Source organism: Babylonia areolata, chromosome 12, assembly GCF_041734735.1.
Source record: "Babylonia areolata isolate BAREFJ2019XMU chromosome 12, ASM4173473v1, whole genome shotgun sequence".
NCBI classification, from domain to species: domain Eukaryota; kingdom Metazoa; phylum Mollusca; class Gastropoda; order Neogastropoda; family Buccinidae; genus Babylonia; species Babylonia areolata.
Window position 1 is genome coordinate 3,710,130 of NC_134887.1, and position 72,089 is coordinate 3,782,218.

The 72,089-nt window shown below is 43.3% G+C and overlaps 3 protein-coding genes across 3 annotated transcripts in view; 2 read left to right on the forward strand and 1 right to left on the reverse strand.

Moving 5' to 3' along the window:
* Positions 1-3,009, reverse strand: part of LOC143288326 (carbohydrate deacetylase-like) — a 12,638-nt gene extending 9,629 nt beyond the window's left edge. Inside the window, exons 1-2 of the mRNA XM_076596699.1 lie at positions 2,911-3,009; positions 1,993-2,325 (exon numbers count right to left, since the gene is read on the reverse strand). Of these exons, the coding sequence (XP_076452814.1) occupies positions 1,993-2,164 (172 nt within the window). The 5' untranslated portion in view covers positions 2,165-2,325; positions 2,911-3,009. The remainder of the gene's footprint in view (positions 1-1,992; positions 2,326-2,910) is intronic.
* Positions 3,010-3,056: 47 nt separating this feature from the next.
* On the forward strand, positions 3,057-12,214 carry LOC143288327 (pre-mRNA-splicing factor SPF27-like). Its single transcript, XM_076596700.1, has 3 exons — positions 3,057-3,276; positions 4,549-4,788; positions 9,629-12,214. The coding sequence occupies exons 1-3, from the start codon at positions 3,073-3,075 to the stop codon at positions 9,860-9,862; spliced, it is 678 nt and encodes a 225-aa protein (XP_076452815.1). The 5' UTR covers positions 3,057-3,072; the 3' UTR covers positions 9,863-12,214.
* A 6,603-nt stretch (positions 12,215-18,817) lies between these two features.
* Positions 18,818-40,504, forward strand: LOC143288239 (transmembrane protein 47-like). The gene is made up of 5 exons (XM_076596590.1): positions 18,818-18,935; positions 22,729-22,900; positions 30,446-30,583; positions 35,925-35,977; positions 40,310-40,504. The coding sequence occupies exons 1-5, from the start codon at positions 18,897-18,899 to the stop codon at positions 40,502-40,504; spliced, it is 597 nt and encodes a 198-aa protein (XP_076452705.1). The 5' UTR covers positions 18,818-18,896.
* The last annotated feature ends 31,585 nt before the right edge of the window (positions 40,505-72,089 follow it).

The following is a 72,089-nucleotide window of genomic DNA, read 5'->3' on the forward strand; positions in this document are numbered from 1 at the left end:
CATGCTGCACACGGGACCTCGGTTTATCGTCTCATCTGAATGACTAGCGTCCAGACCACCACTCAAGGTCTAGTGGAGGGGGAGAAAATATCGGCGGCTGAACCGTGATTCGAACCAGTGCACTCAGATTCTCTCGCTTCCAAGGCGGACGCGTTACCTCTAGGCCATCACTCCACTAACAATGATAATAAGACAACATCCACATTTCTTCCCCTGTTTTCTTTCCATTCAGTTTCGTTCTGAAGACAAAAAAAAAAAAAAAAAAAAAAAAGTCAAGTTACTGATATTATTGTAATATATACGCCACACTTCATCCCTTCTAGAATGACTTAAAGAAGTCCAGTCAAAGAGTGGAGGGGAGGGAAAGAAATGTGAATATTGCCAGTACTGCCACTAATGATCATAATTAGTGGACTCGGTTTCTGTTTCAAGGTGTCAAAGTGCATCAAAGTGATGTGCTGGAGTAAAACATTAACACAGAATTCAAACAAAATGATCAGACAAAATAAACAACAAAAAAAGCAAATATATATATATATATATATATGCATTAAATGATAATAAGTGGATCAGTGGCTAAGTGGTAACATACCCTGTTAAGAAGCAAGTGCCCACAGGTTCAAATCTCAAATATGGAATAGGATTTTTACTCTCCTCCCCATTAGACTTGAGTGGTGGTCTGGATGCTAGTCATTCAGCTGAGACAAAAAAACCCAAACAAACTGAGGTTCAGAATGATATAATTTATTCACTTACATCTTCACTGGGTTTGCTGGACAACCATGATGTTTACACATACATGCTTATATATCATATGTGAAAACAATTTGGGTGAAGGTGTGCAGGTGTATGCTTGTATGCATGTGTGTGTGTGTGTGTGTGTGTGTGTGTGTACGTGTGTGTGTGTGCGTGTATGTGTGTTCTTGCTGCATAAATATACTTGTGTATATATGCTCTCTGTGTAAGTTCTAGTCAACGAAGGCTTGAATAAATGAAATCTTTTGGAACAGATAACACACACACACACACACACACACACATACACACACACACAATGTTCCACACACACACACACACATATATAAAGACATGGGTAGAAAGGCATTTGACCTTTGCCACTGGCACAAACAGACTCTTTCCACAGTTGACATGACACACAATTAGGGCGCATCCACAGAAGCTGACAAAATCTTTCACACTTTTCCACTCAGTTATCAATGAACATGTGGAAAAATTTGCCCAGTCACATACACCATCACCACAGTAACACTTCACATTTTCAAAAACTCAGACAGGCACTGGATGGATTAAAAGTTCCAAATATTTTCATCAATCACAAGCTAGCCATAACATTCACAAGTGTACATGGAACACCAGTAAAAAAAAAAAAAAGAAAAAGAAAAAAAAAGCAGAAGAAGAATATATATATATATATATATATATATATAAGAACAAACAAATCATTCTACCAATTCAGGCGAAAGATCACCAGAAGAAACAGAAAATCTGACTCATGATATGATCACGATGATGTGATATGATGATTGACATGATACTGATATGTGATATATATATACAATATATGATATCAATCATATATTACATGACATGATAGGACATAGGACAGATGACATATGATAGGATATATATATATGTGTGTGTGTGTGTGTGGACATGACATATGACATGACAACATATATGATATATGACATGACATATGATATATGGCATGAAATGGTGTCACATGATATGGCATGGTATGATGAAATACGGTATATATCATATGACATGATGTATGATATGATATGATAATTGATATGACATAATAATGACATGAAATAAATTTTAAAAAATGATAGAACAGAATATGACACATAGAATAGGATATCACATGACATGACATGCAATACAGTACAATAAGATGCAACGTGACATGGCATGATGTGATACGATGCAATACGATATGATGACATGATACATATACGTTAGAACCTGTGGGAAGTCCAGTCTCCAGAGCCCGCAGAGCAGCGTCTTGGCACGCCACGCCATTGACCATGATGGAGGAGTTGGTCACTCCCTTGTTCTTGAAGCATTCGATGATGCCACTGTTTCTCTCCACGTTGTAGCCCATGTCGTCCGCTGTGATAATCAGACGCTTCGCCATTTTCAACAACAATGGCAGTCAGGGTCTTTCTGATCTCCTCTTGTCAGTTTGAATGTTCAAACTCACGCCACTCACTGACCAGGAAACTAGGCCGCACGTTATCTCAGCCCACTTCACTCTTTCAGTCTCTCTGCAGTTCGAGGGGGGAACAAAGGGCAGGACTGAAAGGTCAGAAATGTCAAGGTTGAGTACAACCATGGAGGTCAATAAAATACAATGGCTTGATTCATCTGGCAATAAATGAGATGTATAGTGTTCTAAAACAGCATGTTTTTCTGGATTTTTTTTTAACTGTCAGATAATGAAATGCAATACAACAAAAAATCTGTCATTATAAATTCTCAAATTTACCAATATTTAAAAAAAAAAAAAAAATACAACACACACACACGCGCGCGCGCGCGGGCGGGCACACACACACACACACACACACTGAAAACACTGAAAAATGACAGAGGAGACATAGCCATATGCTTTTTTATGGGTTTTATTTATATTCCCAATATATGTCTCCTCGGTCATTTAGCGGTTTTGCTTATGTGACAACTTCCTCAGTATCAGTATCAGTAACTCAAGGAGGCGTCAAATCCATATACGCTACACCACATCTGCCAAGCAGATGCCTGACCAGTAGCGTAACCCAACGCGCTTTGTCAGGCCTTGAGAAAAAAAAAAAAACCTTCCTCAAAGACCGTATACAGAGTCATCGAGGATCAGGATAGGTAAGTTGATGAGGCCAGTTTTACCATCGTCACAGCGGACTTGGTTTCCTTTCAATCGTTGTACCCAGCTTGCAACGTGGATTTGGTGTCTTTTCTGTTGATGAACGACAATCAAAACAGTAGGACTAGCCTCCCTTCTTTTGTTCTTTTGCGAAAGAAACATATTGGAGTCAGTTTGTTTCAAAAATGGCAGGCGAAGTGGTAGTTGATGCGTTGCCGTACTATGATCAGGGATATGACGAGCCTGGAGTTCGTGATGCTGCAATAGCGTTGGTGGAGGAAGAAACGAGAAGATACCGACCAACCAAAAATTATTTGGATTTTATCCCAACTCCGAATTATCACGCTTTTGAGACTGAAATACTGAAGAATGAGATGGAGCGCGTTCAGGTAACATTTCTTGACTTCTCTTTGATAGGCATGGTTAACTCTATAGACGTAGTTAAATAGTTCGTGTAGTTTTGCTGTGACAGGCAGATATGGACATATTTGAAAAATTCAACACAATTTAACACAGAGACAAAGACATACAAATTATATATCACTAAAAGTAGAATGTGTGGGTGTATGTGTGAATGTGTGTCTTCATGCTTTATATTTATTTGCTTATTTGTCATCATTGTTGTCTTATTTATTTAATTATTTATTTATTATTATTATTATTTTATCATTATTTTCATTACTACTATCTTTTTTTTCATTTTTTTTTCATCATAATTATTATTTTTTTATTTATGTATGTACGCTTATATATATATATATATATATTTTTTTTTTCTCAAGGCCTGACTAAGCGCGTTGGGTTACGCTGCTGGTCAGGCATCTGCTTGGCAGATGTGGTGTAGCGTATATGGATTTGTCCGAACGCAGTGATGCCTCCTTGAGCTACTGATACTGATACTGATAAAAGTAGAACTGTAGAAAGTTTACTATCTCTTCTTTTAACATTTTAAAACAGTTTTCTCATTAAATGCTGTTAAATTTTTTTTTTTTTAAATTTTGAATTATGTCACTAAATACTGAAAAAACCCCAAAAATTGAAAAATAAGCATATTGTACTCACCAGGCATGTCAGATCCATCAGCTAATCCACAAAGAAGCATAAGAAAGATTATTTTCTCACACAGTAAGGTTCCCTGGTTATCATAAATCAGTTTAAATGTCAAATGTTGCACAACAAACTTTAAAAAAATAATAAAAGATCACAACACTGGAAAAACAGAAAACGCAAAACCATACCACAAAGCATGGAACAGCACAGAGGGGCACTTTACACTGTTTGCACATGATTGTGGTGGCTTTTTGTGTGTGCGTTTTTCACTTTTTGACGTGACGCTCCTTGTCCTTTGTGTTTGGTGTAACACACCTTGCACCCTCTCTGTGTTTTCCTGGTCTGCTGCTCCTTGGTGGGTGGAATGTTAGCAGGCCAGTGACTGCCTGGCCTCAGTCTCCCCAGATCTCCTCCTCATGCGTGTAAAGTGTTTTGAATTTCTGTAACAGACAATGCTGGCACAAGAAAAAAAGAGAGAGAAAAAAAAGAAGAAGAGCTTTTGCATGTATTGTTAAAAAAAAAGAAAAAAAAAGGCAAAAAACCAAATGCAAAATAAACATCAATAATATTACAAAGCATATCATGCATCTTTTGTACACCCTGTTTGACAGGCCCGGCTACCCATGGACATGCTGAGCATGAAGCGCTACGAGCTGCCCCAGCCCCCAGCAGGCAAGATGACAGACATCGCCGCCTGGCAGGAGTGTGTGGACAACTCACAGGCCCAGCTGGAGCACCAGGCGCTGAGGATCCTCAACTTGGAGCTGATGGCCGACTATGGCATCCCCGCCTGGAAGACCTACAATGAGACGCTGGTGTCCATGATCGACTCTGCCCAGAAGCAGCTGCAGGTGAGGAGGCACTGCTGGTTTCTGTGATTGACTCTGCTCAGAAGCAGAGCACTTGGGGGAGTAGACGCTGGTTTCTGTGGTTGACTCTGCTCAGAAGCAGAGCAGTTGGGGGAGTAGACGCTGGTTTCTGTGGTTGACTCTGCTCAGAAGCAGAGCAGTTGGGGGAGTAGATGCTGGTTTCTGTGGTTGACTCTGCTCAGAAGCAGAGCAGTTGGGGGAGTAGATGCTGGTTTCTGTGATTGACTCTGCTCAGAAGCAGAGCAGTTGGGAGAGTAAATGCTGGTTTAATTACACATACTTAACCGTGACCCAACTAGTGCAGACTCCGGCAGGGGTCTGACATTCCTGTCCTGTGCAAACTACTATCCGCCTATGCGGAGAAAAAGAGAGCAACTACGGCCGATAACCTCCCGAAAGTGGGTAACCTCCCCTTTGTCCCGCTAGCTAGCGCCCTCTTTTTCCGGCAGCCATCTCGACACCTGTTCCTGTGCTCCGCATACGGCTAAGTTTTTTTCGTATTTCTTTCTGTCTGTCGGCTCGGGGGAGTAAATGCTGGTTTCTGTGATTGACTCTGCTCAGAAGCAGAGCAGTTGAGGGAGTAGATGCTGGTTTCTGTGATTGACTCTGCTCAGAAGCAGAGCAGTTGAGGGAGTAAATGCTGGTTTCTGTGATTGACTCTGCTCAGAAGCAGAGCAGTTGGGGGAGTAGATGCTGGTTTCTGTGGTTGACTCTGCTCAGAAGCAGAGCAGTTGGGGGAGTAAATGCTGGTTTCTGTGATTGACTCTGCTCAGAAGCAGAGCAGTAGGGGGAGTAGATGCTGGTTTCTGTGATTGACTCTGCTCAGAAGCAGAGCACTTGGGGGAGTTGACGCTGGTTTCTGTGATTGACTCTGCTCAGAAGCAGAGCACTTGGGGAGTAGACGCTGGTTTCTGTGGTTGACTCTGCTCAGAAGCAGAACGGGTGGGGGAGCAGACGCTGGTTTCTGTGGTTGACTCTGCTCAGAAGCAGCTGCAGGTGAGGCACTGCTGGTTTCTGTGATTCATCAATTCCGTTCAGAAGCAAAGTGGGAGTGTTGGCCTGTTGGTAAAGCGTCCGCCTAGGAAGCGAGAGAATCTGAGGGCACTGGTTTGAATCCCACAGTCGTCAGTATCTTCTTCCCCCCCTCCACTAGACCTTGAGTGGTGGTCTGGATGCTAGTCATCTGGATGAGTCAATAAACTGAGGTCCCGTGTGCAGCATGCACTGAGCGCACATAAGAGAACCCATGGCAGCAAAAGGGTTTTTCTCTGGCAAAATTTTGTAGAAGAATCCAATTTAATAGGAAAACAAATCAAATAACAGGCAGGGGAAAAAAAGGAGTGGCGCTCTTTGTGTAGCAACACGCTCTCCCTACAGATGTGGCACTCTGGTTTCTATGATTGGCTCAGCTCAGAAACGGCTACAGATGTGGCACTCTGGTTTCTATGATTGGCTCAGCTCAGAAACGGCTACAGATGTGGCACTCTGGTTTCTATGATTGGCTCGGCTCAGAAACGGCTACAGATGTGGCACTCTGGTTTCTATGATTGGCTCGGCTCAGAAACGGCTACAGATGTGGCACTCTGGTTTCTATGATTGGCTCAGCTCAGAAACGGCTACAGATGTGGCACTCTGGTTTCTATGATTGGCTCGGCTCAGAAACGGCTGCAGATGTGGCACTCTGGTTTCTATGATTGGCTCGGCTCAGAAACGGCTACAGATGTGGCACTCTGGTTTCTATGATTGGCTCGGCTCAGAGACGGCCATAGGTGAGGCATGCAGGTTTCTATGACTGGCTCTGATCAGAAGCAGCTGCAGGTGTGGCATGCTGGTTTCTATGATTCACTCTGCTTTTTTAAGTTTTTATCAGCTACAGGTGAGGTGTGGTGTTGAGGATTGAAAATGGTTGTGACAGTTGATGTTTTCTTTTCTTAGGGACTTTTCTGCTTCGTTTTTTATTTTATTTTGTTTCATTTTTTTCTCTAGTCTGTTGTTTATTTCATGGGTTTGAAAATGGTGATAAATTCATATGTTGTGAATGTGATTTGGTGAGACAGGTTTTGTGTATGTATCACTGCGTGAATTTAGATATTTATATTGTGTTGATTTTTTTGATTCCACTTTGGAGCCTGAATTGTGAGTTGTGTGGTTTGTTTTTGATAAATCTGTCATTCAGTGGGAATGTGTGAGTCCAAAGGACAAAAGAACAGTGGTAATGGAATACTGTGTAGAAGAGTTAGTGGCAGAAGCCATTGACTGAGTTAGCAATAAATTTGCCACCAAAACCGTACATAATTGATTGATAGTAGTTAGTACTTCTTTTTACTCTTAGTACAATAGTAGGGTTATTTCATATTCAGCTCAGCTCACTTACTAATTTCAAACCCAGCAGCTCCATTTTCTTACATCAGGATACAGCAGTATTATGGCCACATACATTACATGTGCATATCAACATATACACTTGTGCATGCACACTCACACATGCACACACACACACATATATGCACACATGCATGCGCGCGCACACACACACTCACAGATATGTGTATGAACTTAAGCCGCACATGACATGGATGGGGCTGATGACCAGATCTTCAGGTAAATGGTTGTTGATTGCATAATTATCTGCATAATTTTCATACTGGATTTGTTTGAGAGACAGGGCATTGATTGCTTTAGGGAAAAAGCTATTGGCAAAGTGATTAGTTTTTGTCGTTATACTTCTGTACATAGGCACCAAGGCTCTCGAAAATCCCAAAAGCTGGATGTGATTCGTCCTGGCTGATTGATTTTCATTTTTGTTTTTTCGAGTAGCTGCTTATAAATTATAATATACTTCATTTTCGGGGCATGAATGACTCAGGAAATGAATGATGAGTGCCCAATGGCAGCCGTCAGTCGGCTTTACCCAGGAAGGCAGACTGTTGTGTAAATGACTCCGTGTTTGTAATTTGTAAAGCGCTTAGAGCTTGGTCTCCGCCCAAGGATAGGCTCTGTATAAGTATCCATATCAGTGATTGTGTTTCCATTACTTAACTTGTACTCCTGACAGAGATACTATCAATCTTTAAATACATTTGATCTTCTTGTGTGTACATTTTAACTGAATTAAATAGGTCTGCACATTATGCTGGCATGGTACTTTGGGAAATTTTAGAGACATTTTGCTACTGTGGAGATTTGCTTAAATTTCCGCAAAGCAGATGTCTGATGAAGGTGCTTTCCTAAAAATAAAACAGGTATTGGACGAACACAAGTTACAGTTACACTGCAGGTATGTCTTTCAGCTGTACTGCTTTGATTTATGTTCTATGTTTCCTTTGTGTTAAGTGGACTGTAGTATAAATAATATGAACATTTACGATACAGGGCAGTCAGCATAAACCAGTGTTTCAGCAATAAAGTTTAGTAATGACTGTGTTGTATTTTCTCTGTTCATCATGAAACAGCATGTTTCAGCAATAAAGTTATGACAGCCGGTATGTTGTGTTTTCTGCGTTCATCATGATGCAGCAAACATGTACATAATCACTTTACATACCATCACACACACACACACGCACACACACACACACACACACACACACACATGTAAAAACCATTTCACAAACCATTGACTGATGGACAAAGTACAAATTCAGTTACAAATTTTTGGGGTGTGGGATGGCCAGATGACATGCTGGGGGGTGGGTGGGGGAATAAGGGGTTGTCTTTCCTGACCCATTGATTTTGTGGTGAAGCGGTCAAATGACCCATGGGGTCCTGAACCAAACTAAGCTCTTGATTTCTGAATGTATTTTTTTGAATGAATGAATGATGAACAATATATGGATACTTACTTAAATAACTTACATAGCGCTTCGGTCAGAGACCAAGCTCAAAGTGCTTTACAAACATGGTGGTGTTTGCACAACAGGCTGCCCACCTGGGTAGAGCTGACTGACAGCTGCTGTTGGGCACTTATTAGGCAGCCATACTCCATTATTGGGGGTTTCCACTGGAGTGACTACATCACAAATGTCGAGGTCCTGGAGCAGGCAAAGACTATCAGCATCGAGGCAGTGCTGCTAAAGACCCAGCTACGTTGGGCAGGGCACGTGTCCAGGATGGAGGACCACCGCCTGCCCAAGATCGCGCTGTATGGCGAACTGTCCACTGGCCACCGTGACAGAGGAGCACCCAAGAAGAGATACAAAGACTCCTTGAAGAAAGCTCTCGGTGCCTGTCACATTGACCATCGCCAGTGGTCCGCAGTAGCCGCTGATCGAGAGACCTGGCGACGCACCATCCACCAAGCTGTCTCCTCCTTCGAAAACAACCGCAGGGCCAGCCTTGAGGACAAACGCAGAAGGAGGAAGAACCACGACGCTGCAGCCGCGAACCCAGACCAGACTTTCCCTTGCAACCGCTGCGGCCGACTCTGCTTTTCCCGCATTGGCCTTGTCAGCCATGAGCGTGCCTGCATTAGACGTGGACAACGCCCTTCCTAGATCTTCGTTAGCGAAGCCAGGCCATGATGATGATGATGATGCTAAGTATATTGGTTTCCATAACCCACCAAACACTGACATGGATCACAGGATCTTTAACATGTGTATTTGATCTTCTGCGTGCATATACGCACGAAGAGGGTTCAGGCACTGGCACGTCCGCCACATAAATTGACCTGGGAGATTTGAAAAAAATCTCCACCTGTTACCCACCAGGCGCCTGTGCACCGTTAACCGAGATTCGAACGTGGAACCCTCAGATTAAAAGCCCCCAAGGCTTTCACCACCCTACTGTTGCAGCCTGTCATTTTCTGTGTGTGTTGGTCTAGGAGCTGCGGAAGAAGATCCAGGAGATCAACTGGCAGCGCAAGAACGAGCAGACGCAGGCAGGCAGCAAGCTGCGCGAGCTGGAGACGTCGTGGGTGGGGCTGGTCAGCAAGAACTACGAGATAGAGCGCGCCTGTGTGGAGCTGGAGAAGGAGGTGGCCGACATGGAGGAGAGGAATGCCCAGATGGACCAGCTCAACAACCAGAGAGAGAGCAGCATGGAGATCGACAGCTAGGAGGGCAGGGGAGAGGAGAGAGACTGAGGAGGGACTGAGCACCGTTAGTAGATGAGTCTTGAGGAGAGACTGAGCACCGTTAGTGGATAAGTCTTAAGGAGTGACTGAGCACCATTAGTGGATAAGTCTTGAGGAGTGACTGAGCACGGTTTGTGGATAAGTCTTGAGGAGTGACAGCACGGTTTGTGGATTGAGGAGTGACTGAGCACCATTAGTGGATAAGTCTGAGGAGTGACTGAGCACCGTTGGTGGATAAGTCTGAGGAGTGACTGAGCACCTTTTTTTTTTTATATATTATAATTATTATTTATTTATTTATTTTTGTAAGCTTATCTATTATTTATTTACCTTTTTTTTTTTTTTTTTTTTTTTTTTTAGTGGATAAGTCTGAGGAGTGACTGAGCACCGTTAGTGGATAAGTCTGAGGAGTGACTGAGCACCGTTAGTGGATAAGTCTGAGGAGTGACTGAGCACCGTTAGTGGATTGAGGAGTGACTGAGCACCGTTAGTGGATAAGTCTGAGGAGTGACTGAGCACCGTTAGTGGATAAGTCTGAGGAGTGACTGAGCACCGTTAGTGGATAAGTCTGAGGAGTGACTGAGCACCATTAGTGGATAAATCAGGAGTGACTGAGCACCGTTAGTGGATAAGTCTGAGGAGTGACTGAGCACCATTAGTGGATAAGTCTTGAGGAGTGACTGAGCACAGTTTGTGGATTGAGGAGTGACTGAGCACCTGTAGTGGATAAGTCTTGAGGAGTGACTGAGCACGGTTTGTGGATTGAGGAGTGACTGAGCACCGTTAGTGGATAAGTCTTGAGGAGTGACTGAGCACAGTTTGTGGATTGAGGAGTGACTGAGCACCATTAGTGGATAAGTCTTGAGGAGTGACTGAGCACCGTTAGTGGATAAGTCTGAGGAGTGTGACTGAGCACCATAAGTTGGAAAACACTGAGGACATAGTTTGAACAGAGGAAAAATAATTGCTGGGGGAATACCTGAGTTAGTGAGTACCATTATTCCATGGAGAAAGACTGAAGAATAGTGTAGGAAAAGCTGACATTGAATGACTGTCACAAATGTCATATTGGTCTGCACAGCAAACCTTCTGCAATAACAGATAACATCTTGAAGTCTTCAAAATTGAAATCTTTGTGTATGTGTGTGTGTGTTTAGGTGGGTGGGTGGATGTATGTGCGCTTTGTGAATTGAGGAAAGTTCTTGCCTGTTTGTGAGTGGCACTTTACCAAGATCACTTACACTTGCAGTCAAAAAGTTCTAGATTATTGAATATTTTGTTATTTTGATTTAATTAGGCATGCTTTAAAAAAAAAATACTTTAGGGATGGAAATGGAGATGGTTTAACTCAAAACCAAGAAAATGTTTCAACAAGCATTGTTCCAGAGTTTACAGGCATTAGATTGATGGAGTGAATAGCGTTTCAAGAACTGTGAACACAATAGCTGAAAGGGCAAGATGGACTGGGAATTCTACATGACTAAACGTTCACTGGTGTCAGAAGACTGAAAGGCCAAGCTTGCTGAAGAGTCCTGATTTTACCTGGATTTGTAATATTCCAGCATATATCTGCTAATGGACTGAGGGGCAGGAGAGAGAGGGAGTGTTGAATTTATTTATATATGAGCGCGTGAAGCACTGCCATATATACCAGGAAAAGATGGCCAAGCGGTCCACCTGGGAAACCGGAGAATCTGAGGGCACAGCGTCGAATCCCACCCTCTTCAGAATTTTCTCCCCCTCCTCTAGACCTTGAGTGGTGGTGTGGTCATTCAGATGAGACGAAAAACCAAGGTTCCATGTGTAGCTTGCACTTAAAACACGTAAAAGAACACACACACACACACACACACACACACACACACACACGTGTACATTCCACCAACATACATACTCTTAAAGGCATGCATGCATGTGCAGAAGAATTTGAGAACACATACAGACCTATACTATACAGTGAAACACACACAGTCTCTCTCTCTCCTCCCTTTGAAGTGAGAGGATTGATGGGCTCAGATGAGAAACATGGGCTTGCCTGTTTTTTTTATGTTTTTTTAATTTATTTTTTTATTGCAGCTGACTGAAAATTTATACATTATTGAGAAAGAGAGCACTATCCGTAGAGCAATTTATAAACAGGGTTCTAAATATGTATGTCCTGACAGATGGTTTTGTCACGTTTGTGCAAAAAATGTGATTGTGTGTTTTGAATGTTGTGGATGAAAAAAAAAGTATGGAGCTGATTCAGTGAATGAAATATATTTTATTACTGATTCGTTCTGAGAAGTAAATGTCTTTAAGACAATTTGGGGGGTTTTGACTTTTGTTGTCATTAAGTGTATGTGTGTTGAATGATATTTCGTATGTTTTTACTGATATTATGATTATGGTATTATTATTATTTCTCTGGTCATATGACAAGAAAAAGCAGGGAAATGTGAATCTGAAAAATCATTTGATGAGCAAACTTTGATTTGAGGCTGAAATCTTGAAGATATTCAAATTTTGTTCAGACATCACTGTTTTGCATGCATGCACACACATGTGAGTGCACACACACACACAAACACACACACACTCACACACACACACACACATTCACTCCACACTTAGCACGCACACACACATATATGTTCATACAAAACATACTCATTGCTGTACACACACATGTGAACTGACAATGAGTTAGCTGGCCTGCTTCACTTTGAATGTTGAAACTGATATATTGACACTTACCATTTATTCCACCTTCTATTTCAATTTTTCAAGGAGGTGTCAGTGTGTTCTGACAAACCCATATTGATACGCTGCACCACATCTGCTTGGCAGATGCCTGACCAGGGTTTGGAACTTGAACCTGTGCTCTTCATTCTCCAAACTCAGCCGCTAGCCTGTCTTATCGCATCACACTCTGTTTCTAGCCAGTCCTTTGCTGATGGCACCCAGCTTCTTGATTCATGTTCTCCTGATACATCCCAACATGGACAGACATTGATGACAAAACTAAAGCTCTTCTGACCGGAACTAACAAGAAAAGTAACCTCGAGCCATATCCCGCATTCACCAGATGGAATCTCAGAGATATCCTTCACACTAACTCTCTCAGTGCCAAGAACTTAGTTTATATTATTTCTGACCACTTGTTCTTGGACAAGCATGTTTCAAATATTTCGTCAATCAGCTTTTGTGGAGATACAATGTATTTGCTCTGTCTGTAGGCAATGAACAACTGAAGCTGTTCCAATGCTTTTGTTTTGTAAACAAATAAATGTATAGATAAAAACTCAATTGCATTGTGCTCTGTTCTGGCTGTCCAAAGGACATTTTTATAACCTACAAAAGGTACAAAATTCTGCAGCAAGACTTGTCTGGGCGAAAAGGTGTGATCATGCTCAACCATTCCTACAAGCGCTTCACTGGATTCAAGTTCAAAAGCACGGATGGAATATAAGCTTGCAACACTCAGTCACAGTTTTTGTTCTCTGATTCCTCCCCTGCCTACACCCATGACCTTCTGTCAGCCTAAACGCCTGCCAAAACATACACTCCTCCTCTGACTCGCATTCTGTCTGTCCACAGAATTAGATTCAGTTTCAGTAGCTCAAGGAGGCGTCACTGCGTTCGGACAAATCCATATACGCTACACCACATCTGCCAAGCAGATGCCTGACCAGCGGCGTAGCCCAACACGCTTAGTCAGGCCTTGAGAAAAAAAAAAAAAAGGTTGATAAATAATAGATAAGCGTACATAAATAAGTAAATAAATACATAAATTGATAAATAAATAAATAATAATTATAATATGAAAAAAAAATTAGAACTGAACGTTATAATGAAAGAACTTTTTGTTATAATGCTCCCAAAGTAAGGAATTCTCACCCTTTTAATATACGTAACACAGAAAAACAGTCCCTGCCTTTTAAAGTGCTCTGAAAGCCTCTTTTCCTGCATACCAATGCACCCCAACCCCCACCCATCATTTTCCTCATCCGAATTCAATTTCTGTTTTACTCACTTGTTTGAAAGTTAATTTTGTATGCATTTAAGATGTAGATGTATTTGTGTTGATGGTTTTTCGTATGTATCCGTCTTGTCATTTAAATAGAATAGATAATTCTACATGCACACACACACACATATATCTTTCTCTATACATGTATAATTATTATTGCACTTTCTCTCTCTTTTTCTTTATACATGTATACCGTTGCACTTTTTTCCTCTCTGAGAACACTGCCAGCTGAAAACATCCCACTTTTCTCAAGTGGACCAAAACGTGGATTTCCACTTCCAGCTTTACCAAATGTCTTGCTTTAATGTTTTGTTAGTCTTGCAGCTGTTTGTGTTGCAACTCAAAAGTATAAGGTAAATGTGTTACATAATTTTAAATCCCGTTCGCAGTTATTTTTTCGGAACCGATTGTACTTTAAAAAAAACATATCCCTGCTTCCAAATGCACAAATAAAAGATAACGTTAATTTTTGGGGGGAAAAAGTTTAGCTGGCTCCTTTTTTTTCTGACACGTGTAACAATAACTTATACCATTTTCTTTTTACCTTCCATAATATATCAGAACAGAGTGCTATTTAAAAGAACTTTAAAGAAAAACGGAATCAAGGGATAAAACTTTTTATCGTTGCATCGATCATTATTGAGATCTATCAAAGTTTTGAAATTTCCCCATCTTCAGCATTCGCAGCGTATCGCCCAATATGTTTGCGGGTGTAACATATACGATAATTACAGTTCTTTTGTAAAAATGATGATCAGCTTGTCGATACCCTCCTTCGCTCCCCCCCCCCCCCCCCCCCCCCTTTCCGGCCTACGTAATATAGATCTAGATCAAACATAAATTTCCTCTGTATTCGTCATGGTTTTCCGGCTTCGACAGATCGTAACAAACACTCCGCATAAAAAACCCGATTTTTGGTTATCCCCATTCTAGGGCTATTTTCTTTATTACTGCAACTGATTGATTGATTGTTTGATATGGATACTTATATAGTGCCAATCGTCGGTCGGAGACCAAGCACTAAACATTGTGTTTGTTGATCCATTTATATATTAATTTATGCTTACCGTAAATTAAAAATAAAAACAACAACAATCAACCAACCATACAAAAAAAGACAACAACAACAACCAACAACAACCGAATTTGTGCAGATCTGTTGAAACGTTGTGCTGGTTCAAGTTGTACTCGACAGCCTCGGCCACATCAGATCCGCATTTCACTGATATTCAAACAACAAACAGGTATAAATGTTCGTCAGTATCTGTCGAAGTGCTTAAACCATTCCCGTCTTTTCCATGACTTCAGGTTACCTCGCACATACTTAACAAAAGGTAGCTATAACATTTGCAAATCTGTATGCTAAAATTATAATCAAGAAAATAGGAGGTTTGACGAATTCAGTCAATCAGTTTATCAGTCACTTTATTGTCTGAAACAGGGTACAGAAATTCGCATTCAGGCTCGTCGTAAATATTTTTTAAAAATTAAAAACAACAACAACAAAAAAAAAAACCCAACTTATTTTAAGAGATAGTTGTTGTTTTAAAGTGAAGACATTCATTCCTTCATTAAATCGAAACACTTTCACGAGCACGGCGGGAGAGAGTTGGGAGAGAGGGAAGGAAAGGGCGTTGCACTGTCAATATCACAGTAGGTTGGTTCACAATAAAATACAAAGGTTCGACATACAAATAATGCATTAGTTTATAAGTCTTGGTATCAAAATTAAACGATATGTCTATCTAAAATGATGGACAGGTGAGGGCGGGGGACGATCTAGATAAGTAGGTGGAAGGGGGGGAAGGAAGGAATATAACAAGGAATTAAACCTTCACACACACACACACACACACAAGAATAAATATGTAATCCTTTTAACAGAATTAAAACGTGAATTACAGCAATTAAAACACTGAAAGTGCATGGTGATAAAAACAGATAAGCAACGACTGATCATATCATCTTGTAATCTTTCCCACTTTGAGGAATCCCCCCCCCCCCTCCACTTTCAAACACACTCTCCTCCCTATACTTAAAAAAAAAAAAAAAAAAAAAAACTGGGGGAAAAAACAACAAAACTGATTTCGGATTCAGTTATTTCTTTGGATTTCACTCATTTCAAAGAACTGCAAATTTCGCGCATGCCATAATAAAGTGAACTTCGTCGTCTCCATAATTTCTACATCCATATCACGGTTACGGGAAGTCTACAATTCACGTGGAACATCTACCAGTCTCAACGGGTAATTTGTTATTTGAAACACACACACACACACACACACACTTAACAAGTTCGCGCGCGCGCGTTATATATCCACCAGGTGCATGTCTATTTAGGCGACTGACTGAATGAAAAAGCCAGGCTCACCCACCACAAATTGCAACAGAAAGTTTGTTTGCAGGAACATATATATAGTCACCATAACCCCTGATATCACCACAGAGTTATAATGGTCTTGGGACTCAGATAATTATGTAAATTGGGTATTCGTGACGTCACATTCCAAAAACGGAAAGCTATCATGTACCCATGTGAAGCTCTGAAAACGACGCTTTGAAACAAAAAAGAAAAAAGAAGCACATTCACTTGGAATGCTTTCACTTGGAATGCTTACATGCTGAGTAGATAGGTCCGGCCGCTATGTAATGCTGTGTAAATATGGCAGACAGATCGTATTTTCATCACTGTTCACTTCGCCATAGCAAGCGCTATACTACATACATCGAATTGAAAAACGTATCAGAAAATAAAACCACCTTTGTTCTGTCTTCTAAGTGCTTCTTCTTTTTTTTTTTCGTGTAAGGCAGTGTAGTGAAACTGATCCTCCGAAGTGGAGTAACCTTCGCTGTTCAAAAACGCAGCGCTGTAAAAAAAAAAAAAAAAAAAAAAAAGGTTACCGACGTCTGCTTCTGGTCCGAGAGGGTTGGTGACAAAAATTGGTTGCGGATATTGCTCCTTACAACCAATTGATTTAATAGACCTATCAAATGAAAGATCACGTTCTCTACTTTTAAGTGGGCTGTTTTGAATCTATATCTTTTAATCGACTTATAAAAAAAAAATGTGGCTCAAAATTTACCATTTATTTTGGACGCTCTACTGCACTTCCAGACAAAATGAATCTTGTCACAAAATCCACCACTAACAGGTTCATTCTTCTTTAAAATGCTTTGTAAAATGACACGAAAGCTTTCAAGTGGAGACCTCGTATTTTTGATACTACTGATCAAACTGGATCTATTTTTAGATCTGTGGTTTCAATGCCCGGCTTCGTAGAAGTCTTGTTGCAGAGCTCAACATAGTTCAGGTTTGGCTCAGATGTTAAACTAACTTTATATTACTTATTTTTAGTAAGTATTTGAATGATGATTGGTTTCATAATTTTAGTTAGTGTCATCTTTTTCTGTTGTGAAATAAATTTCTTTTCGACAATGAAAGACAGACAAGAACTCCGTCAAAATAGCAGACGAATTTTTCATGAGAAGTTCAACTAGTCTTGTTCAACTTTGTGACAGCAGGATGTTTTCCACAGGATTTCTGTTTCCTTTGTCGGGTCTTGTGTGAGCACTGCATGTGTTCAGTTCCTCAAACTTCAGATTCAGCATGCCATTGGTTTCACACTTCCACACTAACATCAGTTTTCCTTGGTGTGGGTGCTTTGTCTTGAACAGTTGGTGTGACAGCTGCCATCATACCCATTCCATGACATGTATTTATTCCATCTAAGGTTGCTGCATTGTGATCTACATTGTCAGCCATGCATTGTACAAAGTGACTGTCGTCTGCTGGCAGTTTTAGTTCCTGAGCTGCAGCTACGTACAGCTCATACGTTCGGACTTCTTTGTATGATGAACAAAATCCAAGTGAATAAAATAAATCCACCAAAAACTGTGACTCAGAATTGTGGTGCACCTGCATACTTATTCCTATCCTCAACGGGGTAACCAGTAAGAATGGTCGTGCTGTTTGCATGATTGGTTGCCCGATGTATGCAATTCTGAGATCACAGGTTTTTTTTAAATTTATTTATTTATTTATTTATTTATTTATTTATTTAAAATAAATGATGCTGAGAAGTATCTGAGGAAATTTTGGCTGAAGTCCAGGTTTGCTGACAGATCCAGCATCATCTGGTGCTGGGTACATTTTCCGGGACACACAAGTGCTCTTTATATCACTCTTGATGAGCTCAGCTTTGATGACTGCCATCTTTTTTGCTTGTCCGTCATCAGTATGAGGTGCAGAGTACAATGCATGGAGAATTGAAGAAGCAGTTTTCCTGAATGTGCTAACATTTGCTTTGCCATCAACTTCAGCCATTATTAGTTCTTCCCCAAACTGCTTCACCAGTTCTTCCTTCATCTTCGTGAAACAGTATGCATTTCTGTAAGTTCATCCACCATCCTAATAACGTCATTGACTGTTATCTGCTCTGAGTCATTCTCTTGGAGATAGGTCGCAACCTCTCATCTCATCCTTTGGTCTTCCATTTTTCACTCTTTTGTGCTCCTGTTGCACATCAAATGATCGGGGTACTTTTCTCTTTGTTCTGAAATTTGTACTGCATGTATGGTGGTACACAGCATCAAAAGGTCAGATATAAACTCCAACCTACCTTTCACTTTTTAAGCCCATTCATCAGCGCGCTCTAAGCAGCTCTTCATGACGGACTGTCACGTCCGTCCCCTCCTTGAGAAACTGAAACTGAAAACTTTACTTGCAATCATCTTCATGCTTTTTTTCCCTTCAGATCAGGATTATATTGATTATATTCAATATTAAACATAATTCAACACTTAATTCATAACTCAGTTATTATCAAACGGAACTTAATTTCACTGGGCCATGAATTTAGGCGGATTGGCAGCTTGCCCGACACCGATGGTGCGGATGGGTGTGGGTGTATTAAAGGGAAATAACTCTGACCTCTATGAATGAGTGATTTGGGTCGCATTGCAGAAAAAGCAAACTTTCTGTTGGAATAACAAGCGATTTCGAAGATGGGGGAGACGGAAGTTAGAGTTTGTCGACCTTACAAGGTATGTGAAGTAGAGAGCATCTTTGAATTGAGTGAATTCAGTCGACAGGCGATTTGTTGTGTGACAAAAACCACCTGTGCATTTGAATGCGGAACTGCGGAAGTGTGATTGTGTTGGCATTGCAGACTGTCACGTACCTTTCGCTCATGTTCCTCGTGTATGCACACACCGAGAGTTGTTTAAAGCATTGCACGGACATGGACAGCGTTCTGTCGAAAGTGGCCAATTCACACTCACTCATAAATATGCACAGACACACACACACGCATACACACACGCACACAACATGGTGCATGCATGCACACACCACACGCACACACACACACACGCACTCACGCACACGCACACACACTCAAGCATACACTCACACACACGCACACTCAAGCGCGCGCGCGCACACACACACACACACACATGCATTCAAACTCTTGCAAAAATGTTTTTGTTTTGTGTACTGTCTGTTAGTTGTCTGCACTATGTGAAATTCTTGTACAGCCAAGTTTGCAAAAAAGTATAAATAAATGCCATTCAGGTGGATACATGACAATAGCGACTTTTTGGATTTTTCGGATCTCCGCAAACCTGGTTGTGCCTGAACCCCCTTCGTGTGCATACACACGCAGAAGATCAAATACACATATTAAAGAGCCTGTAATCCATGTCAGCATTCTGTGGGTTATGGAAACAAGAACATACTCATTATGCACACCCCCAAAAATGGAGTATGGTTGCCTACATGGTGGGGTAGATCAACAAAAAAAACCAGTCATACACTTGAAATATTACATGTCTGGATGAGTATGTATGTGCGTGCCTGAATTCTGATTGAATGACACAGCAAACATGTGATGGGCGCCCAATGACAGCTTTTAGTCAGCTCTACCCAGGTAGGCATCCTGTTGTGCAAATGTCTCCTTGTTTGTAAAGCGCTTAGTGCTTGGTCTTGACCGAGGATAGGTGCTCTATAAGTATCCATTTCATTTATCATTCATTCATGTTCAGATTGCTGAAGGCTGTCAACTTACTGTGATAAGATTGACCTTTTAGGTCAGGATTTCAGTCAGCATTGTCGATTTGGACTTCTCCTTGATCTGCTTGAATCGTTCAGGGGAGAAAAAAAAAAAAGTTCCCATCATGTATTACCACTGTTTGCACGTGCAGGAGTGTCACTGTTCCCACGTGATTTGTTGATGGCACAGGGAGGAATGTCACATTGACCAGGTCGCACACCACAAGACGGGGAATCCCCGTCGCTGTTTCTGTTTTCCCGATGGCGCGGACTCACATGGCAGGGGTCGTCTCCCAAGTCAGTCTGTGCTGGGGGGTTCCAGGTTGTCTCGTGTGTGTCGTCTCCTTTGGCTGCTGCTGCTTCAGCGTAGGTCTTGGGGTCGGGTCGTCGGGGACCAATCGTCATCTTGCTGTGTCGAAAGAAGGCCGCCTTGCCTTCCCGCCTGGTGTCTGCTGCAACGGCTGCATGCTGTCTCGTCAGGTCGTTTGCCACCCTGACTCCACGGGACTCCAGATTGTCTCTGTACTTCCGATCGGACAGAGAGGGAGAGATAGAGAGAGAGAGAGAGAGAGAGAGAGAGAGAGAGACAGACAGACAGACAGAGATTCAAGATAAAAAAACTTATTACTAGGGAGAGCTGGACAGTACAAGGTCTTCAGAGAAGAAGCCCCCCTCAGTCAAGTGTTTCAGCCCTTAACTCCTTACACTCTGAGGGGGCCCGGCCACACCCAGGTCATGACTCCTGGATGCCCTTGTATTATACTGCCTTTTCTTCTTCTATTCCTGGTCCTCAGCAGGTTCAAACCTATGCCTCCATGGTGGTTGCCACTTCAGGACTGAGTCACCTTTTCTGGCAGATGTTTTAACCACTGAGCCATCGTATGCCTAGTCTGAGTAGGGAAATATTTAATCCTCAACCAGATCCAGCTGGAACTCTTTTCTGCTGCTTCTGTCATTTCCTTGAGAGCCCATGTCCTCTCTCTTCCAGAAATATACAGCTGTTTCATGAGGCTTTAGGCAGATGCGCCCACAAACCCTCGTGCACCAGTCTCTATGGCGAGGACTTTGGCTTGGAAGCCAGATTCTCTCAGGCTGCTGGCTGGACTAGCATACTTCTCAATCTTGTAGATGTGGGCTTCCTCCATTCTGCTTTTGTATGGCACAGTGAGCTCAATCAGAATTGCATGTTTCGTTGCTTTGGAGTGGAGTACTATGTCAGGTCTCATGCCGCTCTTGCTGATGATTTCCGGGTGTTTCTTCCCCTCTGGTAGGTCAACTGTGCATTCCCAATCTCCAGCACCATAAAGCAACCCACGTTTCCATGCTGTGGAAACTTTGGATGCTGTTCCTGAGAGAGAGAGAGAGAGAGAGAGAGAGAGAGAGAGAGTACTGGAATAAAATACACACAAAGTCATGTTAATGTGATTAATGTTCAGCATGCACTTGCACACTAAAAAAACAAACAAAAACCCATGGCAATGTAAATGTTGTCCTCTGGCAAAATCCTGGAGACTAAATTCAGTGTGATAGGTACATAAATATTATTTAAGCGTGCATTCAAGGCCTGACCAAACACGTCATGTTATGCTGCTGTCAGGTACCTGTCTAGCAGACGAGGTGTAGCGTATATATGGGTTTGTCCAAATGCAGCAACACCTCTTTGAGAAGCAAATAAAAATTGTTGATAAAAACAATGATCGTCTTCTGTCACTCCACTATGGTACCTGGTGTAAGTCAGGAGCAACAGCCAAGTGGTCAGCGTTGAACTTTCAATTATAGGGTTGTGGGTTTGAATCCCAGTCGCTGCACTGGTGAGTTAAAGGTGGATATTGTTCCAGTCTCTCAGGTCATCAGGTGTCAGACCTGCTGGTGCCTGAATACCCCGTATATGTGAATATAATATATATATATATATTTTTTTTTTGCTGCCCATCATCTGCACCGTTTAAGTGGCATTACGTCCATGTCGCTCACTCCGAGTTCCCCATGCACAGCAACACCCAGGTTCGTCTGTCACAGTCCCAGTGCTGGCAATCTTCAGGGAAACATCAGTGTTAGGTCGCCAGGAGGCCACACACCAGAGGAGACCCTGCACTGCTGCTGAGTCACTTTGTGGTGTTTGGTAGTGCTTGTTCTGATTTAACGTTCTTCAAACACCACCTACTGATGACAATAATGGCTTAGTCACGGAGCCAGACTGAGTGAGCGTTCCTCCCAGAGTGGAGACCGCCACCACGTCCCTCCAATGGCGGTCACCCATGAATCCGCCGACACTGAAGATGCATCCGTGCATCTTGACTGTGTGGTCCCAGTCTTCCCATTTAAGCCCATAGCACACTCACCTCTGGGTAGGAGCTGGCCGTGGGCCGAAAAACCCAACTCTGCTGGGATTCGAACCCACATCCTCTCAGCCGTCAGTCAGTGATGCTGACCACTGCGCCATGGCAGCTGGTTGCCCTGTATATATATAGAAAGAGAGAGACAGACAGATGTATATATAGGAGATAGATATATATCTGTCTGGGGTAGATATCTGTCTGTCTCTCTTTCTCTAAATGGCTCTGTGTTTTTAAATCGCTTAGAGCTTGGTCTCCGACTGAGGATAGGCAGCTGTATAAGTATCCATATCATCATCATCATCATCATCATCATCATCATCATCACCATCATCATCATCACCATCATCACCATCACCATCATCATCATCACCATCATCATCATCATCATCATCTTCATCAAATGTTTGTCTAGCATTCCGCATCCTTTGCCTTGTGCTGTGCACAGCTTCTGGCGGTGATCATGAGCATGATCGCCTTCATCCTGATGATTGTGTCGGTGGCGGGGCCGGACTGGATGGAGGTGTCCTTTGAGCAGGGCAACCCCAAGTCCTGGGGCCTGTGGTGGGACTGTGTTCAGGTCAACGGCGTCTCCTTCCTGGAGATGTGCGTCGAGACTGGTAAGTGGGCGGCGTTCAGGTGAAAATGTTTCTGTGCGTAGGTGGCCAGTGTTTGGGTGTAAATGTTTGTGTGGGTGGGTGGGCAGTTTTCGGGTGTAAATGTTTGTGTATGTGGGTGGGCAGTGTTTGGATATAACTGTTCCTGTGGGTGGGTGGGCAGTGTTCAGGTAAAACTGTTTCTGTGGGTGGGTGGGCAGTGTTTGGATATAACTGTTCCTGTGGGTGGGTGGGCAATGTTCAGGTAAAACTGTTCCTGTGGGTGGGTGGGCAGTGTTTTGATATAACTGTTCCTGTGGGTGGGTGGGCAGTGTTCAGGTAAAACTGTTTCTGTGAGTGGGTGGGCAGTGTTTGGATATAACTGTTCCTGTGGGTGGGTGGGCAATGTTCAGGTATAACTGTTCCTGTGGGTGGGTGGGCAATGTTCAGGTAAAACTGTTTCTGTGAGTGGGTGGGCAGTGTTTGGATATAACTGTTCCTGTGGGTGGGTGGGCAATGTTCAGGTAAAACTGTTTCTGTGAGTGGGTGGGCAGTGTTCAGGTATAACTATTCCTGTGGGTGGGTGGGCAGTGTTCAGGTATAACTGTTCCTGTGAGTGGGTGGGCAGTGTTTGGATATAACTGTTCCTGTGGGTGGGTGGACAATGTTCAGGTATAACTGTTTCTGTGAGTGGGTGGGCAATGTTCAGGTATAACTGTTCCTGTGTGTGGGTGGGCAATGTTCAGGTAAAACTGTTTCCGTGAGTGGGTGGGCAGTGTTTGGATATAACTGTTCCTGTGGGTGGGTGGGCAATGTTCAGGTAAAACTGTTTCTGTGAGTGGGTGGGCAGTGTTTGGATATAACTGTTCCTGTGGGTGGGTGGGCAATGTTCAGGTATAACTGTTCCTGTGGGTGGGTGGGCAATGTTCAGGTAAAACTGTTTCTGTGAGTGGGTGGGCAGTGTTTGGATATAACTGTTCCTGTGGGTGGGTGGGCAATGTTCAGGTAAAACTGTTTCTGTGAGTGGGTGGGCAGTGTTCAGGTATAACTATTCCTGTGGGTGGGTGGGCAGTGTTCAGGTATAACTGTTCCTGTGAGTGGGTGGGCAGTGTTTGGATATAACTGTTCCTGTGGGTGGGTGGACAATGTTCAGGTAAAACTGTTTCCGTGAGTGGGTGGGCAGTGTTTGGATATAACTGTTCCTGTGGGTGGGTGGACAGTGTTTGGATATAACTGTTCCTGTGTGGGGGTGGGCAGTGTTTGGATATAACTGTTTCTGTGAGTGGGTGGGCAGTGTTTGGATATAACTGTTCCTGTGGGTGGGTGGGCAATGTTCAGGTAAAACTGTTCCTGTGGGTGGGTGGGCAGTGTTTTGATATAACTGTTCCTGTGGGTGGGTGGGCAATGTTCAGGTAAAACTGTTCCTGTGGGTGGGTGGGCAGTGTTTTGATATAACTGTTCCTGTGGGTGGGTGGGTAATGTTCAGGTAAAACTGTTTCTGTGAGTGGGTGGGCAGTGTTTGGATATAACTGTTCCTGTGGGTGGGTGGGCAATGTTCAGGTATAACTGTTCCTGTGGGTGGGTGGGCAATGTTCAGGTAAAACTGTTTCTGTGAGTGGGTGGGCAGTGTTTGGATATAACTGTTCCTGTGGGTGGGTGGGCAATGTTCAGGTAAAACTGTTTCTGTGAGTGGGTGGGCAGTGTTCAGGTATAACTATTCCTGTGGGTGGGTGGGCAGTGTTCAGGTATAACTGTTCCTGTGAGTGGGTGGGCAGTGTTTGGATATAACTGTTCCTGTGGGTGGGTGGACAATGTTCAGGTATAACTGTTTCTGTGAGTGGGTGGGCAGTGTTCAGGTATAACTGTTCCTGTGTGTGGGTGGGCAATGTTCAGGTAAAACTGTTTCCGTGAGTGGGTGGGCAGTGTTTGGATATAACTGTTCCTGTGGGTGGGTGGGCAATGTTCAGGTAAAACTGTTTCTGTGAGTGGGTGGGCAGTGTTTGGATATAACTGTTCCTGTGGGTGGGTGGGCAATGTTCAGGTATAACTGTTCCTGTGGGTGGGTGGGCAATGTTCAGGTAAAACTGTTTCTGTGAGTGGGTGGGCAGTGTTTGGATATAACTGTTCCTGTGGGTGGGTGGGCAATGTTCAGGTAAAACTGTTTCTGTGAGTGGGTGGGCAGTGTTCAGGTATAACTATTCCTGTGGGTGGGTGGGCAGTGTTCAGGTATAACTGTTCCTGTGAGTGGGTGGGCAGTGTTTGGATATAACTGTTCCTGTGGGTGGGTGGACAATGTTCAGGTAAAACTGTTTCCGTGAGTGGGTGGGCAGTGTTTGGATATAACTGTTCCTGTGGGTGGGTGGACAGTGTTTGGATATAACTGTTCCTGTGTGGGGGTGGGCAGTGTTTGGATATAACTGTTTCTGTGAGTGGGTGGGCAGTGTTTGGATATAACTGTTCCTGTGGGTGGGTGGGCAATGTTCAGGTAAAACTGTTTCTGTGGGTGGGTGGGCAATGTTCAGGTATAACTGTTCCTGTGGGTGGGTGGGCAGTGTTTGGATATAACTGTTCCTGTGGGTGGGTGGGCAATGTTCAGGTATAACTGTTCCTGTGGGTGGGTGGGCAGTGTTTGGATATAACTGTTCCTGTGGGTGGGTGGGCAGTGTTTGGATATAACTGTTCCTGTGGGTGGGTGGGCAATGTTCAGGTAAAACTGTTCCTGTGGGTGGGTGGACAATGTTCAGGTATAACTGTTTCTGTGACTGGGTGGGCAATGTTTGGATATAACTGTTCCTGTGAGTGGGTGGGCAGTGTTTGGATATAACTGTTCCTGTGGGTGGGTGGACAATGTTCAGGTATAACTGTTTCTGTGAGTGGGTGGGCAATGTTCAGGTATAACTGTTCCTGTGTGTGGGTGGGCAATGTTCAGGTAAAACTGTTTCCGTGAGTGGGTGGGCAGTGTTTGGATATAACTGTTCCTGTGGGTGGGTGGGCAATGTTCAGGTAAAACTGTTTCTGTGAGTGGGTGGGCAGTGTTTGGATATAACTGTTCCTGTGGGTGGGTGGGCAATGTTCAGGTATAACTGTTCCTGTGGGTGGGTGGGCAATGTTCAGGTAAAACTGTTTCTGTGAGTGGGTGGGCAGTGTTTGGATATAACTGTTCCTGTGGGTGGGTGGGCAATGTTCAGGTAAAACTGTTTCTGTGAGTGGGTGGGCAGTGTTCAGGTATAACTATTCCTGTGGGTGGGTGGGCAGTGTTCAGGTATAACTGTTCCTGTGAGTGGGTGGGCAGTGTTTGGATATAACTGTTCCTGTGGGTGGGTGGACAATGTTCAGGTATAACTGTTTCTGTGAGTGGGTGGGCAATGTTCAGGTATAACTGTTCCTGTGTGTGGGTGGGCAATGTTCAGGTAAAACTGTTTCCGTGAGTGGGTGGGCAGTGTTTGGATATAACTGTTCCTGTGGGTGGGTGGACAGTGTTTGGATATAACTGTTCCTGTGTGGGGGTGGGCAGTGTTTGGATATAACTGTTTCTGTGAGTGGGTGGGCAGTGTTTGGATATAACTGTTCCTGTGGGTGGGTGGGCAATGTTCAGGTAAAACTGTTTCTGTGGGTGGGTGGGCAATGTTCAGGTATAACTGTTCCTGTGGGTGGGTGGGCAGGCAGTGTTTGGATATAACTGTTCCTGTGGGTGGGTGGGCAATGTTCAGGTATAACTGTTCCTGTGGGTGGGTGGGCAGTGTTTGGATATAACTGTTCCTGTGGGTGGGTGGGCAATGTTTGGATATAACTGTTCCTGTGGGTGGGTGGGCAATGTTCAGGTAAAACTGTTCCTGTGGGTGGGTGGACAATGTTCAGGTATAACTGTTTCTGTGACTGGGTGGGCAATGTTTGGATATAACTGTTCCTGTGGGTGGGTGGGCAATGTTCAGGTATAACTGTTTCTGTGAGTGGGTGGGCAGTGTTTGGATATAACTGTTCCTGTGGGTGGGTGGGCAATGTTCAGGTATAACTGTTTCTGTGAGTGGGTGGGCAATGTTCAGGTATAACTGTTTCTGTGTGTGGGTGGGCAATGTTCAGGTATAACTGTTCCTGTGTGTGGGTGGGCAATGTTCAGGTAAAACTGTTTCTGTGAGTGGGTGGGCAGTGTTTGGATATAACTGTTCCTTTGTGTGGGTGGGCAATGTTCAGGTATAACTGTTCCTGTGGGTGGGTGAACAGTGTTTGGATATAACTGTTTCTGTGAGTGGGTGGGCAGTGTTTGGATATAACTGTTCCTGTGAGTGGGTGGGCAGTGTTCAGGTAAAACTGTTTCTGTCGGTGGATGGGCAATGTTCAGGTAAAACTGTTTCTGTGGGTGGGTGGGCAGTGTTCAGGTAAAACTGTTTCTGTGGGTGGGTGGGCAATGTTCAGGTAAAACTGTTTCTGTGGGTGGGTGGGCAATGTTCAGGTATAACTGTTCCTGTGGGTGGGTGAGCAGGCAGTGTTTGGATATAACTGTTCCTGTGGGTGGGTGGGCAATGTTCAGGTATAACTGTTCCTGTGGGTGGGTGGGCAGTGTTTGGATATAACTGTTCCTGTGTGTGGGTGGGCAGTGTTTGGATATGACTGTTTCTGTGGGTGGGTGGGCAATGTTCAGGTATAACTGTTCCTGTGGGTGGGTGGACATTGTTTGGATATAACTGTTCCTGTGGGTGGGTGGGCAGTGTTCAGGTAAAACTGTTTCTGTCGGTGGGTGGGCAATGTTCAGGTAAAACTGTTTCTGTGGGTGGGTGGGCAATGTTCAGGTATAACTGTTTCTGTGGGTGGGATGGAGTATTGAAAAGAGAGTTTGGAGATCTGTGTGTCAGTTATTGTAATGCATGTTTAGACAAATAATGTTATCATCTCAGTAAGAGAATTTTCGATGTATCGGATGTATGGGTGAATTTGTCTTTGGTGATTCTCAGCAACACTGTTGCATGCGGAATGGAGAACAATTCACACACATCAAACGAAGGGTTTGGGAAAAGATAGATTATTAACCTGAATTTGTGTTTGTTATCGCACAACATTTTTCCGTTGGAATTTGTGTTGTTGATTCACTGACAGAAGTATCACTTTTGCAGATCCTTTGCTCTGATGCAGAGATGTCAGCTGGTGGGAATCATTACAACACACTGCTCGTGCTCATGCAGTTAATGATAATGTAACCCGTTCATTTCCACAGATCATGTGTCCGCACATAGGTGTGTACTGATAATATAAAGCTGCACTCATCTTCAAGAAAATTATAAAGTGGTAATGATTTTACGAAGAGAAGAAGCTTGGTTCAGGCTGGCAGTGAGGAAAATGACGAAACAGCATTGTGATTGTGATGTGTGTGGGTGACATGGGTGTGGGTATGGGTGTGTGGGTCTCCCGTTGGGAGCACGTTCAGTGATAAATGGTATCTCAACCTTCTGGAAATTCTGTGCTGAAACTTTCCTCTTTTCTAACACTCTCTGAGTTTCTGGCTTTGTCCTATTCTTTCTGTTGTCTCTCTCTGTGTCTGTCCCCCACCTCTAACTCTCTCCCCTCCCCCCCTTTCCTCCTCCTCTCTCCCCCTCTCTCTCCCCCCTCTCTCCCCCCCTCTTTCCCCCTCATCTCTCTCGCTCTCTGCCCCCCCTCTCTCTCCCCTCTCTTTCTCCCCCCCCCTCTCTCTCCCCCCTCTCTTTCCTCTCTCTCTCTCCCCCCCCCTCTCCCCCTCTCTCTCCCCCCTCTCTCCCCCCCTCTTTCCCCCTCCTCTCGCTCTCTGTCCCCCCCTCTCTCTCCCCCCTCTCTCCCCCCCTCTTTCCCCCTCCTCTCTCTCGCTCTCTGTCCCCCCCCCTCTCTCTCTCTCCCCCCTCTCTCCCCCCCTCTCTCTCTTTCCCCCTCTCTCCCCCCCCCTCTCTCCCCCCCTCTCTCTCCCCCTCTCTCCCTATCTCTCTCCCCCACTCTCTCTTTCTCCCCCCCCCTCTCTCCCCCCCCCTCTCTCCCCCCCTCTCTCTGTCCCCCCCCTCTCTCTCCCCCCCCCTCTCTTTCTTATTTTCTGTCTTGGTGGTCCATTGACCTGTATGTATATGTGAGGTATGAAAGTTGTTCATTTATTTATTTATTTTGTTTATCTATCTATGTATTCATAATTGTTTCTCTTCATATTATTATTATTATTATTATTATTCCATTATCCCCCTGAAGGTCTAAGGGTGTTGGGTTATACTGCTTGTCAGGTATCCGCTTAGTACCAGATGCGCTGTAGTGTATATAATTTGGATTTGTCCGAACCCAGTGATGCCTCCTTGAGCAACTGAACTGAACTGAACTACGAAAGTTATGAATGTTTATTTCTGTCTCTGGAGTTGAGGATTTTGAGCCGAGGATGTGTGAGCTGCCTGCCGGCGTGATCTGGTTCTGTATGCCTCCTGTCACGTAAATTTTGTGATTCGTGCTTTTGCTCAGTCTGCTGGTCGTCCTCTGCTGAAAACTTGATGCAGTGGTTGAACATGAGGGGTGTGTCCTATGTGACTGTACTTATCGTTTTCCAGGTTTCTCCTCTTTTCACATTGTTGGCCAGGAACTTGGAGCAACACGCCCAAAGAGGCATCCGTGAAGTGGGCGATACTTGACTGTGTGGTCCCAGTCTCCCAATTTAAGCCCAAAGCACACTCAACTCTGGGGGCCGAAAAACCCACCTCTGCTGGGGTTCGAACCTGCTTCCTCCCACCCGTCAGTCCGCGATGCTGACCTCTGCGCCATGGCAGCTGGTTGCCCTGTATATATACAGAGAGACAGACAGACAGACAGATATGTATAGGAGATAGATATATATTTGTTTGTATATAGATATCTATATATAACTATATATCTGTCTGTCTGTCTGTCTTTCTCTAAATGGCTCTGTGTTTGTAAATTGCTTAGAGCTTGGTCTCCAACTGAATATGGGCATCTGTATAAGTATCCATATCATCACCACCATCATCATCATCATCATCAGATGTATGTCATTTTCATTGTATGGATCAGTGTAGATGTTGTTTTCAGCCTTGATACGGCCCTGTGCTGTCAGCTGGGCTTGAAGCAACAATGATGATGATGATGATGATGATGATGATGGGATGTGTAGAGATGAAAACTGTTACGATTTCGCCGTATTTTGTTACATTCAGTCGCAGTTTGTTCCAATGTTGCGCCAAGGTAAAAAATTCCCGAGGAGTTCATCATTTTCGACTACATGCTTTCCTGTCGTAACATTACCCAGACGCACTGGACTTATCGATCACAAGGCCAGGGCAGTCATGACTAACCTTGGTCTCACGTGGTGATGCTCAGCTAATGGCGTGCGTGCTTACATTGAAACAGCATTGAGCGGACCGATCAGCTTAATATTTTGCCTGAACAAGAGAGAATGTGGCTAAATCAAGCTGCGTCTCGGTCAAACAGCGTCTGTGCCCATTCGCTGATGTGGCTTGGAGTCCGAGTGTTCCTACCGGATTCAGATTGTTCTTTCCTGACTGTTCCCACAAACACTTGACCGGGGTTGGCATCTCTGGATGTGATGCTGTGTTTCAGATTGGCTGTTTGCGTGTGCTGCCTTGGTCATGATTGGTCTGCTGTGCATGCTGGCCGTTTCCATTGTGGGCAGCATCGGACTGTGCACGCACAAGCGCTTGCTGTACATCATCGCTGGCGTCGTCACCATCTTTGCCAGTAAGTGAGGGGCGTCGGGGAGTGGGTTTGTTGTTGTACAACACATGTGAGTCTGTGCAGTTGTTCTGTTTGGGTGGTGTGTGTGTGTGGGTGTGTGTGTGTGTGTGTGTGTGTGGTTGTGTGCATGTATATGCATATATGCATGCATGCATGCATACATTTATGTGTGTGTGTGTGGTTGTGTGTGTATACATGTGTGTGTGTCACAGTGCATGTCTGTGTGTGTGTGTTTGTTTTGTGTGTGTGTGTGTGTGTGTGTGTGTGTGTGTGTGTGTGTGTGTGTGTGTGTGTGGTTGTGTGCATGTATATGCATATATGCATGCATGCATGCATACATGTATGTGTGTGTGTGTGTGTGTGGTTGTGTGTGTATACATGATGTGTGTGTGTCACAGTGCATGTCTGTGTGTGTGTGTTTGTTTTGTGTATGTGTGTGTGTGGGTGTGTGTGGTTATGTGCATGTTTATGCATATATGCATGCATGCATCCATACATGTGTGTGTGTGTGTGTGTGTGTGTGTGTGGTTGTGTGTATGTACATGTGTGTGTGACACTGTGCATGTCTGTGTGTATGTGTTTGTGTCATGTGTGTTTGTGTCTGTGTGTGTGTGTTTTCACAGTTAACTTTGACGTTGTCATTTTCTCAGCAACAGCAAGTGGTTGAGAAAACAAACCAAGCAGTGGAGACAGATCTGTTATCAACAAAGCCGATAGTTCTGGCCATCACCAGTATGGAAATGCTGCATATCATCAAAAGCAATAACTCTTGATAAGAAGAATGGTTTTTACATTTGAAGATGAATGTTTTCAATGAAATCTATTAAAAAAAAAAAAAAAAAAAAATCATGAGCCTTTTAAAAAATTTCTGCCAGCTTTGTTGGAGACGCTTGCAAATGTGGGCAAGAACCACGGAAGGGGAAATTGGAAGCTTGTTTCACAGTGTTTCCCATAGACTATGATAGAGATAAAATGTTAGGTTCCCAGGACACTCTGTGTCAAGTCTGGGTGGTCCCCCCAGGATTTCCAATGTCAGTTCTTTAAGAACATCTGCTGCTGAAGATTATCGGGTTTCAGGGCCTGAAAGCCATTGTAACAAAGGCATTTTAATGCCCGTTTTGCCACTTCAAAAGAATAATAATAATAATAATAATAATAATAATGGATACTTATATAGCACACTATCCAGAAATCTGCTCTAGGTGCTTTACAAAAACGCTTTGTTAACATAAAACATTACATCTATGTTGCATACACACACCAAAATATGACTACACACACACACACACACACACACACACACGCACACACACACACTGCGTACATACATTTTAACAATACATGTGTATCCAACAGCTAGCCTAACACATACGCACACATAGGCAGGCACAAACTTACATAAACGCACGCGCACATTTAAAAGAACAGGGAGATCGAAAGTTATCCGATTCAACAAGGGATGCAACTCCAAACACTCAGTATTGTCTGTTCTGCAGTGATGGCGTTACTTCCAAGTCGAGATCGACCGAGAAATTAAAGCATGTCAGGGAAATCGTGTGCATCCGTGGGACATACGTTACTGAAAACCGGGGGTCCTTTTCAGATCTCTGTGTGCATAAGGGACGCGCTGTAGTGCGTTACGGGAAAAACCGTTTCACATCATCTCATCTCAGCTCTGAAGCTCTGACACATCCTGTCGGGTTTACCTTCGTTCCAGTAATTGATTGTTAAGCTTCTGTGTGGGCATGATTTCCTGGTCTCTGCGCTGAAGTTTTGTTTTTCTGTTTGTTTGTTTTTTGGTGTTTTTTAAAAATTATTTTTAATGTTAAACTTCTAATTCTTTAGCAAAATGATACAGTAAAGATTTGTCAGTGTTTCCTGAGGAAGGAGACAGAATGGTTAAAAGCGCTCGCCTGCCAATACAGCTCCCTGTCTCACACTGCATAAAGTACAAGATCAGCACTCTATGCTACAAATGTATTCACAAATCAGCCCCTTCCTATCTCTGTGGCTGCCTTCACCTCTACACTCCATCTCGCTCACTACGATCAGCTTCGGATCCACTCCACTTACGCATACCCAGATTCAAACTCTCGACTGTTGGCGCTGTTCTTTCTCTGTCTCTGGACCTTGCAATTGGAATGAACTTCCTCTCTCGCTTCGTCAAGTCTCCACACTCAGCTCTTTCAAGTCTGGCCTTAAAACCCACCTCTTCCCTAAATAGCCTCCCTTCCCTGCCTCTTCCTTGTCTTTAGTTTCTCCAGTTTTAGAGTTATGCGTGCGTGAGAATGACTGGTGCGAAAGCGCTTAGATTTGTCTCTGCACAAGATTCAGCGCTATATAAGTACCATTATTATTATTATTATTATTATTATTATTATTATTATTCTGTGAGGGTGTAGATTCAAATGAGAGAGAATTTCACATTTTGAAGTTATGTGCATTTCCTGGAGGTTTCCAGAAACAAGGAGTTTCCTCAGTACCGTGCCCACAGCATTGAACAGCATTCTCAGCATGAAAACTGTGAATGATCTTGACAAGAAACCATCTGTGTCATGGCAGGGGGTGATATCTTGGATAGAGAGTTATATGTGGCACACTTAAACATTCACGTGCACAATTACAAAACATGCCTACACACACACACACACACACACACACACACACACACACACACACACACACACACACACACACACACACACACACACACACACACACACACAAACAAACAAACAAAAAATCCCTCTTTCTTTATCCTCCTCCCCCACACACTTTCTTTGATGTTGAACTAAACATATCATAACTGAACTAAACTTTTCAGATTTAAATTTTCTTTTCTTTTTTTCTTTTTCTTTTTAAACAATTTCATTCAGTTTTAACAGGTCAACATTCTGCTAAACAGTGGATTAGAAAAGCTTAGAAAACATGCACTCATTGTTAGGGCTGAGTTTGATTCCAAAATGCATTAGAATATGAAACAGGTAGAAAAAAAAAATCAGTGCACACAGCCCCCAAACCACCCTCTCCCCTTCTCTGTTTCTCTGTTGATCTCTCTGTCTCAGTCTGTCTGTCTCTGTCTCTCTCTGTCTCTCTCTCTCTTCTCTCTCTCTTTGTAGTCGGGCTTTGGACATTGTCATTCATGTCAAACAGCATTAGTCCATTTGTGTGATTCATGGTTGTCTGGCATCAACCACAGTGAAATCGTAGGTGCTGCTTTTTTTGACTTAAAGAAAGCTTTTGATCTTGTTGACCACAAAACTCTATTTAAAAAACTGTCATTGTATCTCAGAGACCCCACCACGCTGTCCTTTTTTGAATCATTCCTTACAGACAGAATACAACATTTGTTTACCAGTGGTAAGACTACTTCCACTGAAGCAGTTCAAAGTGGAGTTCCTCAAGGATCCGTTCTTGGACCACTTCTATTCTGCATATTTATCAATGACCTTGCTTTGGCTATATCAGACCCAAGAGTCTCATGTGATTTTTTGCAGATTCCAATGCTGTCAGCGTTGCTTCAGTTCAATATTCTCTTCAGACGGGCATAAATGATGTTTCTAAATGGTGCAAATCCAACTCTATTGTATTGTATTGTATTGTATTTCTTTTTATCACATCAGATTTCTCTGTGTGAAATTTGGGCTGCTGTCCCCAGGGAGAGTGTGTTGCTATACTACAGTGCCACCCATTTTTTTGTATTTTTTCCTGCATGCAGTTTTATTTGTTTTTCCTATCGATGTGGATTTTTCTACATAATTTTGCCAGGAACAACCCTTTTGTTGCCGTGGGTTCTTTTACGTGCGCTAAATACATGCCACACACGGGACCTAGGTTTATCGTCTCATCTGAATGACTAGCGTCCAGACCACCACTCAAGGTCTAGTGGAGGGGGAGAAAATATCGGCGGCTTCATTCCCCCAAAAACCAAAAAATATGATTCTCGCACCAAGACAAAAGCATAAAAAAAAATCCACTTGTCCTCAGTTTGAATGTCTATGGCAACTCCATCCACGAGCACCGTGTCTTGGAAGTCATGAACTGAAATGGCAATCACACATTAACTCTGTCTGTATAAGGTTGGCACACCTTCTTTTTTTACTTAATCAGCTCAAGTCTTACATAGACAGTGATGCTCGCAAGATGTTCTTCCACGCTCACTGTCTTTCTCTCATTAATTACGCATCTGTAGTCTGGAGCTGTGCTGCAGATGTTCATCTTAAAAAGCTAAATTCCCTTCACAAGAGAGCAGCCAAAATGATTTTACCAGATCCTTCATTGTCAACGTTTGAAAAACAAGCCAGATTAAACATCCTTCCATTGCAAAAACAGTATTCAACAAAGCGATACTTGTGTACAAAGCGCACAGTAACTTGGCACCACAATATCTACATTTGCTTACCCGAGTCTCATGCTGATATGGCTCAAACAAGTACATTTTACCACGCACCCACATTGATATGTTCAAATCAAGTTTTGCATTTTCATTTCTTTCATTTTCGTCTATTTTGTGTGCATGCATGAATTTATTTATTTCATTCCATCATGATAGTGACAATAGCTCTTGTATAAGTGATATTGGTGATGGTAGTAGTCATTTTAGTACTAATTACAACTGTCGTACTTGGATTTGATGATAACAACGATGTGGCTTTAGTCATCCGGTTGTCGATACTGATGACATATTTCTCTTCCCCTTCCCCTTTCTCTCTCTCTCTCTCTCTCCCTCTCTCTCTCATCCATCTGTCAATCTGTGTATGTGTGTGTGTGTTTGTGTGTGTGTGTGTGTGTGTGCGTGCGCACGCGTGTCTGCTCTTTATCATATTCTTTCTGCAGGACTTTAAAAAAGAAGAAGTTTTTATTTTCTCTTTCTCCCCTTTTCATTAAATATATATGTGCTGTTGTAACTGATGTAGATTAGCAAGGACATATTGGAAGAATAGGCCATGCCTAAAATCTTATTTCTTGAATAAAAAAAAAAAACGTTCTGAGTTCTCTCTGTGTCTGTCTCCCTGTCTCTCTCTCTGTCTCTGTCTCTCTCTCCTCTCTCTTTCTCTCTCTCCTCTCTTTCTCTTTATCTCCCTCTCTCTCTTTTTTCTCTCTCCCATCTCTCTCTTGCTCTCTCTCTCTCCCCCCCCTCTCTCTTCTTCACACACTCTCTTTGACAGTGAACTGATCATTTAATTCTTTTCAGACTTCAGTTATAAGTCATAAATTTGTATACAGATCGTGTGTGTGTGTGTGTGTGTGTGTGTGTGTGTGTGTGTGTGTGTGTGTACATACATATACTCGGCTGTTATTATTCATTTCTTTACTATTTATTTATTCACTTGATGCTGTGCAGTGATTCTGCAGATTATCTGCCTCATCATCTACCCTGTCAAGTTCACAGAAGAGGTAAGCACTCTGTTTTATTTTGTACATACTTTTCTTCTGTTACACTCACAAGAGACTCTCAGCAACTTTTTATTTTTCCAGGCATTATTCATTGCCACAAGATTTCTGACAAGGAATTGTACGTTCTGTTTGAAACACACACATGCACGCAAATTACACTTACACACACACAGCACACAACACACACACACACATATGCACACACACATTTACACACACACACACACACACACACACACACACACACACACACACACTGAGGCACACAACATATATCATGCCATTAATTCAATAAGATGCGACTACTGGAAGATTTTGCGGGTATATTGTATCTTTGTTATTCTGGCACTTTCATTTAGGTTGTGCTGTGTGTGTGTTTAGTTCCTGTAGTAAGGTTAACACTTTATCATGTCAGTTTTTTTCATGTGTATTTGTTTGCTTAATGTCTGCAGCTTACAAACCACTGATGCTTGTGTGTGAATAAATTTCTTCTTGAAAAAAAAGAAGAAGAAAAAACAGATGAGGATTTATATGGCTAATATACCATTGTGCTCAGTCGATATACCGTTGTGCTCAATCGACTATATATTGTGATAGTCATGTTCTTCTTCTTCTTCTGTGTTTGTGGGCTGCAACTTCCACATTCACTTGTATGAACTACGAGTGGGCTTTTACGTGTATGACCGTTTTTACCCCGCCATGTAGGCAGCCATAGCTTTTGGGGGCGGTGATTGCTGGGTATGTTCTTGTTTCCATAACCCACCGAACACTGACATGGATTACAGGATCTTTAACATGCATATTTGATCTTCTGTTTGCGTATATGTAATAGCATTTATTTTGTGGCACTTTGAATGAATGTGTGGTTGAGATTGCGCGTGCGTGTTGGTGCTTGTGATGCTAGGGGAAGCAATTGCGTGTTGGTGCTTGTGATGCTAGGGGAAGCAATTGCGTGTTTCTTATGAATATGATTTTATTGTGATCATCGCTCCTCAGTGTCAGTGAGTACAGCTCTGGATAGCTTAGCTGATCCCGTCACAGCAACTGTAAGCCAGAGCGTGAGAATCGGCTGGACCAGACGGGTCCTAGTGTTTCGTTGTTTGGCCTGTTGTCACACTGATGAGAGGTCGCACATTGTCGCGTGTTGTCGCGCATTGACGTATTGACGAGATCAGAATAGAGAAACTCTGTAAAACGACCTTGTGTGAGGTGTTCATTCCCTTTTCCTCCCCCTCTTGTTCGTCCTTACCCTCTTGTGGAAAACGCTGTATCGAAGATAGAACTCACCCCAACAACTACAACATATACACACGAAGGGGTTTCAAGCAATAGCAGGTCTGCACATATGTTGACGTGGGAGATCGTAAAAATCATGACCCACCAGGCGCCGTCGCTGTGATTCGAACCTGGAACCCTCAGATTGAAAGTCCAACGGTTCAACCACTCGGCTGTTGCGCCTGTCATAGTCATGTTCAACTAAGACCATCAGGATAGCAGAGGAGGTAACTGCTGTCCCAACAATCTGGGCTAGATTGGAGTCTCCTGGAGAGTGTCTTGCCCAAGTTACTCTCTCGGCCAAGAGGGATTTAGGACAGTCGGCATTTTGGGATGGTTCCTAAAGGCTGACATGCCCCCCAAGGCTGCAGCACTAAGAGCCAGTGCAGTTTTTCCTCCTAGTTTGAGAGTTACAGCCCTTCACAAAAGATGGACCTGTCAATGACTTCCAAAAAATGCTGGCCCAGATGTAGGCTTATGTCATTCTCCAGTGTAAACTGATAGAATATTGGGGTAATATTATAAGAATAATATTTGTTCCAGTGTATCAGACGGGTGCCATAGCCGAATGGTTAAAGCGTTGGACTTTCGATCTGAGGGTCCCGGGTTCGAATCACGGTGACGGCGCCTGGTGGGTAAAGGGTGGAGATTTTTACGATCTCCCAGGTCAACATATGTGCAGACCTGCCAGTGCCTGAACCCCCTTCGTGTGTATACGCAAGCATAAGATCAAATACGCACGTTAAAGATCCTGTAATCCATGTCAGCGTTCGGTGGGTTATGGAAACAAGAACATACCCAGGATGCACCCCCCCGAAAACGGAGTATGGCTGCCTACAATGGCGGGGTAAAAACGGTCATACACGTAAAAAGCCCACTCGCGTATACGAGTGAACGTGGGAGTTGAAGCCCACGAACGCAGAAGAAGAAGAAGTTCCAGTGTATCTTTTATTTTCCTGTGTGCTGGCTGTATCAGCAGTGTTAGCAGAACTGACTAAGTTTTGTACCTTGTGAATGGAGAGAGTTACCACCCAACACAATTTGTTAATATTAGAAGACATGGGGTGTATTACAATGTAAAGGTGTGAGGGATGTTGGGTTGCTGGTGTGTGTGTGTGCGTGTGGATACACATGTCTGTGTGGCTGTGTGTGTATGTGTTTGTGTATGTGTGTGTGTTTGTGTGTGTGCCTATGTGTGCGTATGTGTAGAGGGCAGCTGATACATACATAATTTATGTATGTCAAAATGCGTGTTTGTATTGTGTGTGTGTGTGTGTGTGTGTGTGTGTAGTTTGTTAGTTACATTTTGGTGTGTATACGTAACATTGATGTTATGTGTTATATAGTAAAAAATGTTTAAAAAATATTAAAAAAATTAAAAAAAGGTAAAAATACTGTTTTGTTAAAAGCACCTAGAGCAGATTCTGGATAGTGCTATGGTGATGATGACAATGATGATGACGAAGACGATGATGATGATGACAATGATGATGGTGGTGATGATGATGATGATGACAACAATGATGATGATGACAATGGCAATGATGATGATGACGATGATGATGATGATGACAGTGACGATGATGATGATGATGACAATGAAGACGACGACTATGATGATGTTGACTGGGTGAAGGAGGACAAGTACTACCGAGTGAAGACCCAGAGCTTTGACCTGGACTGGATGTATGATGATGATGATGATGATGGTGATGACGACGATGATGACGATCTTGGTCCATAGGTGAAGGAGGACAAGTACTACTGAGTGGAGATGGGGAGCTTTGACCTGGACTGGACGTACGATGATGATGATGATGACGATGATGATAATGATGATGATGATGACAACGATGACGATGATGATGATGATAACTATGATGATGATGATGATAACTATGATGATGACAACCATGATGATGTTGACCAGGTGAAGGAGGACAAGTACTACCAAGTGAAGACCCAGAGCTTTGACCTGGACTGGACGTACGATGATGATGATGATGATGATGATGACAATGAATATGTTGTCAATGATGATGATGATGATGATGATGACAGTAACGACCATGATGATAATGATGATGACAGTGATAACGATGATGATGACAATGGTGATGATGATGTTGACGACGATGATGATGACGACGAGGATCTTGATCCGCAGGTGAAGGAGGACAAGTACTACTGAGCGTAGATCCAGAGCTTTGACCTGGACTGGACGTATGATGATGATGATGATGACGATGTCGATGATGATGATGATATTGATAATGATGTTGATGATGATACTGATATGACGATGATGACAGTGATGATGGTGATGATGATGATGATGACAACATTGATGATGGTGACATTGGCGATGATGATGATGATGACTATGACGATGACAACGATGATGATGATGATGACTATGACGATGACAACGATGATGATGATGATGATGACTATGACGATGACAACGATGATGATGATGATGATGACAACGATGATGATGATGACGATGATGATGTTGACCAGGTGAAGGAGGACAAGTACTACCGAGTGGAGATGGGGAGCTTTGACCTGGACTGGACACACGATGATGATGACGACGACAATGATGATGATGATGACGATAATGATGATGACGATGACGATGTCAACGACGATGACGATGATGATGATGACAACGACGATGTCAACGATGACGACGATGATGACAACGACGATGGCAACAAAAATGATGATGACGGTGATGACAATGATGACGATGACGACGAGGATCTTGGTCCGCAGGTGAAGGAGGACAAGTACTACCGGGCGGAGACGCAGAGCTTTGACCTGGACTGGATGTATGATGATGATGACGATAATGATGACGACGACGATGATGATGACGATGATGATGTTGACCAGGTGAAGGAGGACAAGTACTACCGGGCGGAGATGCAGAGCTTTGACCTGGACTGGACGTACGATGATGATGATGATGATGACGACGATGATGATGACGACGACGATGAAGACGACGATGATGATGACGATGATGATGGTGATGATGATGTTGACCAGGTGAAGGAGGACAAGTACTACCGGGCGGAGACGCAGAGCTTTGACCTGGACTGGACGTACGGGGTGGCCTGGGGTGCGGTGTGCTTCATGCTGGGGGCCGCCGTGCTGTTCCTCATCCGCACCGAGACGGACCACTCGTCCGGCCGCGCCGACAACACCCCCCCACCCGTCTACCTGTCCTACACCCGCGCCTGAGTGGGTGGGGGTGGGGTGTGGGGGGTGGGGAGGGGCTTGGGGTGGCGGGTGGGGGTGGGGGGGAGGGAGGAAGGTGGCTGGAACGTTTCTGGACGTTTCCTTCTTTTTTTTTTCTTTTTTTTTTTCCAATGATTATTTTTTATTCTTGGGATTATCTGTTTGGTCTTTTGTTGGTGTTGTTTTTGTTTTTTTAAATGTTGAAAGGATTTTGTTTTATGAATTGATTATTTTTGCGGAAGAATTTTTTTTTTTTTTAAATAGAGATATGTGTATGAATTATGTATATAAAAAAAATGTATTTTTGTTTTGATGTCTCAAGATTTAAAAAAGAATATTTTGTTGGAAGAAAATTTTTTATAATGGGAAATGCGTGTATATATTTTTAAATGATTTAGTTGTTAAGAGTGGGATTGGTTGGTTGTTGCTGTCTTTTTAAAGTTAGCATGAAAAATGATTTCAGTGGCTTGGAATTACTGTTGGATTCGGATAGGAACATTCAAGCGGGTATCTTTGGTTGGTTCTGCTGGGATGGGGATGGATGAAGTAGATTTTGCCTGAAAAGACTGGGGTTTTACCTGAAGAAGACTAGGATTTTACCTGAAAAGACTGGGGTTTTACGTGAAAAGACAGGTTTTACCTGAAGAAGGCTAGGATTTTACCTGAAAAGACTGGGGTTTTACCTGAAAAGACAGGTTTTACCTGAAGAAGGCTAGGATTTTACCTGAAAAGACTGGGGTTTCACCTGAAAGGACTGGAGTTTTTTTTTACCTGAAAAGGCAGGGGTTAAACCTGAAGAAGGCTAGGATTTTTTGCCTGTAAAGACTACATATTCTGAGTGTTGATGAAGCCCGGTTGTGTCAGTTTGTCACCCGAGTTGTGCCATACTTTGGAGGGCTGGCCAGCTGTTCCAAGCTGTGGGGCCCCACAGAGGGAAAATTTTTTCTGCTGTTATCTCTGCTTTTCCCCATTCCTTGTTGAAGGCTGCAAGGCAGTGGGTGGCTGGTTCACTGGCTGAGGTAGTCCTTAATCTTAACCCGTTCAACTCCAGGGAGCTAACAGCCTCCGCAGGTTCCGCTGCCGTGTGGCTGGGGATAAACGAAAGAAAACAACAACCCAGCTCTGAAATTAACTGCTTTTTTTTTTTCTCCTCCAAATTGACACGTGGAGTCATAGCGGGAAGTACTGTGAAAGTTAGTTCCCTTTGTTTGTGGTTTGTGCTTACGTGAGAACGTGTCGCCATTTTCAGGAAACTGTTTGACACCGGGGCTTTGTTCAGGTGCAGGACGGAACGAGTTAAGTCTCTCCTTGATGCTCGATTTAGCGACACCAGGGCTGATGTTTCCGAGGGGATTCCCCGTGCCACGGCTGTTGCCGCGAGAAAGGTTCCCCATGTGAACCAGAAAGGTTTTGCAACCCCCTTCTCTTGATTTTTTGCATTGAATTCTGCGTCAGTTTCACATGGTACAGTATACAACACGGAAACGGGGAGTGTTATTGTGCTACCTGTTGGGTTGAATATACTTCGTACCATGTCAGACTCACACCACTCATCCTTCCCTTTCTGTTCTTTCCATGGTTCGCATGGTGCCATCAGCTCAGGTGTCCTTCCTTGGATATCTTGCTCACCTGATGCTCTCCCTTTAGTTGATCCTCACTGTCCCACTTGGTGGCGCCACTGGTTGCATCATGGCTGGTTAGTAGTCTGGGCAGAACAGTTGGCTTTTCTCCACTGTAGCTTCTGTGACTTACTGTCTGTCGTTCATGTAGAACCACCGGGTTTATTTCATTGCTGTGGTTGATGGCTACATAATCAACACAGGCAGAACTGTTTGGTTTATTTCGCTGTAGCCTCCAGGACTTAGTAGTCATTCATGCAGAACCACTGGGTTTATTTCATTATTGTGGTTGATGGCTGTTAGATCATTCAGGTAGGACCGTTTATTCCGCTGTAGTCTCTATGACTTGACAGTTGTTCATGTAGAACCACTGGATTTTATTTTGCTGTTAACTGCTTCATGGCTGTGTGATGAGTCAAGCAAAACCTCCAGGTTTTCTTACCACTGCTTACCAGTGAAGCTCCGTGTCAGAAAGGCCGTTCAGCTATCCATTGTTTGTTGACGTGACCTGGCTGGGAGTGGTCGCCCCTGCTTTTCTTCCAGGTGGCGCTGGAATGACTTCTTTTTAGTGCATGGACTTGTTTATGGGATGGGGCTGATTTATTTTGAAATGTTGTTTTGTTTTTTTTGAAGAGGTTGGATGATTTTTAGAGGGAGGGGTGGAGGGTGGGGGGCAGGGGGTGGGGGGGGGGGGGGGGGGGCAGCAGGAGAATGACTTGACAAAACTGGAGAAGACTGTTGGAGATGCAGCCTTTTTTTTTTTTTTCCCCCTTTCCTTTCCTTTTTTTCTTCTTCTTTAATTCAGCTACCTGATTTTGACGATGAAAGAGATGTGGATGCGTCTGTTGTTTTTTTAAAAAGTTTTTTTTTTTTTTTTTTTTTTTTTTTTTTGCTCACACTCTCTGTCTCTCTCAATTATGTACATACATGAATGCATGTGGTGTGTGTGTGTGTGTGTGTGTGTGTGTGTGTGTGTGTGTAGATGTGTGTGTGCAGGTTTGTGCATGCGCACACACACTGTTTTCTCCCCACTCACACAGAACTGCTTAACTATGAACGATAGTTTTCTTTAATGCTGTTTTTTGTTGTTGTTTTTTTTCTTTCTTTTTTTTTGTTTCTTGTTGCTGTTTGGTTATTTGTTGTTCCTGATGGGGTTTTGCTTGGTTTGTTTTTACGACAACTGCTAAACAGTTTTTCTTTTTTTTTCTTTCTCTCTCTCTCCCAAGTTTTCTTGTGTACCTCAGCCAGTGTTGGCGAATGTCTTTCTGAACTGACAGGCCTTGAACTACAAATTGTGATGGGGGTGGGGGTTGTGGGGAGGGGGGCAGGATGGGGGGAGGGGGGGGGGAGGCTCCTCTCTTTCCCATGCGGAAAGCGTTCAGGAACAGGACCAAAAAAAAAAAAAAAAAAGAAAGACTGGCTCTCTGTCGGCATTGCGTTTCTGCTTGACTGCGTTAGAAGGGAAAGCATAGTGCCTGTTTTCGGGTGAAGTTTCCGTAGAGAGTGTGAACCTGTCAGTGTCCACACTCTTGTCTTTGTCAGGACAGAAAACGGGGCTTGGTGGACAAGTGCGTCAGAGGGTCTGAGTTCAGATCCTGACAGCACCAGGACTGGATTTCATGAGCGATGTTCGCAGCGCCAAATTTGCTCAGCGTCAAGAATGCTCTTAAGTCTCAGGGCTTCTGATCAGTTAAAAATCTTGGGTGTTCCACTGACTCGTTTACTATGATTTTTGGTGTTCCCAGACTATTTTTAGAGGGTCACTCAGAATCTAAAGCAGCACATTCTGATCAATCTATTACACAGATATACAAAGGTGGGTATGCCTTTTGGTCATAATCATCCATGTCTGAGCCTTGCAGTAGATGCAGGCATCACTCTCATAGACTCTGTGCCTGTGTGTTTGTGGAGACGGCGGTGAAGAGAAAGGAATTATGGGGAGGAGGTACCTCTGGCAGGTGTAGCAGACGATCCTAGCATCAGACTGGTGCTCCAATCCTCAATTTTCACTCTTTTTAAGTGTTTGTTCCAGACATTTTTTTTTTTTTAGAACATCCCAAGACCAAGGGACCTGTTTGATCAGCATAGAGTGCATCTTCTTTATTTTTCAGAGCGTCAGGGATACATATTCATGTGTTAACCAGAAACCCCAAGTCAGTGGATTTAGCTGAGATGTAGGAACCTTTTTTTTACTGTTAGGCAAAGTTAGTGCTGCTGAAATGGCTCACTGAACCCATCCCTGGGAGGGGGGGGGTGGGGGGAATGGAGATGCCCCTCTCATCCCATCTTCTCCTTTAATGTTTGTGCACAGCTGCTGATTTCTTGGCCAGTTTGTGTGTTTTCTTTTTTCCCTTTTTCTTAACACACGAGATCAAAGTATGCACACACACACACACAAGAAAAAAGATTGTTCAAATCACGCCAGCGTTTTGTGGTTTACAAACGCGTGAAAATACTCAGCATGCGTCGTCGCTCCTCAGAATGCAGTTTGCCTCCCCGACGTCAGGGAACAGACTGTCCATGGAAACGTTTGTTTGTGTGAGCGGTCACAGGCGCCGAGTCGGGGCTTTGAATGCTGAAGAAGGGAAAGGGGAAGACGATTCTCTCCTGCAAAGTTGTGTCCCTTGGATATATATGTGTGTGTGTGAGAGAGAGAGAGAGAAAGGCGGGTTGTGACAGGGTAAAGTGTATATTACGTGTTCCCTTCTGGAATCTGATACTGAAAATACATGTAGCAGTTTGTATTGTATTTTTCTCTTTTTATTTACAACAGATTTCTCTGTGTGAAATTCGGGCTGCTCTCCCACAGGGAGAGCGCGTCGCTATACTACAGCACCACCCATTTTTTTTTGTATTTTTTCCTGCTTGCAGTTTTATTTGTTTTTCCTGTCGAAGTGGATTTTTCTACAGAATTCTGCCAGGGACAACCCTTTTGTTGCCATGGGTTCTTTTACATGCATAAAGTGCATGCTGCACATGGGACCTCGGTTTATCGTCTCATCTGAATGACGTTTTAGGCACGCGGCAGGCTTAATCCTGCCTGCTGGTATCTGATGTGGATAACAGGGACGTCTGATTCAGGCATGTGAACTGCTTGAAAGATAAAATAGAATTCTGAAAACTGCAATGGGGGTGGGGTGGGGGGGGGGTTGTGGGGACAAGGTGGGGGGTGGGGTGGGGTCTGGTGACACGTTTTCCCCAGACATTTCTTTTTCTTTTTTTTTTTCCCGAAGTATGGAAACCTTTCCAGGTCAGTCCTAGGGTTATTGTCTAGTTATGAAATGTTACAATTTTGCATGGGGGTATAGCTACATGCATACATATGTATTATGTGCACAGACTGATCATTTTCCAGAGCTGTACACTTCTGAATTTTTGTTTTTTTGTGATAGTTTTATTTTTGGATGATATAGCTGATGATATGATACACCTGCCATTCTGGGGAAACCCCCAACACACATTAGTGGATGTTGTTCAGTAATGTAGAAGAAACTTGGATGCAATGAAACTGCTTTGTGTGTGTGTGAGGGAACCCCCCACCACCCCCACCACCCCTCATCCCCCTCCCCCCACGCTCCCCCTCCCCCACCCCCACCCTATGTCACACTTTGTTCACTGCAAGTGAGGACTCATCAGGAAATGTTCACCTTCTTTCTGTGTGTGTGTGTGTGTGTGTGTGTGTATGTGTTGTGAGTGTTACTCTGTGTGTGTGTGTGTTGTGTGTGTTACTCTGTGTGTGTGTGTGTGTGCGTGTGTGTGTGTGTGTGTGTGTATGTGTTGTGAGTGTTACTCTGTGTGTGTGTGTGTGTTGTGTGTGTTACTGTGTGTGTGTGTGTGTGTGTTACTGTGTGTGTGTGTGTGTGTGCGTGTGTGTGTTGTGTGTGTTACTCTGTGTGTGTGTGTGTGTGTGTTACTCAGTGTGTGTGTGTGTGTGTGTGTGTTACTCAGTGTGTGTGTGTGTGTGTGTTACTCAGTGTGTGTGTGTGTGTGTGTGTGTGTGTGTGTGTGTGTGTTACTCAGTGTGTGTGTGTGTGTGTGTGTGTGTGTGTGTGTGTGTTACTCAGTGTGTGTGTGTGTGTACTCTGTGCTTTTGTATTTCTTCCAGAATATATATATATATCTCTATATATATTCCACATTTTAAAGGAAGTGAAGGTGGTAGAGAGGAAAAAAGATGTTTTGGAAAGCATCACCTTCGTGAGGTGCAGTGGTTTAAGTATTTTCATTTTGGTGAATTGGTCGGACAAAATTGATGCATTCTTAGTGTAGACATTACATGTGTAGGAAGATTTAAAAAAAATTTTTTTTTTCACACCGCATACTGGCTTAAAACATGTACAGCTTGACATATCAGTCCTCCTTGCATATGTGTATATCAGTTGCTGTCATTTTTAGCTGCCTTGGTCCCTTATGCCTGCATGCTGAGGTGAAAAGTAATATCAGTTTTTAGAACTGTTGGCTATGCTGTATGACTGTAAACATTTTATGAACAAGAAGTAGCCATGCCTTGAATCTCTTTGGTTTTGGATAGAAACGATAAGTTTAGTGTCGGCATTGGTTTTGTATTCAGCTTTGCTTGGTTTGTGAGTTACTTTTGCTGTCCTGATTTATTCAGACGAGCGTTTTTTCGTGTGTGTGTGTGTGTGTTTGCTTAAGTTAGCAGACACATGTTTATTTGCGGTTTAGTGGAGGACGTCGAATCTCTTGCTTAACGTAGAAAGGATTCACTTTTTGTTGTCCATTTTATCTGAATGATTTCAAGTCTTTGAGAAGTGAAATGTGTTTGTTTTTTTATCAGAATACTCCGTCAATAGTCTGAAAGGCAGATCTGATCTGAAAGCATCACTGGTCTCTTTGCTTCTTTTGTATTATAGCGCAACAAAAAAGATATTATATATATTTTAGCTCAAGGATATTACATATGTAATAGATAAATGATAATAGTAATAGTCATTATTATTCATTCGGGAATCCAGCAGTGTCCCATACAAATATTTTTCCCTTGTTCTGTGAATCAAGTGTTTGGTGGAGTGTGACCTTTCGCTGAAGTCTTCGCCTCTATTGTCAGACTCTTTTAAGTGCACAGGAACTTGGTTTCATTTCCAGCAATTACATGTGACATTGTGCCTTGCCAAGCTGCTAGCGTTACCTTCCATCATGGTGAATAATTACGACTGTTACCCACTCACTGCGTCATGGTGCACATGCATAGCCGTCTAGTCAGCTTTGCTTTGCTTCTGGATTCTGGCTCAGCATTGCTTTTTGTTGTTTGTTACAGGGTGAATTTTGGGAAGTCTGTGGCCAGTTTCTTTCGTTTTTCAGCTTTGAGGCTTGTAAGATCAACATTGCTTGGTGTCGTATACTTACCATGTCAGACTGATGCAAACCAGGCCTATCTGTTTGCTCTTCTCGGCCAGAATTTATCGCGGCAACTCGGTGATACATCTCGCCATCAGACCACGGTCAGCTAGCCAGTGAAATGCCGTTTCCGGCAGGAGGTAAACAATCATTCTCAGTGGCTGCTGTTTTTCAGATAAGTGACATTATTGATTAGCTCGGTCTTTGCCAACCTTTTATGCACTAGAAATGTTATTTTCATGCATGAGAAGAGCAAAGACATAGGCCTGGTTTGCATCAGTTTGACATGGTAAGTTCAACTAAACTGGGATTATAATATCAACTCCTCATTTGGCCTTTTTGGCTTGAGTTTGTGCATGCGTGCGCGTGTGCGTGTGTTTGGGAGGTGCGTGGGGGGGGGGGGGGGGGGGGGGAGGGGGGGGGGGGGAGGTGTTTGAGTTGTGAGTGATGTTCACTGGGTTGGTTTTTTTTTTTTCTTTAAGTTGTATTTTAAGTGAGTTTGTATCTTCTTTTTTTTCTTTCACGTTTTAAAAATGATATACCTGTGTCTTATTGATACCACATGTATTGTGAAACGGACTTAGAGCTGCAGAGTAAGCGCTATATGTATGGATGTTGTTGTTATCATTATTATTATTATGATTATTGTTATCATTATTATTATGATTATTGTTATTATTATTGTTATTATTATTATTATTGCCATAATCATTATTATTGTCATAATCTTCATTATTATGTAACATACTTGTTGCATGTTTAGATAGTTAAAGGCTTTGCTGTGATTTTCTTTGATAGGGTTTAGAAATGATTTTCTCTTTTGTTGTTGCTCTTGTTGGGTTTTGTTACGTAACATATTTCTTGCAGGTTTGAATGAATAATGGATTTGCAGTGGTTTTCTTTGGTAGGATTTTGAAATGAATGTTTTTTTTTGTTTTTTTTTGTTCTTGTTAGGTTTTATTATGTAATGTATTTGTTGCATGTTTGAATGAATAATGGATTTGCAGTGATTTTCTTTGATAGGATTTAGAAATGATGTATTTTTGCTCTCGTTGGGTTTGTTATGTAACACATTGGTTTGCACATTCTAACAGTCACAGGATCGGCTGTGATATTGTTTTTGTTTTTTTTTCCACAGGCTTTAGAAATGAGCTGGGTTGGTTTTTCTTTCTCGTAGTTGTTGGTTGGTTTTGTTTTCTGTCTGTTTGCATTTTTCCTTCCATTGCAAACCATTAGAGAAGATGGGAAGCTTGTATCCAGTGTGGAGGAATAGGGGGGCTGGGGGGGAGGGGGGGGGGAGTGAATTGCATACTGTTGTTTTCAGTTTCAGTTTCTTGCGGTGGTCAGTGTGTGTTTTGTTTCCCATCCTACGCTTCCCGGTTGTTCAGCCCATGGTGCTCTTCATTGAGCGTTTTGGGTGGCCGGAACGTTTACTTTGAAGAAATTAGAGTGTTCAAAGCAGGCACGTTGCCTGAATAATGGTGCATGGAATAATGGAATAGGACCTCGGTTCTATTTTGCTGGTTTTCGGAACACGAGGTAATGATTAAGAGGGACAGACGGGGGCATCCGTATTGCAGTGTTAGAGGTGAAATCCTTGGATCATCGCAAGACGAACAACTGCCAAAGCATTTGCCAAGCATGTTTTCATTAGTCAAGAACGAAAGTCCGAGGTTCGAAGACGATCAGATACCGTCGTAGTTCTGACCATAAACGATGCCAACTAGCGATTCGCTGGTGTTGCTTCATCGACTCTGCGGGCAGCTTCCGGGAAACCAAAGTTTTCGGGTTCCGGGGGAAGTGTGGTTGCAAAGCTGAAACTTAAAGGAATTGACGGAAGGGTGATGGGCGCAACAGCCGAGTGGTTAAAGCGTTGGACTGTCAATCTGAGGGTCCCGGGTTCGAATCACGGTGACAGCGCCTGGTGGGTAAAGGGTGGAGATTTTTACGATCTCCCAGGTCAACATATGTGCAGACCTGCTAGTGCCTGAACCCCCTTCGTGTGTATATGCAAGCAGAAGATCAAATACGCATGTTAAAGATCGTGTAATCCATGTCAGCGTTTGGAGGGTTATGGAAACAAGAACATACCCAGCATGCACACCCCCGAAAACGGAGTATGGCTGCCTACATGGCGGGGTAAAAACGGTCATACACGTAAAAGCCCACTCGTGTGCATACGAGTGAACGCAGAAGAAGAAGAAGATGGAAGGGCACCACCAGGAGTGGAGCCTGCGGCTTAATTTGACTCAACACGGGAAAACTCACGCGGTCTGGACACTGTAAGGATTGACAGATTGATAGCTCTTTCTTGATTCAGTGGGTGGTGGTGCATGGCCGTCCTTAGCTGGTGGAGCGATTTGTCTGAAACTGAAACTCCTGATGTGATGCATACTGTTGTGTATATTGCTTCTCTCTTTTTTTTTTTTTTTTTTTTTTTTTTTTTGGTAAGTTTCTTAGGATATTTTGTTCCTTTTTATCATCATGAAATTCTTTTATGGTTTTCTTAACAGAAAATTTTTTGAATCTCTTCCTTTTTTCTTCTCCTTGCTGCAGGTCCTCGGCACAGCTGTGGAGCTTTTCTTCTTCTTCTTCTTCTGCTTCTTCAGCATTCGTGGGCTGCAACTCCCACATTCACTTGCATGTACACGAGTGGGCTTTTATGTGCATGACCGTTTTTACCCCGCCATGTAGGCAGCCATACTCCGCTTTCGGGGTTGTGCATGCTGGGTACGTTCTTGTTTCCATAACCCACCGAACACTGACATGGATTACAGGATCTTTAACGTGCGTATTAGATCTTCTGCATGCGTTTACACACGAAGGGGGTTCAGGCACTAAGCAGGTCTGCACATATGTTGACCTGGGAGATCGTAAAAATCTCCACCCTTTACACACCGGTCGCCGTCACCGTGATTCAAACCCGGGACCCTCAGATTGACAGTCCAACGCTTTAACCGCTCGGCTATTGCGCCCGTCTTTTCTTCTTTTCAACCAAAGTGTTCTGTCTCCTGGTGAAAGACTAGCACCCTGGCCACCCTTTCTTTCTTGTCTTGAGTGCGCCTGCCAGAGCATTAGATATAGTTTTCAAATCCTCTGGGTTTTTTTGCCCCAGTATTAAATGATGTTATTTTCATTTTATTTTGAAAAAAGTTTGCAGTGCTTTTGAAAAAAAAACCCACTTGAGAAGAGACATTCCTGGTTGTTTTTCATGCGCCATAGAGCTTAGGTATGGTGTGATGTGGGCAAAGTGATGGATATTTGTTTGGTTTACTCGATACTGTTGTCGTAATCATTCTTGTCGTGATTATTGGTTTGTGATGGCCATTGGTTGTGTACTGTGGTGCTTTGAGTTTTATTTTAGAATGGCAAATGTAGTTCCCGGTTGAACAGTTCTTATATTGCATATATAAGAATTAAAAAAAAAAAATATATATATATATACACGTGGTCCGTGTAAAGCTGGTATCCCATCTCAAACAAACGGATGAGCTGTGAGGTTTCCACAGACAAAGTTTGTAGATGAATATGATTGTAGCCGTGTTCATTTTCTTTGCTTGAACTTTGTTCATTTACACGATTGTAGCCATGTTCATTTTCTTTGCTTGAACTTTGTTCATTTACACTATTGTAGCCATGTTTATTTTCTTTGCTTGAACTTTGTTCATTTACACGATTGTAGCCGTGTTCATTTTCTTTGCTTGAACTTTGTTCATTTACATGATTGTAGCCGTGTTCATTTTCTTTGCTTGAACTTTGTTCATTTACACGATTGTAGCCATGTTCATTTTCTTTGCTTGAACTTTGTTCATTTACACGATTGTAGCCGTGTTTATTTTCTTTGCTTGAACTTTGTTCTTTTACATGATTGTAGCCGTGTTTATTCTCTTTGCTTGAACTTTGTTCATTTACACTATTGTAGCCAGGTTCATTTTCTTTGCTTGAACTTTGTTCATTTACACGATTGTAGCTGTGTTCATTTTCTTTGCTTGAACTTTGTTCATTTACATGATTGTAGCCATGTTCATTTTCTTTGCTTGAACTTTGTTCATTTACATGATTGTAGCCATGTTCATTTTCTTTGCTTGAACTTTGTTCATTTACACGATTGTAGCTGTGTTCATTTCCTTTGCTTGAACTTTGTTCTTTTACACGATTGTAGCTGTGTTCATTTCCTTTGCTTGAACTTTGTTCATTTACACGATTGTAGCCTTGTTCATTTTCTTTGCTTGTTGTGAAGTTTCTTTCCTGGTCCTGTTGGATGTGTAGTCTCATTTTTCTTTGTTGCTGACTGATTCATTTATTTACTTTCTCACTGCCTGTGATGTCTTTTGGCAAGCATGGCGGCAGCCTTGTTTTTCTGATCATGTGAAATCAGTTTTCCGGTTAGGGAATCAACTTTTTTGACTACGAGGCGATTTCCTGCCATAACCTGTATTCTGCGCGGACGTATCCTCATCAGAATGGTGTTCGCAAACGTCCTCTTTGGCCTTTGTACAGTGGCCAGAAAATGACAGCCGCTGGCTGAGGGAGAGTGAGTTCCAGACGTCACAGCACTGCCCTGCCCGCTTGGAATGTCATCCGCATCAGACTACATCACGAGGTAGTCTCCGAATCCCGTTTGGTTCAATTCAGATGTGAGCGGGACGTGTGAATGCGTGAAATCTGCTTGAAAACAGAACAGATTGAGATTATTTTGCTTCGTGTAAGTCTCTTCTATCACACAATTTATTTATTTTTTTTATTCATCTATTTTTCTTATAACACATTGGAAGTGAGAAAAAAATCAGGTTGTGGTAGGAGAGGTCTGTCATGCATATTAACTCATGTCTGTCCATGCGTCAGCTGCTCTTTGCCATCTGCTGGACAAAATTTGATGTCAGTGCATCTTGGTGGTGAAGGGTTTGTCTTTTGAGCATCTGTCAAAAATGTCGAGTTGTTTCGATGTTAAATGTCAAATCCAAGGTCACAAATATGAAAACAGTTGCAGCATAATCACATTATTTCTTTGAGGACTGTGCGACGGGCTTCTGCGTGCACTCTGACCTACAGTGAAAGCTCTGACCTGTCTGATTGACCTAGATTCAAGGTCAAGGTCGCTGGCCTCGAGGTCAAGGTCACTAGCCTTAAGGTCAAGGTTAAAGAGGCATATTTTGGTTCCCCAAATGGATTGTGCTGTCTTGTGCTTTATTATTATTTTATTGTTATTCTCCAAAAAGGCAGCTTACGCAAACTCAAGATTCCGTAACTGTTGAAAATGAACAGCCGTTTTCATCATTTTTGTCTTTAACTGGGGTAAAATGCCAGCGGTAGATGTAAGCAAACATGGGAGATGCCTGCCACGAAATGCGGAAAGCGAAGAAGAAAGACCTACAGAGCAAACCAGCTGGCCGTGACTTGCTTCTGTGTGATGTGGTCGGTGTGTGTCGTCAGTCAGAACCCTGTGAACTGGAAATGGATTAGCATGGCTTGTTCATTTGTTTGTTTGTGCTCGGTTTTTGTTTTTCCTATGGAATCAGTTTCTTTTCTTGTGCTGTGTGCCAATAGTTTTCTTGTTTTTTTCTGTTTCCATTTTAGCTTTTCCTCATTTATTCACCCCTGTGTTGTTGGTTTTTTAGTTGTTGGTTTTTTTTTTTTAACCATTGTCGGATCAGTGGAATATTCAGTTGTAGTTTTTTTGCATTTCAATTTTTAAACTTCTTTGTGTTATGTTTGCTTCTTAGCTCTGCGCAATTTCTGATCAGTATTTTAACTATCACAATGTTTATTTTTCATTCCTAGTGGATATTTTGTCATATTTTGCTCCTGTCTCATTCAAGTCGATGGGTGTTACAGAACTGGAAAGAACTGGCAGTACTAACTGGATGATTCTGTTTTAAAAAAAACAACAACAAAGAAAAAGAATTGTTTGATGTTCTTATTGGATTTTTTTTTTTCTTCTCTTGAATTTTGTTTTTGACAAGACTGGTTTTCAGTCTTTCTGTTTCTTCTTTTCTTTATGATTTTTAATACCTATGAACACACAGACACATACACACACAGACTCATTCATTCAAAAGTATGTGTAATATATATATATATAATTTTTCAAAATGTTTTTTGTTGTATATACATTGACGAAATTCCCTTGTTTTCCCAAAGGGACTTTTTTCTTTCAGGTTACAGGATTGTGACAGGATTTTTTTTTTTTTTTTTTTTTTTTTTTGCCTCCAGCATTGTATCCTGGCTCTGTACATCATTGAGTTTAATTCTGTTGTGGGTTGTTGGTTTTTTTTTTTTTTTTTGGGGGTGGGGGGGGGGTGGGGGGGGGTAGGGAGGGAGGGAGGATTTTTTGTGTGTGTGTGCATAATGTGCACAAAAGTGCATGTGGTTATAGTGTGGATTTGAGGACTTGAACTGTGATGCTCCCCAACCCCCCCCCCCCCCCCCCCCCACCTCCCCTCCTCCCCACCCCCTCCACCTTTCCTCTACATAACTGCGGTGATAATTTTACACATGTGGGGGAGGAGTCACTCCTGAAAGGGTGTGTGGAGATGGTGGGGGTAGGGGTGGGCGGGGGATGAGGGGGGGGGGGATTTGCTAAAGAGATGTTTTTTTCACCAGCTGTGTTGGGCTTCGTGAGGGTGTGTTCATCGTGCAAAGGGTCGGTGCTGTCATCATGCCGGGCTGAATGATGGAACGGAAGTTTATTTATTTATTTTTATTTTTATTTTTATTTTTTTTACACCTTTGACATGCTGCAAGAACGCCTCATTTTGTCATTATGGATGTGTTGTGTTGTATTGTATTATGGTATTGTGTTGTATTGTGTTGTGTTGTATTGTGTTGTACTGTATTGTATTTATATTTCCTTTTATCACAACAGATTTCTCTGTGTGAAATTGGGGCTGCTCTCTCCAGGGAGAACACGTCGCCACACTGACAGTGCTACCCTTTCTTTGGGAATTTTTTTTTCCTGTGTGCAGTTTTATTTGTTTTTCCTATTGAAGTGGATTTTTCTACAGAGTTTTGTCAAGAACAACCCTTTTGTTGCCGTGGGTTCTTTTGCATGCGCTAAGTGCATGCTGCACATGGGGCATCAGTTTATCATCTCATCCAAATGACTAGCGTCCAGACCACTAGCGTCCAGACCACCACTCAAGGTCAAGTATCGGTGGCTGAGCCGTGATTTGAACCAGCATGCTCAGATTCTCTTGCTTCCAAGGTGGACGCGTTACCTCTAGGCCATCACTCCACTGTGTTGTATTGTGTTGTGTTGTGTTGTGTTACTTTTTGTCACAACTGATTTCTCAGTGTGAAATGTGGTCCGCCCTGCCCAGGGAGAGCGCATCCCCACAGTAGAGTGTCATCCTTTTTTTCTTTTCCTTTTTCTCTCTCTTCTTTTTTGCTTTTTCTTTTCTTTTTTTTTTTTGTCTGCAAGTGTATTTTTTTTGCTGTCAAAAGCTGATTTTTTTCAGGGACAACCATTTTGTCGCCATGGGTTCTTTTACATGCGCTGAGTGCATGCTGCACACAGCACGTTGGTTTGTCATCTCATCCGAACGACTAGCGTCCAGACCACCACTTAGGGTTTGAGTGGATGGGGAGGAAACTCTGGCCAGTGTGGGGTTTGATCCTGTGCACTCGAGATTCTCTCGCTTCCAGAGTCGGTTGCGTTACCAGTAAACTGTCGCTTCCCATGTGGTGATGTGTGGGACACAGACAGGCACTGTGTGCTGTGTGTTTCCTGTGTTTGTGTCTATGGTTGTGTCTTTTGCTGGACGATAGCAATGTCAAACATCCCTGTGTAAATGTAGTGTTTTATATACGTTATTGAAACAAGGATTCGTTTTTTTCTTCTTCTTTTTGTGCCACACTTGCGATCAATGTACTTTTCGAAAAAAAAAAAAAAAAAATTATTGACAACGGACAAGCAATAGTCCTGTGAAATTTGTAAGAAAAACTGTGATAACTTGCACTATGTTTGAACCTTTTTGTTTTTAATTTTAGTGCAGGTGGGACTGGACGTAGGTTGGGGAGTTGGTTGGTTCATGTTGCAGTGTGTCAGGTGTGTCAGATATGTCAGATATGTGTCAGATATGTGTCATGACAGCTGTGAGCGCTGTGGTGCTGGCTGTGTTCAGAGAAGACAAGGACGCCAAGTCTTCCTCACACACACACACACTTTTTTACATTTACATTAAAAAAATTTTTTTTTATTTATGTACGCTTATAGTTGACTTCATCAAGTTTTTGCGCCTTACACATATTATTATTAGTAGTTCTTTTTTTTTGTATATATATATTTATCTATCATTTAATCACCCTTTTTTTTTTTTCTCAAGGCCTGACTAAGCGCGTTGGGTTACGCTGCTGGTCAGGCATCTGCTTGGCAGATGTGGTGTAGCGTGTATGGATTTGTCCGAACGCAGTGACGCCTCCTTGAGCTACTGAAACTCAGATCACTTTTTTTTCTTCATAATGGTATATTGGATTTATGGCCTGTCACTCACATGAACAGACTTTGTTCTTTGGATCACACTTATGTAACCAGGAGACTCATAAAGTGGTGTGAATCATGAGCTATTATTAAGCTTTTTTTTTTTTTTTTTTTTTCAATGTTATCTTTCTTTTAAATTTCTTTTCTTCCCCCCCCCCCCTTTTTTTTTTAATCTGCAACCTGCTCCGATGCTGCAGAATTTAAATTCATTGAAGCTGTTGTTTGCCATGTTCTTTAGATTTTTTACGTTCCAGGTGTGAGAACTGTGCACTTATCGTGCCATTCACAGGGGTCATGCTGGTTTTTAATCACAACATTTTGAAAACTTTTCAAACATCCTTTTTAAAACACCAAAAGGCTCAAAGCTTTAAAACGCTGGGAAAACCCGGGGGAAATCGGTGACATTTCAAGTGCTGGCAGTTTAGTCACAAAGATTCCGGAATAAGTTTTTGTAAATGATAATTCAGCTTTAAATTCAAAGTCAGCTGGAACATTTCACTGTGGTTCTTTATCGTTGACAGAAACTATGTATGTATGTTTATTTTGAAATTTCTGTTATCAGTAAGTACTGTAGAGGTCAGAATTCTGAACTTTTACAAATCTCAGTCATTTTTTTTTTAAGACTTAAGTAATGAAGAAATGTTTATATATATATATATATACACACACACATGAAAAAAAAAGTATTATTATTTATTTTTTATCATAGAAAATCTAAAATCTTTTAAAACATGCATGAACGCTGCATTCAGAAGGTAAAAAAACTTTGATCTGTGGAATCTGTATTGGAATGTTGGTGCTGAGTTTTACTTTATGTACTCAAGCAAAACTTCAGATTTATGTTCAGCCCAGACCTGTGAGCAGCATGTAAGCCATGTGGAGCCAGGCGTATGTCCTGTTGCTAGAGGTGAAGCATAAACATTCACTGCCATCATTTCACTGCAGTCTCTGGGGAAAAAGTTCATGGCGGTGACAGGCTGTTCTAGGTTCTGCTGTTGAACGTTTTCATTGTATTGTGCACATGACCTGGAATCGTGACATTATGTCTGTTTCTCCTGTCATCCTTTTTCCCCACCAGATCCAAGACGCAAACTTGATCACAGGCCACAGGGACGGTGATGCTGTCGGTGTTGACATGATGGTGAAAGATCCTAGTGTCCGTGTCAGGTGTTCGGCGTGTTAAGTTTAAACAAACCGACCCAACATGCATACCCCTGAAAACTGAGTATGGCTGCCTAAATGGCAGGTTAAAGACAGTCACAGGCAAGGGAACACCTTGTTCTTGATGCTGGTGAATGATTAGGAGAGCTGCTGCCCACAGATTTTGGAAAAGACACATTCCACGATGAAAGTCAAGCCAGACTTAATTCAGAGGATTTTCCCAGGTTCTTCCCTCTGGCCAGTGCAAACCCTTTATGTTCAGTTCCTTGTATATTGTTATTATCAGGAATACTGCCATGAATATTGAATGGAAATGTGTGTCACCGTTTTGCACACCATGTTTCATCCAGTGATGAGATTATTCTGCAGATGTCTGTTGAAACGGCATGTTGATGTACACACGTCTCTGTGAATTGTTTTCCTCTCTTTGTTCTCTTCTTTGGGTGTTGGCTCAGATATTAATGTGTATGTGTGTGTGTTCTTCGCCAGTAGTTTGTGCACTCATGGATTTACATCAAGCTGAGATTATTGTACGGTAGTGAACTTGTGCTCACTATGTATTGCTTCTGCACAATTCAATATGCAATACTGTGTTGTGTTATTATTATCATAATTCTTTTTATCAAGGGAGACACTCTACAAAAGTTCCAGTAAAGCAGCTTAAATTTACCACCCCACACCCCAGCTGTTTTCTCAGAGAAAGTATTTTGCATTACTAAAATTCACAGTCACAATCCACTACACATTTTTTGCCTGCTCACTTCTCGCTTCAAGCCATGTACTGTACAACCGCTGTGTTTTTCCAAGGCCAGGACATTCCTTGTTTTTCATCTGTTCACATATTTCAGCTCCCTTACCCACTGGGGATACAAGTGCATGTACATGCACACTGCTCTTCTTACACACTGCTCTGCATACACACGGCGCTACAAACTGCTCTACACACTGCTCTGCATACACACTGCTCTACATACACACTGATCTATACCCTGCTTTGCATACACACTGCTTTGCATACACACTGCTTTACATACACACTGCTCTACATACAATGTACATCAAATCAAAGAAAAACAAATCTTGGTAAATATAGTTCAGTAGGCTGCCAAAATTATTTTTCATTCACTTGAAATGACCACCTTAGATGTGCATCTTTTGAAATGCTTACGCATGACTCTGTTACTTGGATTTGTTGGTTGTTTGAAATACATGTACCGATAGATATTTATGTTTCCGTCTTGTAGTGCAAACTTTACATTCCTTTTCTTGCCATTTTATCCATAGAATGTAGATTACTTTTTTAACAATAAATTTTATCAAAAACAATGATTGAAAAGTTTATGGAGTGTAGTAAGCATGTGTGCGTCAGATTTGTTGACAGGTTTCAGTTTACCTCCATTTTCATTTGTTGCTTGCACAGAGAGAGAGAGAGAGAGAGAAAGAACACACACACACAAAGAGAATGCAGAAGTGAGACCTCAATCAAAGTACAGATTTATTTACATCATTCAAACTCCAATCTCTTCAACTCTCAACACAACACTACAATAAAGTTTCTAAAAAACAGAAAAACAAAAAGTGGATGAAAAACTTGAGGTCCAAACCTGATGATGATGATGTCATATAACACATGGCTTTTAACCACCCCACATTCCCATGTGGCCAGTACACACAATCCATCCCATGTGGCCAGTACACACAATCCACCCCACATTACCATGTGGCCAGTACACACAATCCACCCCTCATTCCCATGTGGCCAGTACACACAATCCACCCCACATTCCCATGTGGCCAGTACACACAATCCACCCCACATTCCCATGTGGCCAGTACACAATCCACCCCACATTCCCATGTGGCCAGTACACAATCCACCCCACATTCCCATGTGGCCAGTACACACAATCCACCCCATGCGGCCAGTACACACAATCCACCCCACATTCCCATGTGGCCAGTACACACAATCCACCCCATGTGGCCAGTGTACACAATCCACCCCATGTGGCCAGTACACAATCCACCCCACATTCCCATGTGGCCAGTACACACAATCCACCCCATGTGGCCAGTGTACACAATCCACCCCACATTCCCATGTGGCCAGTACACACAATCCACCCCATGCGGCCAGTACACACAATCCACCCCACATTCCCATGTGGCCAGTACACAATCCACCCCATGTGGCCAGTGTACACAATCCACCCCACATTCCCATGTGGCCAGTACACACAATCCACCCCATGCGGCCAGTAAACACAATCCACCCCACATTCCCATGTGGCCAGTACACAATCCACCCCAAATTCCCATGTGGCCAGTACACAATCCATCCCATGTGGCCAGTACACAATCCATCCCATGTGGCCAGTAAACACAATCCACCCCAAATTCCCATGTGGCCAGTGTACACAATCCATCCCATGTGGCCAGTACACACAATCCACCCCAAATTCCCATGTGGCCAGTGTACACAATCCACCCCACATTCCCATGTAGCCAGTACACACAATCCACCCCTCATTCCCATGTGGCCAGTGTACACAATCCACCCCTCATTCCCATGTGGCCAGTGTACACAATCCACCCCACATTCCCATGTGGCCAGTACACAATCCATCCCATGTGGCCAGTACACACAATCCACCCCACATTCCCATGTGGCCAGTGTACACAATCCACCCCACATTCCCATGTGGCCAGTACACAATCCACCCCACATTCCCATGTAGCCAGTACACACAATCCACCCCATGTGGCCAGTACACACACAATCCACCCCATGTGGCCAGTGTACACAATCCACCCCTCATTCCCATGCGGCCAGTACACACAATCCACCCCATGTGGCCGATACACACACAATCCACCCCCCATTCCCATGTAGCCAGTACACAATCCACCCCATGTGGCCAGTACACACACAATCCACCCCATGTGGCCGGTACACACACAATCCACCCCACATTCCCATGTAGCCAGTACACAATCCACCCCATGTGGCCAGTACACACACAATCCACCCCCCATTCCCATGTAGCCAGTACACAATCCACCCCATGTGGCCAGTACACACACAATCCACCCCATGTGGCCGGTACACACACAATCCACCCCACATTCCCATGTGGCCAGTACACACAATCCCCCCCATGTGGCCAGTGTACACAATCCACCCCATGTAGCCAGTGTACACAATCCACCCCACATTCCCATGTAGCCAGTACACACAATCCCCCCCATGTGGCCAGTGTACACAATCCACCCCACATTCCCATGTAGCCAGTACACACAATCCCCCCCATGTGGCCAGTACACACAATCCACCCCACATTCCCATGTAGCCAGTACACACAATCCACCCCATGTGGCCAGTACACACAATCCACCCCATGTGGCCAGTACACACAATCCACCCCACATTCCCATGTAGCCAGTACACACAATCCACCCCATGTGGCCAGTACACACAATCCACCCCATGTGGCCAGTACACACAATCCACCCCACATTCCCATGTAGCCAGTACACACAATCCATCCCATGTAGCCAGTACACACAATCCATCCCATGTAGCCAGTACACACAATCCATCCCATGTAGCCAGTACACACAATCCACCCCATGTAGCCAGTACACACAATCCACCCCATGTAGCCAGTACACACAATCCACCCCATGTGGCCAGTACACACAATCCATCCCATGTGGCCAGTACACACAATCCACCCCATGTGGCCAGTACACACAATCCATCCCATGTGGCCAGTACACACAATCCACCCCATGCGGCCAGTACACACAATCCACCCCATGTAGCCAGTACACACAATCCACCCCATGTGGCCAGTACACACAATCCACCCTATGTGGCCAGTACACACAATCCACCCCATGTAGCCAGTACACACAATCCACCCCATGCGGCCAGTACACACAATCCACCCCATGTGGCCAGTACACACAATCCACCCCATGTAGCCAGTACACACAATCCACCCCATGTGGCCAGTACACACAATCCACCCCATGTGGCCAGTACACACAATCCACCCCATGTGGCCAGTACACACAATCCATCCCATGTGGCCAGTACACACAATCCACCCCATGTGGCCAGTACACACAATCCATCCCATGTGGCCAGTACACACAATCCACCCCATGTGGCCAGTACACACAATCCATCCCATGTGGCCAGTACACACAATCCACCCTATGTGGCCAGTACACACAATCCACCCCATGTAGCCAGTACACACAATCCATCCCATGTAGCCAGTACACACAATCCATCCCATGTAGCCAGTACACACAATCCACCCCACATTCCCATGTAGCCAGTACACACAATCCACCCCATGTGGCCAGTACACACAATCCACCCCATGTGGCCAGTACACACAATCCATCCCATGTAGCCAGTACACACAATCCACCCCATGTGGCCAGTACACACAATCCATCCCATGTGGCCAGTACACACACACAGTCTGACAAATGCCACTGGAATCCAACTTGGGGTGTTCAAACTTCCTCACACCACTGTGTTCAAGGTTGTACTGTACCATGACTTACAGATCCCACAGCCTTCATGGCCACGGCAGCAGTGAACTCTTACCCACTGCACCAGGGGCTCGGCACAGGAAGGTGGGACCCAGCCCTCTCCTTCCCCTGTCTTTTTTCATTTTAATTATTTCTTGACCTTCCCTGACGGAAATCCGGTGCCCATCCACGCCGCAGTGGAGTGAGGAAAACCAAGTGCCTCCCCTCCCCCCCCACCCCCAAGGACACATCACCGTGCCGAAAGCCGGGCCTCAAACTCTCTGAGGTCTGCAGGGAAGAAGACGGGCCTGTCATCGGTTTTTTTAAGTGGTGGTGGTGGTGTGTCCATCGAGATCGATGATGACCATCGTTGTCATCCAGCTGGGGGATGGGGGGAGGGTGGTGGTGGGGTGGGGGGGAGGATGCTCATGAATCTATCTGTGAATGCCCAGATGGCTGAATAGCCCAATCTGCGCACGAAATGTTCGCTGACAGTTGGGGCAGACAAAGACAGGCATACCATTGTCAGGGAGCTTGTTTGCCCGTGACTTTCTGGCCTGCCTCTTCTGAACAGCTGCAGCAGTCCTGTTGGCCTCGCACAACTTGGCGCCTTTGTGCACAGCAGCGCGCCATTTGTCACGGTCCACTGTAGATTCCTCCCAGGAGTCAGGGTTGATATCAAACGCTTTCAGAGAGACTTTCAGAGTATCTCTGAAGCGCTTCTTCTGACCTCCGTGTGATCTCTTCCCTTGTTGCAGCTCGCCATAGAAGAGCCTTTTGGGCAGCCGATGGTCTGGCATGCGCGCCACGTGTCCAGTCAACCTCTCTGAGGTCTGCAGGGAAGAAGACGGGCCTGTGATCAGTTTTTAAGTAGAATGCTGCTGAAAGACAGTCTCAAAACAGTTCCAGTATTTGCAAAACACACCTGGTTCAGCCACACACGACGCTGTTGCTTGTTGACCAGCTGATTGCGCAGGGCTGTATCAGGACTGCCCGACTCAATTCAACTGTGCTAGACACAAAACGTGGAAAAAAAAACCCACAAAAAACAAATCAAAACCATGCAAAAGAACACAGACCATGACATATTATTAGACTGATGCACTGGCCAAATGGTTTGACAGTTGGATTCTTGTTCGAATTCCCCCTGAGTTCAATTCCTGGTTTGGTGCTCCTGGTTGGTTAACTAAAGAGAGGAGATTTTTCTGATCTCTCAGGTCAACATATGTGCAGACCTGCTGGTGCCTGAACCCCTTCGTGAGTATACACACACACAGAAGATCAAATATGCACATGCAAGCTCCTGTAATCCATGTCAGAGTTCGGTGGGTTATGGAAACAATAACATAACCCAGCATGCACACCCCCGAAAATGGTGTATGGCTGCCTATACGTCTAAAAACGGTCAAATATGTAAAAGCCCAATGGCACTCGTAAATACAAAGAACACACAGAGTTGCAGTCCACAAATCAAGAAAAAGAATATGGCATATCATCTTAAAGTTCTTGAGGCAAATAAGACTTGGCTGTGCTCAGGACTTTAGCCCTACCAAGTTATCATCCCCATATTACAAAAAGAAGCAACAACAAAGTAAACAAAAAACCCCCAAACAAAACCCCTAAAAAACCCACAAAGCCTAAAAAAATACATGAGAAAGGCCACACAGACAAAGAAGACTGCAGAATGAACAGCCCAAGTTTATCCCAGTGTTTACAATCTCACGACCTAATCGCCAGAGCGAAACAGCACAGATTGTGCATCACAGACTGCAAAAAAGAGAGAAAAATAATGTAAAAAAAAAAAAAGAAAAAAAAAAGAAAAAAAAAAAAGGGGGGTGGGGGGTGGGGGGGGGTGAATGGACTGGAAAGGCACACATACACACACACAAACCCAACCCAAACAACAGTGAACGACAAATATAAAAACATAAAAAGGCAGAAACACAGCAATGGAGGAAGAGAGGAAATTTCTAGCACAGGAGTTTCCCGAAGGTGGGGTGGGGGAGGGATGCTGGTTGTGCTGCAAGATCCCTTGCATGCAACAGATGGAGGGAGGGGGGATTCAGCCACATGAGGTCTCTTCAGCAATGGGAGTGGGGGGACACTCTCCACGTGAACACACAATGCACGTGGAAGATCAAACACACAACACACGCGGAAGATCAAACACACAACACACGCGGAAGATCAAACACACAACATTAACGATCCCATAATCCATGTCAGCCTCCAGTGGGTTATGGAAACAAAAAACGTGCCAAGCATGCACACCCCTGAAAACGAAGCACGGCTGCCTGTATCAGTCTACAGCGGGGCTAAAAACAACAACAAAAAACAACAACCCAACAGTCACATAATACACCTAAACTGGCCCTGCACTTCCGCTCCTACACGAACAGGGGGCTTGCAGCCAAAGAAGACAGAGGAAGGAAAAGACTAATCACCTGTCAACCATTCCACTCACAACAAACACCGTTCTCACTGCTGTCAATCCCAGTCCTGGCAAGCCCTCCCAGAAACCCAAGGGAAACGGTGAAAAGTTGTGAGTGTCCAACTAAGAGTTCATCTGTCCACAGGGATAAAGTGAAAAGTTGTGAGTGTCCAACTAAGCGTTCATCTGTCTACAGGGATAAAGTGGAAAGTTGTGAGTGTCCAACTAAGAGTTCATCTGTCCACAGGGATAAAATGGAAAGTTGTGAGTGTCCAACTAAGCGTTCATCTGTCTACAGGGATAAAGTGAAAAGTTGTGAGTGTCCAACTAAAAGTTCATCTGTCTACAGGGATAAATTGAAAAGTTGTGAGTGTCCAACTAAGAGTTCATCTGTCTACAGGGATAAAGTGAAAAGTTGTGAGTGTCCAACTAAGAGTTCATCTGTCTACAGGGATAAAGTGAAAAGTTGTGAGTGTCCAACTAAGAGTTCATCTGTCTACAGGGATAAAGTGAAAAGTTGTGAGTGTCCAACTAAGAGTTCATCTGTTTACAGGGATAAAGTGAAAAGTTGTGAGTGTCCAACTAAGAGTTCATCTGTCTACAGGGATAAAGTGAAAAGTTGTGAGTGTCCAACTAAGAGTTCATCTGTCCACAGGGATAAAGTGGAAAGTTGTGAGTGTCCAACTAAGAGTTCATCTGTCTACAGGGATAAAGTGGAAAGTTGTGAGTGTCCAACTAAGAGTTCATCTGTCTACAGGGATAAAGTGAAAAGTTGTGAGTGTCCAACTAAGCGTTCATCTGTCTACAGGGATAAAGTGGAAAGTTGTGAGTGTCCAACTAAGAGTTCATCTGTCTACAGGGATAAAGTGAAAAGTTGTGAGTGTCCAACTAAGAGTTCATCTGTCTACAGGGATAAAGTGAAAAGTTGTGAGTGTCCAACTAAGCGTTCATCTGTCTACAGGGATAAAGTGGAAAGTTGTGAGTGTCCAACTAAGAGTTCATCTGTCTACAGGGATAAAGTGAAAAGTTGTGAGTGTCCAACTAAGAGTTCATCTGTCTACAGGGATAAAGTAAAAAGTTGTGAGTGTCCAACTAAGCGTTCATCTGTCTACAGGGATAAAATGGAAAGTTGTGAGTGTCCAACTAAGAGTTCATCTGTCCACCGGGATAAAGTGAAAAGTTGTGTGTCCAACTAAGAGTTCATCTGTCTACAGGGATAAAGTGGAAAGCTGTGAGTGTCCAACTAAGAGTTCATCTGTCCACAAGAATAAAGTGGAAAGTTGTGAGTGTCCAACTAAGAGTTCATCTGTCTACAGGGATAAAGTGAAAAGTTGTGAGTGTCCAACTAAGAGTTCATCTGTCTACAGGGATAAAGTGGAAAGTTGTGAGTGTCCAACTAAGAGTTCATCTGTCTACAGGGATAAAGTGAAAAGTTGTATGGGTCTACGTAAGAGTTTGTATGAAGGGAAACAGTGGTAAGTAAAGTATCCGTATCATTCACCATTCATTCAGTGACAGGTTGTAAGGGTCTAGGAGTTCATGATATTGTCTACAGGGGAAATGGTGAAAAGTTGTAAGTGTGTCAGTAATGTAAGAGTCTAAGAGTTCATTTGTCTATAAGAAAAAAGTGAAAAGTTGAGTGCATGTAAGTGTCTAACTAAGAGCTAATCTGTCAATGCGGAAACAGTTAAAACTTGTAATGTGAGGGTCTAAGAGTTCATCTGTCTACAGGGATAAAGTGAAAAGTTGTGAGTGTCCAACTAAGAGTTCATCTGTCTACAGGGATAAAGTGAAAAGTTGTGAGTGTCCAATTAAGAGTTCATCTGTCTACAGGGATAAAGTGAAAAGTTGTGAGTGTCCAACTAAGAGTTCATCTGTCTACAGGGATAAAGTGAAAAGTTGTGAGTGTCCAACTAAGAGTTCATCTGTCTACAGGGATAAAGTGGAAAGTTGTGAGTGTCCAACTAAGAGTTCATCTGTCCACAGGGATAAAGTGAAAAGTTGTGAGTGTCCAACTAAAAGTTCATCTGTCTCCAGGGATAAAGTGGAAAGTTGTGAGTGTCCAACTAAGAGTTCATCTGTCCAGAGGGATAAAGTGAAAAGTTGTGAGTGTCCAACTAAGAGTTCATCTGTCCACAGGGATAAAGTGAAAAGCTGTGAGTGTCCAACTAAGAGTTCATCTGTCCACAGGGATAAAATGGAAAGTTGTGAGTGTCCAACTAAGCGTTCATCTGTCTACAGGGATAAAGTGGAAAGTTGTGAGTGTCTAACTAAGAGTTCATCTGTCTACAGGGATAAAGTGAAAAGTTGTGAGTGTCCAACTAAGAGTTCATCTGTCTCCAGGGATAAAGTGAAAAGTTGTGAGTATCCAACTAAGAGTTCATCTGTCTACAGGGATAAAGTGGAAAGCTGTGAGTGTCCAACTAAGAGTTCATCTGTCTACAGGGATAAAGTGAAAAGTTGTGAGTGTCCAACTAAGCGTTCATCTGTCCACAGGGATAAAATGGAAAGTTGTGAGTGTCCAACTAAGAGTTCATCTGTCTACAGGGATAAAGTGAAAAGTTGTGAGTGTCCAACTAAGAGTTCATCTGTCTACAGGGATAAAGTGAAAAGTTGTGAGTGTCCAACTAAGAGTTCATCTGTCTACAGGGATAAAGTGGAAAGTTGTGAGTGTCCAACTAAGAGTTCATCTGTCTACAGGGATAAAGTGAAAAGTTGTGAGTGTCCAACTAAGAGTTCATCTGTCTACAGGGATAAAGTGGAAAGTTGTGAGTGTCCAACTAAAAGTTCATCTGTCTACAAGAATAAAGTGGAAAGTTGTATGGGTCTGCATAAGACTAAGAGTTTGTCTGAAGGGAAATAGTGGTAAGTAAAGTATCCGTATCATTCACCATTCATTCAGTGACAGGTTGTAAGGGTCTAGGAGTTCATGATATTGTCTACAGGGGAAATGGTGAAAAGTTGTAAGTGTGTCAGTAATGTAAGAGTCTCAGAGTTCATTTGTCTATAAGGAAAAAGCGAAAAGTTGAGTGCACGTGAGTGTCCAACTAAGAGTTCATCTGTCTACAGGGATAAAGTGAAAAGTTGTGAGTGTCCAACTAAGAGTTCATCTGTCTACAGGGATAAAGTGAAAAGTTGTGAGTGTCCAACTAAGAGTTCATCTGTCTACAGGGATAAAGTGGAAAGTTGTGAGTGTCCAACTAAGAGTTCATCTGTCCACAGGGATAAAGTGAAAAGTTGTGAGTGTCCAACTAAGAGTTCATCTGTCCACAGGGATAAAATGGAAAGTTGTGAGTGTCCAACTAAGCGTTCATCTGTCTACAGGGATAAAGTGGAAAGTTGTGAGTGTCCAACTAAGAGTTCATCTGTCTACAGGGATAAAGTGGAAAGCTGTGAGTGAACAACTAAGAGTTCATCTGTCTACAGGGATAAAGTGAAAAGTTGTGAGTGTCCAACTAAGAGTTCATCTGTCTACAGGGATAAAGTGGAAAGCTGTGAGTGAACAACTAAGAGTTCATCTGTCTACAGGGATAAAGTGAAAAGTTGTGAGTGTCCAACTAAGCGTTCATCTGTCCACAGGGATAAAATGGAAAGTTGTGAGTGTCCAACTAAGAGTTCATCTGTCTACAGGGATAAAGTGAAAAGTTGTGAGTGTCCAACTAAGAGTTCATCTGTCTACAGGGATAAAGTGAAAAGTTGTGAGTGTCCAACTAAAAGTTCATCTGTCTCCAGGGATAAAGTGGAAAGTTGTGAGTGTCCAACTAAGAGTTCATCTGTCCAGAGGGATAAAGTGAAAAGTTGTGAGTGTCCAACTAAGAGTTCATCTGTCCACAGGGATAAAGTGAAAAGCTGTGAGTGTCCAACTAAGAGTTCATCTGTCCACAGGGATAAAATGGAAAGTTGTGAGTGTCCAACTAAGCGTTCATCTGTCTACAGGGATAAAGTGGAAAGTTGTGAGTGTCCAACTAAGAGTTCATCTGTCTACAGGGATAAAGTGAAAAGTTGTGAGTGTCCAACTAAGAGTTCATCTGTCTCCAGGGATAAAGTGAAAAGTTGTGAGTGTCCAACTAAGAGTTCATCTGTCTACAGGGATAAAGTGGAAAGCTGTGAGTGTCCAACTAAGAGTTCATCTGTCTACAGGGATAAAGTGAAAAGTTGTGAGTGTCCAACTAAGCGTTCATCTGTCCACAGGGATAAAATGGAAAGTTGTGAGTGTCCAACTAAGAGTTCATCTGTCTACAGGGATAAAGTGAAAAGTTGTGAGTGTCCAACTAAGAGTTCATCTGTCTACAGGGATAAAGTGAAAAGTTGTGAGTGTCCAACTAAGAGTTCATCTGTCTACAGGGATAAAGTGGAAAGTTGTGAGTGTCCAACTAAGAGTTCATCTGTCTACAGGGATAAAGTGAAAAGTTGTGAGTGTCCAACTAAGAGTTCATCTGTCTACAGGGATAAAGTGGAAAGTTGTGAGTGTCCAACTAAAAGTTCATCTGTCTACAAGAATAAAGTGGAAAGTTGTATGGGTCTACATAAGACTAAGAGTTTGTCTGAAGGGAAATAGTGGTAAGTAAAGTATCCGTATCATTCACCATTCATTCAGTGACAGGTTGTAAGGGTCTAGGAGTTCATGATATTGTCTACAGGGGAAATGGTGAAAAGTTGTAAGTGTGTCAGTAATGTAAGAGTCTCAGAGTTCATTTGTCTATAAGGAAAAAGCGAAAAGTTGAGTGCACGTGAGTGTCCAACTAAGAGTTCATCTGTCCACAAGAATAAAGTGGAAAGTTGTGAGTGTCCAACTAAGAGTTCATCTGTCTACAGGGATAAAGTGAAAAGTTGTGAGTGTCCAACTAAAAGTTCATCTGTCTACAGGGATAAAGTGAAAAGTTGTGAGTGTCCAACTAAGAGTTCATCTGTCTACAGGGATAAAGTGAAAAGTTGTGAGTGTCCAACTAAGAGTTCATCTGTCTACAGGGATAAAGTGAAAAGTTGTGAGTGTCCAACTAAGAGTTCATCTGTCTACAGGGATAAAGTGAAAAGTTGTGAGTGTCCAACTAAGAGTTCATCTGTCTACAGGGATAAAGTGAAAAGTTGTGAGTGTCCAACTAAGAGTTCATCTGTCTACAGGGATAAAGTGAAAAGTTGTGAGTGTCCAACTAAGAGTTCATCTGTCTACAGGGATAAAGTGAAAAGTTGTGAGTGTCCAACTAAGAGTTCATCTGTCTACAGGGATAAAGTGAAAAGTTGTGAGTGTCCAATTAAGAGTTCATCTGTCTACAGGGATAAAGTGAAAAGTTGTGAGTGTCCAACTAAGAGTTCATCTGTCTACAGGGATAAAGTGAAAAGTTGTGAGTGTCCAATTAAGAGTTCATCTGTCTACAGGAGACACGGCGAAAAGTTTTAAGTGTCTGACAAAGAGATCACCTGCCTGGAGGGATAACAGTGAAAAGTTATAACTGAAGGGCCTCACTTCACGTTCAACTGCCCACAGTGGTAAAGTTCTGTAATCATCAACACAAGTTGCATGGGTGTTTTTTTTGTTTTTGTTTTTCTTTTCTAGAGCCTGAAGATCCACTCCATACGATTTGTTTGTTTGTCAAAGATTTCACACACACTTCATACTTCCGGTGCTTTCTCTCTCTGAGTTTGCAGAAACAGATAGTGTGGTTTTCACAAGCCCTATGTGTGATGCCCACTCACACAGAATGGCGCTGTACCGTCAGTGGTACACTTTTCCTCATCTAACATCCTCCCATATTGAGGGAACAGACAACAGACCATCAACACACACAGGGTACACAGGGAACAGACAACAGACCATCAACACACACACAGGGAACAGTCAACAGACCATCAACACACACACAGGGAACAGTCAACAGACCATCAACACACACACACTGGGTACAGACAACAGACCATCAACACACACACACAAGGAACAGACAACAGACCATCAACACACACACACACAGGGAACAGACAACAGACCATCAACACACACACACTGGGTACAGACAACAGACCATCAACACACACACACTGGGTACAGACAACAGACCATCAACACACACACACTGGGTACAGACAACAGACCATCAACACACACACACTGGGAACAGACAACAGACCATCAACACACACACACAGGGAACAGACAACAGACCATCAACACACACACAGGGAACAGTCAACAGACCATCAACACACACACACTGGGTACAGACAACAGACCATCAACACACACACACAGGGAACAGACAACAGACCATCAACACACACAGGGTACACAGGGAACAGACAACAGACCATCAACACACACAGGGTACACAGGGAACAGACAACAGACCATCAACACACACACAGGGAACAGACAACAGACCATCAACACACACACACACACACAGGGAACAGACAACAGACCATCAACACACACACACACAGGGAACAGACAATCAACACACACAGGGTACAGTGGGAACAGACAACAGACCATCAACACACACACACAGGGAACAGACAACAGACCATCAACACACACACAGGGTACAGTGGGAACAGACAACAGACCATCAACACACACAGGGAACAGACAACAGACCAACACACACAGGGTACAGTGGGAACAGACAACAGACCATCAACACACACAGGGTACAGTGGGAACAGACAACAGACCATCAACACACACAGGGTACAGTGGGAACAGACAACAGACCATCAACACACACACACACAGGGAACAGACAACAGACCATCAACACACACACACACACAGGGTACAGAGGGAACAGACAACAGACCATCAACACACACACAGGGTACAGTGGGAACAGACAACAGACCATCAACACACACACAGGGTACAGTGGGAACAGACAACAGACCATCAACACACACACACAGGGAACAGACAATCAACACACACAGGGTACAGTGGGAACAGACAACAGACCATCAACACACACACACAGGGAACAGACAACAGACCATCAACACACACAGGGTACAGTGGGAACAGACAACAGACCATCAACACACACACACACATAGGGAACAGACAACAGACCATCAACACACACACACAGGGAACAGACAACAGACCATCAACACACACAGGGTACAGTGGGAACAGACAACAGACCATCAACACACACACACACATAGGGAACAGACAACAGACCATCAACACACACACACAGGGAACAGACAACAGACCATCAACACACACACACACAGGGAACAGACAACAGACCATCAACACACACACACACAGGGAACAGACAACAGACCATCAACACACACACAGGGAACAGACAACAGACCATCAACACACACACCCAGGGAAAGCCTCAGTGTGGGTACTTCTCCAGTCGTCACGCTTCATGGGTCTCAGTGCAACACACACACCTATACGTAACACACACACACCTATACATAACACACACACAGCACACACACCTGTATGTAACACACACACAGCACACACACCTGTACGTAACACACACACACACCTATACGTAACACACACACACACCTATACGTAACACACACACAGCACACACACCTGTACGTAACACACACACAGCACACACACCTGTACGTAACACACACACAGCACACACACCTGTACGTAACATGCACACACACCTATACGTAACACACACACATACACACCTCTCCAGGGAAAGCCTCAGTGTGTGTACTTCCCCAGTCGTCATGCTCCATGTGTCACAGTGCAACACAAACACACCCATACAACACACACACACACCTATATGTAACACACACACCTATACGTAACATACACACAGCACATACACCTATACGTAACACACACACACACACCTATACATACCACACACACACCTATACGTAACACACACACAGCACACACACCTATACATAACATACACACAGCACACACACACCTATATGTAACATACACACAGCACATACACCTATACGTAACACACACACACACACCTATATGTA

Coding starts and splice junctions, on each gene's coding strand:
- LOC143288327 (XM_076596700.1), top strand. CDS start 3,073: ATGGCAGGCGAAGTGGTAGTTGATGCGTTGCCGTACTATGATCAGGGA. Junction 3,277..4,548: donor ATGAGATGGAGCGCGTTCAG/GTAACATTTCTT, acceptor CCTGTTTGACAG/GCCCGGCTACCCATGGACAT. Junction 4,789..9,628: donor CTGCCCAGAAGCAGCTGCAG/GTGAGGAGGCAC, acceptor GTGTTGGTCTAG/GAGCTGCGGAAGAAGATCCA.
- LOC143288239 (XM_076596590.1), top strand. CDS start 18,897: ATGGGGGAGACGGAAGTTAGAGTTTGTCGACCTTACAAG. Junction 18,936..22,728: donor GAGTTTGTCGACCTTACAAG/GTATGTGAAGTA, acceptor TGCTGTGCACAG/CTTCTGGCGGTGATCATGAG. Junction 35,978..40,309: donor CTGTCAAGTTCACAGAAGAG/GTAAGCACTCTG, acceptor GATGTTGACCAG/GTGAAGGAGGACAAGTACTA.